This window comes from Sminthopsis crassicaudata, chromosome 5 (assembly GCF_048593235.1).
Source record: "Sminthopsis crassicaudata isolate SCR6 chromosome 5, ASM4859323v1, whole genome shotgun sequence".
NCBI classification, from domain to species: Eukaryota; Metazoa; Chordata; class Mammalia; order Dasyuromorphia; family Dasyuridae; genus Sminthopsis; species Sminthopsis crassicaudata.
In genome coordinates, this window is record NC_133621.1 from 306,600,650 (window position 1) to 306,672,738 (window position 72,089).

At 40.7% G+C, this 72,089-nt stretch overlaps 1 long non-coding RNA gene across 1 annotated transcript; it reads left to right on the forward strand.

The window, feature by feature from the left end:
• The first annotated feature begins 1,963 nt into the window (after window positions 1-1,963).
• On the forward strand, window positions 1,964-47,661 carry LOC141543200 (uncharacterized). Its single transcript, XR_012482374.1, has 3 exons — window positions 1,964-2,067; window positions 16,787-16,956; window positions 46,612-47,661. It is a non-coding gene; the product is annotated as an uncharacterized LOC141543200 (long non-coding RNA).
• The last annotated feature ends 24,428 nt before the right edge of the window (window positions 47,662-72,089 follow it).

The following is a 72,089-nucleotide window of genomic DNA, read 5'->3' on the forward strand; positions in this document are numbered from 1 at the left end:
TATTCAAAGGACTTTTCTTTAAGTCTCAGTTAAAGAGAGAGCCCTCTAGTTCTCTTTAGTCTCTGAAGGCAGAGCTATGAGCAATACTGAGGTTTCCATGTATGCTAAGGAAAAGATTTATCCAAATAGGATGAGCTTCTCCAGGAAGCGGGATGCTGTTTGAATGGAGGCTCAAGGTCATCTTCTCAGAACTGTATTCAGCTTGGTCTTGGTGACTTCTGAGACCTTTTTCATTTCAGAAATTCCAGGATTAAGGAAATGGCAGCTGTATTAAATTAGATTAACTTTGAGACTATTTCTATTTTTACTGTGTATCTCCTCGAGGACCCCACTCAATGTATGAGCTTTCCTAGATGTTCAAGCCTTCTCTGTCTATAGGACTGAAAAAACATCCCCAAAAAGGTCAGAGGAAGAATGGCCCACTTCTCCTGCCTCACCATGGATGAAGGGGTTGTTCCATGCTGAGGGCACAAATAATTCTCAGGGAGCTGAAGGGATTGAGGGCAAGCAGAGAAACCATGCTGTTGTAGCCAATTAAGTCATGTGAGAGCCATGCTAGGGAGTCCTGGGGCCTAGAGATGTTGATCAGGAAAGGACTAGACAGAATAAGAGCAAAGGATAAAACCGAGGAAAAAGAGACAGATCATTGCTGAAGCTGCGGCCAGCATCCTTTAGTAGCAACTGCCTCCAGAAACCTCTCCTGGAGAGATTGTTAGCTATACTTCCTGGGGAGCACACCCGGAACCAGCCGCCAACCAGGCTGGTGGAGAGGGATGCTGCAGTGTAGCAGCCCCGCCGTGTGCATAAATCCAGCCCTTGCTGTTGGTAATCAGCCTGATGAAGCGAGGAAAGACACTTAATTTTTTAGCAGGCTCGGAGGGCGGGAATAGTCGTAGTTACAAGATGAAGGGGATGCACTGACATTCCAGACTAGAATCTTCTCAGAGAGACAAGGTCTTGGGTGGGGGAGGGAAGAGGATGCCAATGGGCTTGACCATTCAGAAATACCCACGTACAGGAGAAATTTCAGTAGACAAATAGGGCTGTTTGGTGCCTGGATTTGAACAGCTGAATTACTAAGTGGGAGGGAAGAAGGATGGGGGTTTGGGAGGCCCAGAGCTCATGTGGATAGAGGATTTATGTTGGTTTACAGAGGAATGCATTGTGTTGGAAAGGGGTGGCAGGAGTGTACATGGAAGGAGTGAAACTGTTGTGAAGGAGTATTTTTACCCACTGAAGCTGTTGCCTAACGCACAACTAATAGAAAACTATCAAAATTTTTCTTCAGATATCCCTGGTCCCCATCTGGCTCAAATGAACCACAAAGTTGTGATTTCTCTGTTCTTAAAGTGCAGCAAAGAGCCCCAAAGTAGAAGTCCAAAGACTTGAATTTGAATCCTGACTCCAGCAATACTGATTTATTCTCTCTGGAATGTCTCAGTTTCCTTTTCTGTAAATATGAGAGGATTGGACAAAATGGTCTCCATGGCCCTTTGGGGCTTTAATCAATGGGGAAAAACAAACATTTACTAAGTTCTGTCTTTGTGGCAGGCTCTGTGCTGGGGGCTGGGAGTACAGGTACAAGGAATAAGGCAATCCTTATTCTCAGGGAGTTTTGATTCTCTAACTATAATGACTTGCTAATTCGTACAGCTTGTGATCTAAATTGGAGTATGCACAATTTGGCCTCAGAACCCTCTTGTCACCAAGGCATCCTCAGTATCCCCCCTGCTACCAATCCAGTGCTCTCTCTGTACCCAGAAGGCACTATGAGATGATGTTTCTTATTGGAATCAGCTCTGAGTGGAAAGAATTCTCAACAACTAACACATTTCCCTCATCATCTCCACAGCTGCTTAGGATATCAGTAGTGCAGATAACGTGATGCTGGTGATCTGGCCTGACTTCCTGCCCCTGTTCACAAGAGGTAAGTGCTTTAAAAAAACACTTATGTGATTTTATCAGGAGAGGGAGTGAATGCCTCATGAAGAAACTCTCTTTACCCATACAAATCTTACATGATCTACAAATTAATGCCTTAGAGAGTGACATTGTGAAGAATTGTTGGTAAGTTCATCACCAAGAATGCTCCTGGGACTCCCAGGAGCAGAGGCCCCTTTGTGAAGCATTGAATTTCTTCTTAATTTTCACACTTGTGGGAGTCAGTGGGAATCAGTTACAGTCTCCTATGAGCCGCGTGTTGAATCTGGATCCAGAGAGTGGCGTCTCGTATCTCTTTATTGAAAGGGTCAGGGGAACTGATGCATTGGATTTTTCTATAAATATCTGGGAAGAATAGAATAGAGCAGAGGAATTGGCTCCAGTTAATCTCATTCAGTGAGGAAGCTGGTCCTGATATTCAGTCAACAAGCATTTAATAAACATTTACAGTTATGCCGGGCTCTGTGTGCTAAGTGCCAGGAATATGTAAAAAAAAGAGGAAAAAGCAAGATCCATGCCCTCAGGGACCTTAGATCCCAGTGAGGAAGATCACATACAAATGACTGTACCTGTAAGGTAACTACCACTGATGGGAGGCAATGATTTCAGAGAAGAGCCTGGGATACAGCCCCAGTTCTGCCCAAAGAAGCAGCTGTGTGGCCTTGGAAAGTCATGCGTCTGAATCTCAGTTTCTAACAAGATTGATCAATCTATGCATCAATAAATACATGGATGCTCTGTATAAATAAGCAAAGGTGAGAGTGCACAAGATGTATTTGAGTAAAAGGAACCATGAAGTCTGACTTGAGCAGAGGGTTTGTGAAAGGGTCTGGGGGTTAGTGAGACACATTTCTGAAAAGGGAGTCATGTTGTAGAAAGCCTTGAATGCCAGGAAAAAATCTGACTTAATCTAAGTCACTCCTTAGACCACTGGCCAAGGATCTGAAGTTCTCTGGAAACTCTGTGGCCATGGGAGCTTGATGTGGACAATGGGAAGGAGGCAAGATAGCAGGCAGCTCTACAGAGGGACCCAAGTTCAAATAAATCAAGTGATCTCTCCCAGTGACAGCAAAAACCCAATTAAGGACCAAATTAACTGAGAGCTACAAAGTCGATTGAATAAAAAAGACAAAGCCTTGGCTCAGAAATGGCCCTTACCTGGATAGAGCCAACAAGTGTGTCTGGGGAAAACTACCAGTGATTTTCATTTTTCTTGGGGATGGCCACTAGCTTTCAGACAAGGTGGGTCAGAACTCAGGCTTTCTGGTTATATGTGTCTCTGTGTCTCACTTTCTCCACTATAAGAGTTGGAAAAAAAGATGCTTCATCATCAGGTTCTAGAGTGGAGGGGAGGAGATCAGACACAGAGCCATGCTTGAAGGAGCCTATCAGCTACTTAATGAAAAGGAAGGGTGCTCACTGGAAGAACACCCAGCCTTTAAAGGTAGTGCATGAGTTGGCAGGCCATTGAGCCGGGTAGAGGTGTTCAGGGGAGGCTTCCAAGAACACACGTGGGTTGTTTCTTGGTGCTTTCCCCTAATATTTTGAGCTCTTCAAAAATGGGGGGGTATTCTGGTCTGTCTTTGTACACTCACTGCTTAGTGTACTGCCTGCATATAGTTAATTGGTTGCTGTCCTTGGTTCTTAAAGAGGAACAAAGTGACATCACTATGTTAGTAAGTGCTTAATAAAAGCTTGATGATGGATGGCTGTTTTCTTCTTAATATTTATTTTTGAACTCAACAAGACTGAATCCTCAGTGTCTCATCTCTCGCTTTGCACACTGTATGACTCTTTTGTGTTTATTAATTTAAAAATACTTTCATGGCTTCAACTCCACCCAACATGGAGGTCTTTGCTATCAGAGAGCTTCCTCTTTCCTTGTCATCCCCAGCCCCTAGTACTTTTGCCTTCTCTATTCATTTTAATTCAGATACTGAAACTGCTCTCTAAATATTTTATTTGAATAAATATGTGCAGCACAAATCCTTAAGACTAGTATCTCCTTGAAGGCAGGCTTGAGGCTACTTCTCTGACAGTAGCAGAAAGACTGGGTTCAGAGTATATGCTTAATTATACATCACCTGGAGCTGGAAGGACAATTTAACTTATCTAGACCAATTTCTTCATTTTTACTGATGAAGCTCAGAATAGGAAAGAAGCCTTTTAAAGGCCACACAGGAAGGCAGCCACCTAGCCCTGCCTGGATCTTCCCTGTCCCAGAGCTTCCCTACCTCTGTCCACCCTCACTGTTTCTTAAATGGAATGAACTTGAAGCCCTGGTTTCCATCCTGTTTCCTTAGCGTTTGCCCCTCTGTTTGTTTCGATAATTCTCATTTCCTTTCCATCTGTTCTGAGTCCTTGGAGCTCACACAGAATCCTCTTTTCAGTAATTGCCTTTCTTTTTTGTCTTCCCAAGGAGCCAGGCATTTTCCATCTCAACATTTATCTTATTTAAACCAAAGTCTTATTAGAGCAGTGGTGATTTGCTCATGTACAGATATGCACTGAGGAGTTGCAGATGTATCTCGGCCTTTCAGTGAAGGGAGCCAAGATTCCTTCTCATCCTACCCTGTCTCCTGCCTTGCCAGGCCCATCTGACTGCAGGCAGATTTGCCTTTGGGGTGTTCTCAGCCCTGTGATGACCACCAGAAAGCAAGGTTTGTCCACACTTGCATCTCATCAAATGGCTAAGTTTATAAGCTCATAGAATATCAGAGCTGGGAGATCACTTTATTTAACAGACAAGGAAACTGAAAGCCTGTGGCTAAGGTGATGTTATTGTTATTGTTATTATTCAGTCATGTTTGATTCTTCATGAACTTGTCTCGGGTTTTCTTGACAAAGATATTCAAGATGTTTGCCAATTCCTTCTTGGAATCATTTTACAGATGAGAAAAAGTTAAGAAAAAAAAAAGTTCCACAAAACTCCAAAAGAATACCAACCAGAAGTCGGATATGTGAGGAAGCTTCAAGCCAATGAAAGATTGGCTCTCAGGCTTAGAGTTCTCAGCAAGAGAAGGGATTTGGCATAATTTGTTTCATCCAAATGAAAACATCATTTCATGGGAAATGCCATTACCTCTTCCATGTCTCAAGTTTCTCTTAAATAGGTTGAAGCTGAAAGATCACCCAGAAGACAACTACTGCTAGGGTAATTTCACCCATAGTTCTTGCTGAAGGATTGGAGGACTTTTGGGAAGAATTGACAAGTCATGTTATCCATTGGTTTTTGGGATTTGGTGCCTTCACTACAAAGTTATTTTATTATTATTTTTATTATAGCTTTTTACATACAAAACATATGCATGGGTAATTTTTCAACATTTCAACATTGACCCTTCTATTCCAACTTTTCCCCTCCTTTCCTCCCCCCACCTCCCCTAGATGGCAGGTAGTCCCATACATGTTAAATATGTTAAAGTATATGTTAAATACAATACACACACATATATATATATCTGTATATATATATATATATACAGATATATATATATATATATACACACATACACACATATTTATACAGTTATCTTGTCATACAGGAAAGATTGAATTTAGAAAGAAAGTAAAAATAACCTGAGAAGAAAAAAACAAAAATGCAAGCAAACATTAACAGAAAAAGTGGAAATGTTATGTTGTGATCAATACTCATTTCCCAATATTCTTTTTCTGGGTGTGGCTGGTTCTATTCATTACAGATCAATTGAAACTGATTTAGATCCTCTCATTGTTGAAGAGAGCCATGTCTATCAGAATTGATCATCATATAGTAGTGTTGTGAAGTGTATAATGATCTGGTTCTGCTCATTTCACTTAGCATCAGTTGATGTAAGTCTCTCCAAGCCTCTCCGTATTTATCCTGCTGGTCATTTCTTAAAAAACAATAATATTCCATAACATTCATATACCACAATTTATTCAGCCATTCTCCAGTTGGTGGACATTCCTTCAATTTCCAGTTTCTAGCCACTATGAAAAGGGCTGCCACAAACATTTTTGCACAAATGGGTCCCTTTCCCTTCTTTAATATTTCTATGGGATATAAGCCCCGTGATAACACTGCTGGATCAAAGAGTATGCATAGTTTGATAACTTTTTGAGCATAGTTCCAAATTGCTCTCTAGAATGGTTGGATCTGTTGGATGGAAAACATCTTCCCAGTTTATTGCTTCCCTTCTAATCTTGTCTGTATTCATTTTGTTTGTACAAAAGCTTTTTAACTTGATATCAAATTTTTCTATTTTGTGATCAATAATGATCTCTAGTTCTTCTTGGGTCACAGATTCCTTCCTCTTCCCCAGGTCTGAGAGGTAAACTATCCTATGTTCCTCCAATTTATTTATAATCTCATTCTTTATGCCTAGGTCATGAACCCTTTTTGACCTTATCTTGGTGTATGGTATTAAGTGTGGATCAATGTCTAGTTTATGCCATACTAATTTCCAATTTTCCCAGTAATTTTTGTCAAACAGTGAGTTCTTATCCCAAAAGCTGGGGTCTTTGGGTTTGTCAAACACTAGATTATTAAAGTTATTGACTGTTTTGTCCTTTTAACCTAACCTATCCCACTGATCACCTAGTCTATTTCTTAGCCAATACCAAATGATTTTGGTGACCGCTGCTTTATAATACAGTTTTAGATCAGGTACAGGTAGGCTACCTTCATTTGATTTTTTTTATTAGTTCCCTTGAAATTCTTGACCTTTTGTTCTTCCAGATGAATTTCATTGTTATTTTTTCCAGGTCATTAAAATAGTTCTTGGGACTCTGATTGGTATAGCACTAAATAGGTTAGTTTAGGGAATATTGTCATCTTTATTATATTCGCTCAGCCTATCTAAGAGCACTTGATATTTTTCAAATTGTTTAGATCTGACTTTATTTGTGTGCAAAGTGTTTTGTAGTTTTCCTCATATAGTTCTTGACTTTTCCTTGGCAGATATATTCCCAAATATTTTATACTATTGACAGTTATTTTAAATGGAATTTCTCTTGTATCTCTTGCTGTTGGATTTTGTTAACGATGCATAAAAATGCTGATGATTTATTTGGATTTATTTGTATCCTGCAACCTTGGTAAAGGTATGGATTATTTCTAAAAGCTTTTTAGTAGAATCTCTGGAGTTCTCTGATATACCATCATATCATCTGCAAAGAGTGATAATTTGGTTTCCTCATTACCTATTCTAATTCCTTTAATCTCTTTTTCATTTCTTATTGCCGAAGCTAGCATTTCTTTTCTTTCTTTCTTTCTTTCTTTCTTTCTTTCTTTCTTTCTTTCTTTCTTTCTTTCTTTCTTTCTTTCTTTCTTTCTTTCTTTCTTTCTTTCTTTCTTTCTTTCTTTCTTTCTTTCTTTCTTTCTTTCTTTCTTTCTTTCTTTCTTTCTTTCTTTCTCTTTCTTTCTTTCTTTCTTTTTGAAATTGAAAACTTGTTTAATACTTTCTTTTTAATAGCTTTTTATTTACAAGATACACGCATGGGCAAAACCTTTTGTTCCAACTTTTCCCCTCCTTCCCCCCACCCCTCCCCCCAGATGGAAGGTTGACCAATGCATGTTATATATGTTAAAGTAGAAATTAAATGCAATATATGTATACATATCCAAATAGTTATTTTGCTGTACAAAAAGAATCAGACTTTGAAATATTGTACAATTATCCTGTGAAAGAAATAAAAAATGCAGGGGGACAAAAATAGAGGGATTGGGAATTCTGTGTAGTGGTTCATAGTCATCTCCCAGAGTTCTTTCACTGGGTATAGTTGGTTCAATTCATTACTGTTCTATTGGTGGTCATGTCCATCAGAATTGATCATCGTATAGTATTGTTGTTAAAGTATATAATGATATCTTGGTCCTGCTCATTTCACTCAGCATCAGTTCATTTAAGTCTCTCCAGGCCTTTCTGAAATCATCCTGCTGGTCATTTCTTACAGAACAATAATATTCCATAATATTCATATACCACAATTTATTCAGCCATTCTTGATAACTTTTTGAGCATAGTTCCAAATTGCTCTCCAGAATGGCTGAATGTAGTCACAATTCCAACAACAATGTATCGGTGTCCCTGTTTTCCCACATCCCCTCCAACATTCCACATTATCTTTCTCTGTCATTCTAGCCAATCTGACAGGTGTGTGGTGGTATCTCAGAGTTGTCTTAATTTGCATTTCTCTGATTAATAAGGACTGGGAGCATCTTTTCATATGACTAGAAAAAGTTTCAATTTCTTCATCTGAGAATTGTCTGTTCATATCCTTTCACCATTTATCAATTGGAGAATGGCTTGATTTCTTATAAATTAGAGTCAATTCTCTATATATTTTGGAAATGAGGCCTTTATCAGAACGTTTGACTATAAAAATGTTTTCCCAGTTTATTGCTTCCCTTCTAATCTTATCTTGCATTTGTTTTGTTTGTACAAAAAACTTTTCAATTTGATATAATGAAAATTTTCTTTTTTGTGATCAATGATGATCTCTAGTTCTTCTTTGGTCATAAATTGCTTCCTCTTCCCCAGGTCTGAGAGGTAAACTATCCTATGTTCCTCCAATTTATTTATAATCTCATTCTTTATGCCTAGGCCATAAACCTTTTTTGACCTTATCTTGGTGTATGGTATTAAGTGTGGGTCAATGCCTAATTTCTGCCATACTAATTTCCAATTTTCTCAGCAATTTTTGTCAAACAGTGAGTTCTTATCCCAAAAACTGGGGCCTTTGGATTTGTCAAACACTAGATTATTAAAGTTATTGACTGTTTTGTCCTTTTAACCTAACCTATTCCACTGATCAACTTGTCTATTTCTTAGCCAATAAAAAATGATTTTGGTAACCACTGCTTTGTAATATAATTTTAGATCTGGTACAGCTAGGCCACCTTCATTTGATTTTTTTCTTGACCTTTTGTTTTTCCATATGAACTTTGTTGTTATTTTTCTAGGCTACTAAAATAGTTTTGGAGAGTCTGATTGGTATAGGACTAAATAAATAGATTAGATTAGGTAGTATTGTCATCTTTATTATATTTGCTCACCCTATCCCAGAGCATTTAATATTTTTCCAATTGGTTAGATCTGACTCTATTTGTGTGGAAAGTGTATTGTAGTTTTGCTCGTATAGTTTCTGATTTTCCCTTGGCAGATAGATTCCTAAATATTTTATACTATCGGTAGTTACTTTAAATGGAATTTCTCTTTGTAACTCTAACTGTTGGATTTTGTTAGTGATATATAAAAATGCTGATAACTTATATGGGCTTATTTTGTATCCTGCAACTTTGCTAAAGGTGTGGATTATTTCTAATAGCTTTTTAGTAGAAACTCTGGGGTTCTCTAAGTATACCATCATATCATCTGCAAAGAGTGATAATTTGGTTTCCTAATTACCTATTCGAATTCCTTTAATCTCTTCTTCATCTCTTATTGCCAATATTGAATAATAATGGTGATAGTAGGCAAGCTTGCTTCACTCCTGATTTTATTGGGAATGGTTCCAGTTTATCACCATTACATATGATGCTTACTGATGATTTTAAATAGATGCTACTGACTATTTTAATAAAAGTCCATTTATTCCTATACTCTCTAAGTGTTTTTAATAGGAATGGATGTTGGATTTTATCAAATGCTTTTTCTGCATTTATTGAGGTGATCATATAGTTTTTGTTAATTTAGTTATTGATATATCAATTATGTTACTAGATTTCCTAATATTGAACCAGCCCTGCATTCCTGGTATAAATCCTACTTGGTCATGACTACAAAATTATTTCTAAAGAGTAAAAGCCACAGGTGGGCTTTGTGTGGCCTTGAAGAACATCTGTAAAAAGATGTCTCACAAGCATATAAAAATATTTGAACATTGCTTGGAAGACATGATCACAATCACATAATTTATTCAATCCTCAGAACTTAAAATAGCACATGGTACACAGTAAGGGCTTAAAAAGTACATGTTGACTTGACCTGGTGTGACCTTGACTTGACTGATTTTATCTCTTCAAACAGGGAGATGCATAAGTGGCTCAGTCATGGAGAATATCTTCTACAGATGTCTATTGCCTTTACTGTTTACAAATGACTTTGTAGTGAAGGCACCAAATCCCAGAGTATTATAGTACCTTTTCAGTGGGATTCTAGCCACAGTATAATATCTGACATATAGTATTCACTTAATGCTTATTGATTGATAGCCATTTAGTTTGCCCATTCACAGGGCAAATCAAGTAGATCAAGATCACCTATTGCCCAGATCTAGTGTGTGTGGCTGAATGGGCATAGCTTATTGAGTTAGCCCATTGATACAAGTAAGTCTTGGACAAGCAATTCATCTCTACCATGAACTGGGACAAAAATGAAATCTATGAAAATTTCATTTAGTTTCTTCTGAATTCTTCAGAATTGTTATGAACAATTTGTGCCAGGCCTTCAGGGGACCTTCAGGCCCCATCTCCCATATGCCATTCCAGTTGAGAGAAGAGTGATAGAGTGAGTGAAGCACTGGATAGCTGAATGAAAAAAAAAGTGTCTGCTTTATTTCTACTCCTCCCTTTCCGAGTTCTGATGGAATACAGTCCCTGGATCCTTCCATGTTTTCCATACACAGAAGTAGGAGAAGCAACCCATGTGTGGTCCTGGACCAGCTGCCTTTGGACCCCCAGAACCAGAATGCTTTAGTTGAGGGCCTTCCTTTCTCTTAAAATGTTGTGATCTTTTTGTGCCCCAAAGTGGGCAGACAAACCAGCTGCCTCTTGGGTCAGCCTTCCCCTTACCTTCCCCAATCCAGATCCCATTTGCCTTTTGAGGATCAGTTCATACACCACTTCCCCTGGAAAGCCTTCCCTGATCACCTTCCTCCTCTTCCTGGCCCCTCCGAATTCCCTGTACTGAGAAGCCAAATTATGTAGGAAGTTCAGAGCCAGGCAGGAGATGTGGTTTGACATTTGTTGCCTTTTACCTTTTTTAGGTCTAAGTTTCCAAATATATAAAGTAGAGGATGCTAATTTTCATAATCCTTTAATTGGACACACTTGAGGATTTTGTAGACTGAGGTCATGGATGAAAGGATAGTTTGCATGGTAGGAATTCTTTTAAAAATGTTCAATTTTTCTTTTCAGAGAATGAAAGTATGATTTTCTATTTTTTCTAACTTCTTTTTTGTTCCTGAGGTAGTGGTGGTAGAAGGAAAGAATGGCAACAATTCTATTGTAATAAATATATAGTTAAGCAAAAATAAATCCACATATTTGTCCTGTATGAAAATGTATGTAGCATTCTGTGTATTGGCTCCCTTACCTCATGCCAGAAAGTGGTAGCATATACCATTAAAAACTCATATATATGTATATATTTATACACATACATATATACACACACATGTATATACACACAAGTATATATTTTCAATTAACAAAAATCTTCTCTGCCCAGACCTTCCTGCCCCAAGATGAAAAGTGAGGTTGTCATGAAAGCCAGATCTTTGAGCTAAAGGAGGAGAAAGACGTTCTCCAGCTTAGAAACCTTTGATGTCCCGAAGGCTGAGGCCCTTGCTCACTGGCTCACTTTCCACAGCCTCTCAATTATTAAAATGCTGAGTTGCTCTGAGCCACTGACTTCAGGCATCCAAGGCTACTTTTTCAAAGCCAGGCCATGAAAGGCCTTCATATCTGAAGAGTCAGCTGAGCTTCCTTCCCAGCACTTGGCCAAGGGCATTTGGTCTGGGGAGGTCACAGGATCGACAGAGAGGATCATGACTAGTAAGGATGCTCCATAAAGAAGCTGCTTCTTTTCATTGCGGGATCAGGGCTTTTAGACCAAAGAAAAAGGATTAATCTAGTCTCCCTGACAATGGTAGTTGTGATGAAGGATAAAGGCATCGGGGACATTGGGACAGTGCCGCTTAGGGGAAAGAATGCTGGGTTTGGAGTCTCCTACTCTGGCTGGGATGCTTATTGGCTATGTAAAAGGGAAATTCTTTGAGGGCAGGCATTGATTTATTCTTGTATTTTTATGCCCAGAATTTACCACAGCACTAGGCAAGTTATTGAGAGATTAATTCAAGTCTTCTGAATGTAGAGCCGTGACAATGATGACTATCAGAGTGATACTTAATAAATGATGATCAATTGATAGATTGGCTTGAAATTCTGTGACAATGTTTCTTTATAGACAAAGCTTCTCCTTGACACTCTTTCCCAGTCCTCATTTTCTCTGACCCCTTTCCATGAAGGATGCCATTTAAAGTGGAGATTATAATTTAGAAAAGACAATGAAGTGAAAGGAACCAGAAAGAGGGCAATGTGTCTGAGGATCAAGCTTTGAGAATGGGGAAAAGAGGCAGCAGTTAATAGCACTGGATAGCTGATCAATTTGGTCAATTGATTTCTTGATCAATTATTTCTAATTTATCCTATTAATTTCTATCCAATTATTTCTAATTTATCCTATTAATGTACATGGCTGTTTGTATGTAACCTTCTCTCTGAGGTGATGAGCTCCTCCAGAGAAGGGTCTCTCCTAACTTTCTTAGGCGGTTAGGTGGTGCAGTGGATAGAGCATTGGGTCTGGACTCAAGATAACTTGAATTAAGATCTGACCTCTGACACTAGCTCTGTGACTCTGGGTAAGCTACTTAACCTTGCCTTGGTTTCCTCAATTATAAAATGTAGATAATAATGGCATTTACTTGAAAGCATTTTTGTGAGGATTAAATGAGATGAGATTTGGGAAATACAGTGTTTGACACATAGTAGGTACCTAATAAATGCTTATTCCCTTCATTTTCCTTTTTTCTCCAGCCCTTGGCACCGTGCCTGAAAAATAGTAAGTGCTTAATAATTTATTTTATTGAATGACAATTAGTCTCAGAAGAGAAAAGACATGGTAGAGACATGATAAGTACAAGAAGTGCCATTTTCCTCTTTGCCTGACTTCAGAGAACTATTGAGAAATAGCAGAAGCTGACTTTGGCTCCACATAAGGATAGACTTCCCAACAATGAGAGTTGTCCAAAGTAGAGTGGGCTACCTTGGAATGGGGGCAAAGGGCGCAGTTCTTTATCATCAGGAAGCCTTTAGTCTAGGATGGGCTGGACACGTGCCAGGAATTCTACCAATGACATTCATGATATGAAGCCCACTTGGACCTGGTGACTTCTAAGATTCTCTTCCATCTTGATGTTCTAACACTGATTCCTGAACTGGGAGAGACCTTAGAGACCATCTAGTCTAACTTGCTCCTTTCACAAAGGAGCAAACTGAGACATGTCTAAGAAGTTATTAAGAAATTAATTCAAGTCTTCTGAATGTAGAGCCATGACAATGATGAATGACAATGAGTGGAATGGCACCTTGTAGACCATCTAGCCCAAACCTTCCATTCCACCTTTATAGATTGGGAGACTGAGGCCCCTAGAGGAAAGGATAACCCCAATATTACAAAATGGATTTGGTGCAGAGTCAGGGTTTGACTCTAGTCATCTGGTTCCTTTCTTGATAATAGCCAGATCTTAGTTCCTCTCTTCTTCTTAAGGTTTTTATGTTATCTCTTCAATCTTTCCTTGAGCTTTCTTTATGATAAGTTGCAAACTCAGCCTCAAATCCATCATCCATCATGGAGCTCGCAGCCTCCAAGCCAGAGCATCTCAGTCTGCATCCCATTGGGAGCCAGATGCTGTTGGAGAGTGAGTTGTATGAGGATTTGGGGGGAGGGTGTTGATTATCTAAAGAAAGCATGGTTTCCTCAGGGAGGACTGAATTTCTTTATGGAGGCTCATAAAAGGGAACAGGGGCTGGGACATAAAGAACATCACTAGTTTCTCTTTCCACACTCCCCTGATCTGCAGAGAAGAATGTGGCTCAGTATTTCAGGGCTGTTCTGGCCTCACAGGCTCTGGGGTGAGGAGGTCATGAATCATGGATGAAAGGAGAGTCATTGGGGAAGATGGATTAACTTTGTTTTTCTTGGCCCCAGAATGTAGAACAGGAGCACAGAGGGAAGACAGGGAGACTTCAATCCCTCATTCAGAATGCCATGTATGAATAGGGCTATTCAAGAGAGGAATAGGTAGTCTCAGGAAGTAAGGATTAGAAGTCTTCTAATAAGTCTGAGTGAGCACTTGTTACCCATTTGTCAAATCAAACAGGGATTGATTTGAAATTCTGTGATGACATTCTTGACATAGATGACGTTCTTGTCCAGGTATCTGTTAGGCTGCTAGATGCCTTCTGGGAATTCCTTCAATCACTCTAGGATTCTGGGATCTCCATTCTGTGAGCCACAAAACTGGTTTTGGTCTGTGCTGATGACTGTTCAGACCTCCTTTTCCCCTTCAAAGGTGACAGAAAATGAGAAAAGGAGCTGAGGGCTAGAGTGCAGCATACTCTCAGAACAATCTTCAGAACTTCCCTCCCACAATCACTATCTTTTTTGGTTTTATATGAGTTTTATTGATGTTTTCTCTTCTTTTTTTCTCATTACAATCTTCTTCAGGATTTCTCCCCCTCGCTCTTTCAGAAAACTATCTCATATAACAAATAGTATTTTTAAGAACAAAAAAAAAAAGGAAAAAAAAGATGAAAATCCCAGAAAAACCAATCAATACACTGAAAAAATACTTGTAGAACTCCTGTATACCAAAAGAGTGGCTTGAATGCTTCCTGTTATATCTCTTTGCCCCCACTGACTTTGAATAATATTTTCTTATCTCCATTTTTAGTATAAATAATTAAATGTATCACTTCCTAGTTTATAAAAGCACTCGCCTCAAAACAATCCTGTAAGACAGGCATTGTAGATATTAATTTGAACATTTTATGGATGAGGAGCTGAGGTTCTGAGGAGTTAAATGATTTTTCTCAGAATCCTTCAGTTCAGAAGCAGAGTCTCCTGGCTCCAAATTCTGGAATCTTTCCATTGGGTTCCTTCCTTGCCCCCACCTCCCTCTTTCTTTCAAGCATCTCCTTTCCTAAAATTCCAGTACTACATCAGACTGTGGGTCCCTTGGCCTTTACAAAGAGATTTGTAGGAAGCACTTGGACCTGCATGTCTGCTCTCTTCTCTTCATCATTTTCATGGGCTACTTTGCTGCCATTAATGATGGTCAAGAGATCAGAATTCTTCTTTGTGAACCTACAAACAGACAAACATTCATGTGATTCATTGTTCTGGGGGCCCAGGCTATTAAATACTGATTAATTATTAAGACTGCATCTTCAAGAGTCATAATAGTAAAACATAGGCACAGCCCCCTGTGCTCATGGAATGTTTTACAAGATGGGAGGTTCTAGAGAGATCCTCTGGGAGCTTCCAATCCCAGTTTAACAGCAATACATGTTACCAAAAAGAGTAGCCATCAAGAAGAGGAATTGTACTAATTCTCCTTGGCCCTAGAATATAGAACTAGGAGCACCAGTGGGGAGAATTTAGAAGTTTCTGAAAGGCAGACTTTGACTGGATGAAAATAAAGCTCTCCAAAATCAGAGCTGCTCAACAGTAGTATGGACTCCCTTGTGAAATGGTGAGTTCCATGTGGGTAGGACTTCTAGCAAAAGATGGATGATCACTTGTCAGAGAAGGCCCTTTTCTTTTTTAGAGGAAATCAGGATCAAGTGATTTGTCCAAGGTTACAGAGCCAGTAAGTGACTGAGATCAGATTTGAACTTGGATCCTCCTGACTTCAGGGCCTGTGCTCTATCCACTGAGCCACATAACTGTCCCCAAAGATCTTTTTCAATATTGTGATTTTCTATCTCTTTGATTCTCTGATTGTTTTGGAATTACAAATTGGAAGGCAAGTGAGGGAAAGGCAGTTGTTTCAAACCTATTATAGAAAACCAGCCTTTGACCTGGCTCTTGCTGTGAAAGAAGACTCTAGTAATTATGAAGGTGAAAGGAGAAAGGGAAGAGGCTCACAATAAATGAGTTTCTTGGCTGTTTCCTGGAGACATAACAATAAATACTTATTTTCATTATTTTAAATATAGGATATGTAACCTGAATGTAATTTCTCCTACCAAGGTCATGCAAGCACTGAACTGGGAGCCAGAAGTCCAAACTTCAAGTACCCAGAGTCCTCTCAAAGGAGAGAAAGGAATGTATTTGAGAGATGTTGCAGAGAAGAACTCAACAGGCCTTGGTTACAGCTTGAATAGGGGGTGAGAGATAGAAAGGAATTCAGGGTGACTTTGAGATTATGAGCGTGAGGATAGAAGGATGGTGTTGCCCTCTATAGAAATAGAGAAGGTAGTGGTGATGGGGTCTCTTTGAAGGAAAATAAAGAGTTCTGTTTTGAGTGTGTTGATCTTAAGATGTCTATTGGACATCTGGTTAGAGATTTCTGAATGGCAGTTGGGGACAGGAGATTGGTAGTCAGCAGAGAGATTGGGGCAGGAAAGTTAGATTTGAGAATCATCTGCATAGAGATGGTCATTAAGTCCATGGGAGCAGATGAAATCATTAAATAAAATAGTAAATCCTTAAGTAAAATTGGAGAAGAGAAGAGGACTTGGGAGACAACTTTGGGAGACATCTCTAGTCAGAGGGAGTTATCTGGATGGGGATCCAGTAAAGGAGACAGAGAAGGAGCAGTTAGAGAGGTAGGAATGGAATCAGAAGAGAGCTAAGAGAGTATCAAGCAGGGGAGAGTAATCAGTAGTTTCCAAGGCTGGGGAGAATGAGAATTGAGAAAAGACCATTACACGTGGCAATTAAGAGATCATGGTTAATAAGTGAGCAGTTTTGGTGGAGTGAGGAGGTCAAAGAGCCAATTGTAAGGATGCTACATTGATAAGAAATGTCTGAGACAGGATTTGAATTTAAATCTTCCTGTGTTCTCTCCTCAGGGATTAAGGAAAGGATGGGGACTGATAAAAGGAACCATAGAATCAGCAAATAATCATAGAATGGTAGAGTTGGGAGAAACTGTTCAGCTCATCTCATCCAAATGCCTTCATTTGACAAATGAGGAAACTGAAGTCAAGAGGAGGAAAATGACTTGGCCAAGATCTCACAGGTAAGTAGTGCCAGTAATTTTATTTTCATTTTAGGGATGAAGACTCTTAGACTCAGATTGTCTTGCTTACCACTACATAGCTCATATGTGGTGTTGTCAGAAAGTGGTGTGTCTTAACTTCAGTCCATGTCTCCTTGGATTATGGTACCATGGCCAAGAGAAGGAGAATAGAAAAGGAAAAGGAGAAGAGAGAGATAAGTGGAGAGGAGGAGAAAAATGGCAGAAGGAAAAGGAAGGCAACTTCTTGGTCTGAGAACCCAACTTATTCTGTTGTGTAAAGTAGACTGCTCAGTGATCAGGGCATCCGGAAAGTGCTGCTTTGAACCCCAATATGAAAGTGAGAGTCCCAGGTTCCAATTCATCAGCAAGGATGTTTAGGGAATATGTGGGTTAGTCAGTCACCAGTTAACAAGCACTTATTGAACTTCTATGTGCTCAGTAAGATAGATAAAACACAACCCTTGGGGTCAGGAAGACTTGAATCAGATAGTTCTTAGCTCTGTCACTTTGGGCAAGTCATTCAATCTTTGGGCAAGTCACACTTTTTTCATCTGTAAAATGGGGATAACAATAGCACCTTCCTCTCAGTGTTGTTGTGAGGATCAGATGAGACAAGGTATAAAAGTACATTTGGAAACCTTAAAGTGTTATGAAAATGCCAGCCATCAAAATATGATTCTTGCCCTCAAGTGTCCAACAACATGCAAATAACTAGATATATGTTGTCAAGTCATGTCTGACTCTCCCATAATCCAATGTGAGGTTATCTTGGCAGAGATGCTGGAATGTTTGCTATTTCCTTCTTCAGGTCATTTTACAGATGAGGAAACTGAGGCAAATAGGGTTAAGTGACTTGCCCAGAGTCATACAGCTAGGAAATACTTGAGGCCATATTTGAACTTATGAAGATGAATCTTCCTTATTTCAAGCACAATCCTCTATCCATTGTGCCATCCAGCTGCCCACAAATAGGTACATACAAGATGCTTACAGTAGATGGAAAGCCTGCTCAGAGGGAAAACACTAGCAGTTCGGGGGTGGCCAAGAGAACTAAGAAGGCCTCCTTCAGGAGGTGGGATTAAAGGTAAATACTGAAGAAAGTCAAGGAAACTAAAAGGCAGGTGAGGGGACAAAGTCTTCCAGGCATGGGGGATTCCTTAGGCAAAGGTACACAGAGAGATATCTGAGACCAATGTGTATCTGGATTGTAGTGAATGGAAATTCAAAAAGTGTTCAAAGACTGAAAAGAGGCCAGGTTGTGAAATGCCAGAGACTTTTTTTATTTGATACTAGAAGTAATAGGGAGCCACAGAGACTTATTGAGTAAGGGAGGTATATGGTCACTTTCCTAGCCGAGTGGAGGATGGATTAGAATTGAAAGGGATTTGGATTAGGGAGACCACAGGCTAGTGAAGTAACTATAGAGGGTCTGAACTAGAGGGTTGGCTGTCTGAGTGGAAAGTGAAGGAGACTTAGGAAATATTGTGAAGGTAGAAATGGCAAGATTTGGCAATGGATTGGATATTTGGGGTGAGTGGAAGAGAAGAGTAAAAAATGATTTAGATATAGCAATCTGGTTTGAGATATCCAAGAGTCAGCTGATTATACAAGCCTGGGTCTCAGGAGAGAGAGAGATAGCAGGGTGAGGAACTTTCTTCTTTAGTCTCCTAGCATTCCATGTTTCTCTTATTTAAATCCCAGTTGTATCATCTTCATCTGTTATGCACATCTTCTATCCTCAGTGCTGAGCTCCTTGACACCTAGGGCTTATTTCTCCTTGGGATACCCTTTGTCATAGAGCTTAGACCTTTGCATGCATCTCTGAGAAATGTTCATTGCAAGTACAAAGAGATCAAAGAGGGGAAGGATAAATGAGTAAATGAAAAAATGAATTAAATGATGGCCAGATGAACAAATGAGTGAAAGAATGAATGAATGGATTCGGACAAGAGTGACTAATGACCAGAACAAGGGAACTGACCTGATGAGGGGACGTGGAAGGAAGATAGATGTCCAGGAGGCTGAATCAATAGAGAGGGAAGAGGTAAAGATGACACAGTGACACAGAGATTTGGATCCCATCTGACCAAGAGGATGGTGACAGCTTCTCCCACTGAGATAACAGTAATTTTTAAACAAAATGCTATTAAGTGCCTCCTTTTTGCAGGGCTTTTTGCTCAAAGCTTAGCTCCCAATGGTAGTTAAAACACAGGTCTTGTCCTCAAGATTACACTCTAATCACTTTGCCTTCCCTAAACTATAAAATGAGCGGTTTTGATGTCTAAAATCCTTCCGGCTCTAAAAATCCTCCGAGCAACAAAAATGAACAATGATAAAGAGATACAAAGGACAATGAAAGAGAGAGATAGTTAAAATCCAGTGAGTGATGGGAAGAGGGGGCAATTGCTGCCAAGTGTGGATGGGGCAGGAGTCTTTATGGAAAAGGTGGTTCCTGACTTGGTTTTGTAGAAGAAAGAACCTTCTTTGAAGAAAGATTGGGGGAGAAAAATAGCCTGTAATGGAAGAACAGCTTGTAAATATCCTCCTCTTTGAGAGCTTCATCTTCCTCTTTTCCCTCTTCCTCTGCCTGTACCCCCTTTTTCTCCATCTCCTCTGCCTTGGCCCCTTGCTCTCATTCCCTCCACTCCCCTTCCCAACTCTGCCAAAGGGAGGCTGGCACAAGAGCCAGGGGAGGGCACCAACACCTGTGGTAGCAAGATAGACTAGTGGCAAGCAAGACCATCTCACGCCCCCCCTCGCCCGATAAAAAGCCAGAAGAATAAATGCTCACCGATAGAGGAGAGTTTGATTTAAGTAAGCATGACCTTAAAATGCCATCATGTTTGAGTTTGAATCAGGTACTTAACGAGCAGCCCCCATGGCGGCCTTGGTTCTTTGCAGCTTGGTGCTGTGGGCACTAATTCTGAAAAACGGGCTTTAAGGATCATAGTCTATACACTATCAGAAACAAAATCAATATTACATTACCCCAAGGTGCTGATGAATACATTACAGCTGTAGGAGGAAGGTGAAAAACAGATTGTACAAGGCAACATCTGTGCTGATTAGTTTACCAGATTGAATTGCAGGGCCTGATAACATGACTTCTTGGAGGAGAGAGAGCTGGCCAGCCCTGGGGATTGGGAATGGGATAGAGAAGAAATAGAGCCAAAATATATTTTCAGAATTAAGGTAATAAGGTCTCCCCCACCTCAGCTGGAGAATAGAAAGCAGCAAAAGGCCCTGAGTCTTTTTTCCTTGCACTTTGCTTAATGCCCAATTAATCCAAATAGTAGTAGGTAGCCCCAGAATTGGCTCCAGGTACCCAAGATGTTTTTCAGCTTTAAGGGAAGGGGAAAGAGGCAGACCTCCATCTGAGTAGGGTCTCAGCTACAGCCCAAAGAGGAATGCTTGGGTAGCCAGGGGACTCTACCTCTGTCTCTGCATTAACTTTCCATGTTCTTAATCCTTCTGGACCTCAGTTTCTCCATATGTACTGTCATGCTTTATTCTAATACTCCTCCCAGCTCTGACATTTCCTCTTCTAAGCTCCCTCCCAACTCTGACATCCCCTATTCTAAGCTCCCTCTCAGCCCCAACACCCCCTGTTCTAAGTTCCCTCCCAGCTCTGACTTCCCCTGTTCTAAGCTCCCTCCCAGCTCTGACATCCCTTGTTCTAAGCTCCCTTCCAGCTCTGACATCCCCTGTTCTAAGCTCCCTCCCAGCTCTGACATCCCTTGTTCTAAGCTCCCTCCCAGCTCTGACATCCCCTGTTCTAAGCTCCCTCCCAGCTCTGACACCCCCTGTTCTAAGCTCCCTCCCAGTTCTGACACCCCCTGTTCTAAGTTCCCTCCCAGCTCTGACACCCCCTGTTCTAAGCTCCCTCCCAGCTCTGGCACCCCCTATTCTAAGCTTCCTCCCAGCTCTGACACCCCCTGTTCTAAGCTCCCTCCCAGCTCTGACACCCCCTGTTCTAAGCTCCCTCCCAGCTCTGACATCCCCTGTTCTAAGCTCCCTCCCAGCTCTGACATCCCTTGTTCTAGGGTCACTCCCAGCTCTGACATCCCTTGTTCTAAGCTCCCTCTCACCTTTGACATTCCATGTTCTAAGGCCCCTCCAAGCTCTGACATTCCCTCCTTTACCTTTTGGTCTGCCTTCCAGCTCTCATGACAGCAGCTGGGGATTGATTTCAGAATCGTTTCCTTTGTCATTCAATCCCCTACATGGACTGATTGCTTATTCTGAAAGCTCTGGAAATGGCTGCTTTGACTCATGACCACTCCACTGTCTTAGTCAAATACTTGCAAAGCAGCCAAAGCCTTTTTCTATACAGAACCTGGACTGGGAAACTAATTCCCATCATTCTCTTCCACCTGGCCTGAGGCCCTGTTTAAATGATTTATTCTATACCCAAATCAAAGGCTCTTGATCCATCTTTTAAAGTTTGTCTTGGAACAATTAAAATGAATGAGTGAAATGACTGGGGTGGGGCAGGTACTGAGAGGAACTTGAAGACCTTCCTCTCCCTGAGCATTAAGAGAAAGAAGAGTCAGACCAGTCTGGGTGGACTTTCAAAATCACCTCCCCTTTAGGAGATGGAATCCATTATTCCAAAGGGAAGTCTGATTTTAATTTCGAATTTTTTGAACTCTCAATTTTCCTCAGAACCCAGAGAACAACAACGTTGGCACCCCAGCTTTGAGGTCCTGGTGGAAGTTCTGATTTCTGGTGAAGCTCAAAGGCAGGAATAAGGCTGCAGGCAGATCTCTGGCCTTGGTCCTGACCATGCCCTCACTAAGTAGGAAATGTCTAGAAGGGTCTCAGGATCTGTCTAGTCTAAATCTACATTGGATAGAGGAGGAAAGAGGCTCAGTGGGAAGGGACTTGCCTAGTGCCAAGCATGTAGGGAGGGGCAGAGCCCAGGCTTTAACCCAAATGCACTGTTGTTTCTACTTTACTATGATAATAAAGATAACATGATGACGATGATGATGATGACAACCTATGTTGAGTCTCTCCTCTGTACATGTACATCGGCTGCTATACATTTATTTGTTTAAAACTTTTAACTAGAAAGATCCTCTAAGAGTTCATTAGTTGATGAATTGTCATTTGCCATAGTGGAGAAACTTTGCACTCTGGGAGTTCCCAACTTGCACAGTTGAAATCACAAATCTGTGCCCCACTCCCAAACACACAACCACAAGTGCAACTAACCCACTCTCATTTCTCTAGAGCTTTAAAGTTTGCAAAAGCCCATCTTCATGATATCTCCATAGGTAATCAACTAGGCATTTTTTCAAGAACACAATTCTGTGTGCCAAATACTGTGTTGAGGACTGAGAATATAAAGACAAAGATGAAATGGCTCTTGTCCTCAAAGAGTTTATATTCTGTGAAGATAAAGGACTCCCTAAATGCCCTTGTACAGTTTTAAGCTGTTAAAACTTAACACTGCACTAAGACTTTGGGGATACCATACTTAGAAGCAATAAAATATTTAAGAAAATTTAGTTTCTGGACTTTAGACTCTGAGGGGGCATCAGCGGAATCTTGAAGGAAATCAGGGCTTGGAAGAAGGGAAGGTGGGAAGAGAGAATATAACATTGGAGCAAAGACATGGTGAGGGAAGAACAGAGATTATATTGTATCTAGGAAGCATAGGGAGAAGCTTAACAAAAGTTCTCACTATCCAGTTGCTTTTTTTCTTGGAATCTCCATTTCCTTATTTGACAGATGAAGACACCACTGCCTCTCAGAGCTGCTCCAAGGGACATCCTTTGCCAGGTTTTACATGCCTTCTGTGTGGGAGCTGCCATTATTATTCTGGGCATGACTTTGGTAGATAGGAGGTCGGTAGCAGCTCCATCGGGGGGCATGGTGGACCTTCTGCAGAGCATCAGTGATTGTCTTCCCTTAGCTGACTGCAAGCTTCATTTCTTAAATCAGGTTTGAAAGTTTCATTTATTTTTTTATTAAAATATTTTAATTCTAATCATTTAAGATTTTGATGCTGCCACTTCTATCATAAGAAAATTAATCAGAGCCCCTCTGTTGTCTGAGAAGAATATTGATGAGCTGGGGAGCATTCCTAGCTCCAAAATTTGTGATGAACAAGCTTCCTTTAATGGTCTTGGGCCTCTGTTTTTGATGGTGATACAGGTACCTTCAGCACAATCCAAACAAATCCTATTTAAGTAGGTCTTGTGTGGGGAGGGTAGTGCTAAAAATCTGCCCTATCCCAACCCCAGGCCCTCACATGGACCAGATATAACAGAGTTCTCATAGGACCCATGGAAATCCCCCTGGAAGAGATCTTGGCTGCTCCCAGTGCTCCCTGGAATCAGAATCACTCTGGAGTTTGAAAGGCTGGATAGGATTTCAAAAGGCACCAATTAGGGGAAAAGGGGAAGTAGAGACATGAGACCTGGCCCCTGCAAAGATCAGAAAATGGAAACTAGGCTGGAAAGGGGCCTGGACCCCAAGCTACATGAGAAGGGATACAAGCAGCTGGAGAAGACAAGAAGCTTGGTTCAGATGCTTATAAGATTTTTGTTTAAAGTAGATAATTTACTTTATTTTTAAGACATCATATTTTTATTGCTATGTTTTGTTTCTGTAACATTTTCATTTCCAACTATGTCCCTTCTTTCTTCTCTAATACAAAGAACCACCTTTGTTCAAATATTTAAACAAAGAGGAAAAAAACCATTCAATATACCTATCATATCTGACATCATATACACTATTCTATACCCATAGTCTTCCACTTCTCCAAAAAGGGTAGAGTTGTCATTTGCTCAGTCTTCTCCAGGGCTAAAATTGCACACTATAATTCCAGAATGTCATTTTTTTCTTCCCTTTCTCCTCTCTCTTTCCCTTTCGCTCACCAGTCATTGATAATCATGGCTCAAATTTGCTCACAATCAGTATTATCCTGTAGCAGAATGGGCTGATTTCTATTCCAAATAATGAATTTCCAGTTCCTGGGGATCTTCAGGCAGAGACTATTTGTTGAGGGTAGAGGCTTTTAAAATGCCCCAATCCCAAGTTAGGGATCCTGTTATGTCAGATGGGGGAGAGTGGCTTGTATCTCAAGAATTGTGGAGAGACAAGATTCAGAAATCCTTCATATTCCCCAGGAACTTTACTCTCTTCTCTTCCAGACATCCTTGGAACATTTTGATTGCACCCCTCCCATGTATTTAAAATCTATTTTAGGTTGCTCTGAATAGACTCTAAGCACCATGAGTATTAGTATGTTGAATGGGTTCCCCCCCCCCTTTCCTCCTCCTTTTATTTTTTTAATAAGGGTGGTTCTTTGGGTTGGGGAGGAGGGGAGGGCCATGTTTAGAAATAAAGATGCTGTAAGGGCCTTTTCTGCCCCCTTTCATACAACATAGCTTGGCACATAGTAGGTACAGTATTAAGTCTACTGATTGTTGAGATGGGAGGTTTGGGTTCAAATCCTACTAATTCTTTCTCTCTGATATTGTTTACTTCCCAGGGTCTCATTTTCATCACTGTAACATGAGGGGGTTAGAATAGATAGTGTCTGAAGTTTCCTCTGGCTCTATAGTCTATGATTCTAATGGAAGAATTTCTGGCAGTCGATGGAGAAGGTGGTATCAGTTCATGGGGCCAAAGGAGAGGTTTGATTAGTCCATGGGGAATTTTCCTGACTTTCCCTTTCCAGCCATTGAGTGATTTGCTTGGATGGTTTTGCTAGTGCCCTGAGGTAGAGACAGCCCATTTGTAGATCTGGTTGGGGCTGAATGAACTCCTGGGTTTCCAGACCCCGCTTAATGACATGGCCCTCTCCATCCTGCTCATCACCATTCTGACAAGGGTCAGTCACATCACATAAAAGCAAATGGCTCCACGTCATCTAATATAGTCTCATTCTTTAGGAGCAGGTCAAGCAGACAGACAAATTGTCCAGCTGTCTCTGCAGTATTCTCCAGTGTGGTATCAACCAAGGAAATTGTTTATGACTTTTATTTGATTTATGTCTAGCGGGTTTTAATTACCATCTCTCTCATTCTGAGGAAATGGAATTTTAAACGTGAACTATTGAAAAGTTAACTGTGGATGCTGTGGTGTGTCCAAAATGAAGTCTGGCTATTGTCTCTTTGGCTCTGTTCCTGATTGTCTTGACTGTTTAGCCATGCAAATGCTTAATTTTATCAGAGTCACTGAAAATCTGCCAGGATCTGAGATGGGGGTTGTTGATTGAATCCCTTCCTGGACCCCTCAAACCCACCCATCTAAGTCTCCCAATCTGTGCTGGCTGTATTCTGCTCCTACAAAACTTTCTTCCATGTCTTTCCTGATCAGGAACCTTGTTCTTTCTGTCTGCCTCTGAGGTGATAGAATCTGCAAATCATGACACTAGAAGGGACCTGAGAAGCCATTCAATCCAAGCAGGCTATTTTCTTCCCTTCCTCCCAGGGATCTCACTTCCAACAATCCCAATGGAGTGTCATGTAGACAAGTAAATTCAATTCAACAAATGCATATTAAATGTCTATTCTGCTCCAGGCCTTCTGCTCAGCTCCGGGACATAGAAGGCAGCCACTGATCTCACAGAGCTCACAATGCAGAAAAAGAGAGAATTGATTTTCTTTCCCCCAGCCCCTGCTACTGCCGGTGCCTTCTCCCTCACTTTACCCACAATTTACATGGGGACTATTTGATGTGTATCTAGTTGTTTGTGTGTTGTGGGCTCTCATTATTCTGTGAGTTCTTTGGGGCTGTTTAGAGGCAGCTAATCTGGCTTTAATTGTATGATCTGAGGTAAAAAACTTAACTTCTGTCTGCCTCAGTTTCCTTATCTATAAAATGGGGGCAACAATAGCCCCAATCTCTCAGTGCTGTTGTGAGGAACAATTGGGAAAACATTTACACATCAATATAAAAATGCTAATTCTTATAATTATTGCTGTTATTGTCATTGATTCCAGGGCAGAGTACACAGTAAGTGTTTGTGGATTTAAGAACATGAGCACAAGCACATATAAAGCAGAAAGGGAAGCATAGTGGATGGAGAACTCCCTGGAGTTCAGGAGCTGCCCACTTGGCAGGTATGTCTAGCATTAGGAGGGTGATGTCAGGCTACTTGCTCAAGTGTGATCAGGACACAGGACACAGTAACCTGCAGAAAGTGCCCCAAAGAAGGGGTGTGCATGCACAAGTGTGTATGTGTATGTATATCTATAGAGAAGTCATAGCTGCATGTCATTCCCTACTCAATGCTTTTAATTAATGAGTTCATCATTCAATGTTTATTCACACACGTCTGAGACAGCCATATTAGCCTTTTAGACCAGGACTTCTTAAATATTTTCTACTTGTCACTCCTTTTCACCAGAGAAACCTGAGAAAAAATCCCTTTACCATCCTATGCTCCAGCTAAGCTCCAGCAATATGGAAATACTCATTCTCTGGAGGCTCTCCCCTTCTTCCCCAAGGTTGGCTGGTCTTCACAATGCAGATGACCATGGCTTTTATCCCAGAGCAGCTAGCCAATCAGCTAGGAGAGTGTTCTGGAGCTCAGGGTCACCTCTATATCATGAGAAAGCCTGGAGGAAAAGTGCGAATGGAGGGATGACATTCTGATCCACCATGATAATAACAAGGATGATAATCCAGTTCCCTCTTTTCTAATGCTCTTCTTTGGTATATACTATGTGTAACCTGAATTTTAGTGGAAACAAATGTGGTTAACTGAAGTCTCTTAATTTTCTCCGGCTGGCCTCACTGTGATCGATGCTCACCTCCTTCAAATGCATTTATAATGTTGATTCAGAGCTCAGGTCTGAATTGGAAAGCAAATGAAAAGAATAATTGCTTTTTACCTACAGAAATCGCCTCTAAGTCATTCAGCAGGTATCTTTCCAGGAGAATGTCATTTACAGACATACGGACAGAGACAATATGTCACCCCAAAGATCTGTCAAGCACAAGTTCTAGGACCCATGCAGAGTTTAACCTTGATGGCGAGGTACCCGAACTCCTTGGAGTTCAGGAACTGCCCACTTGGCAGGTATGTCTAGCAGTAGGAGGGTGATGTCAGGCTACTTGCTCAAGTGTGATCAGGACACTGTAACCTGCAGAAAGTGCCCCAAAGAAGGGGTGCGCATGCATAAGTGTGTATGTGTATGTATATCTATAGAGAAGTCATAGCTTCATGTCATTCCCTACTCAATGCTTTTAATTAATGAGTTCATCATTCAATGTTTATTCAACAAGTCTGAGGCAGCCATATTAGCCTTTTAGACCAGGACTTCTTAAACATTTCCTACTTGTCACTCCTTTTCACCAGAGAAATTTTTATGGGATTTTGGTATATGGGCATATAAAATAGGTATACAAATCAGACATTTACTGATAAGTTAGCATAATTTCCCAAGCCACACATTCAGTTAAGACCCCAAGTTGTGAACCACATTTTAAGCAGCTTAAAGCAGAAGGAGGGAAATCCAGCCTGCTGGCCATTTAAAGACCATGAAATCACTTGCTAAGGTGATGATGAGCTGAAAACAACAACCTCCCACTGCTTGACTTCTATAAGCTGATAATTTTGTATGGCCTGGGAATGATGTTATAAATATTCAGTGGACCTTGGCTTTAGAGGATGACTGGTGAACCAGGTGAACCCAGAAATCAATAAGCATTTTTTTTGAGGCTGGGGTTAAGTGACTTGCCCAGGGTCACACAGCTAGGATGTGTTAGGTGTCTGAGACCAGATTTGAACTCGGGTCCTCCTGAATTCAAGGCCGGTGCTGTATCCACCGCGCCACCTAGCTGCCCCTAATAAGCATTTTTTAAACATCTTCCATGTTCTAGATACTATGCTAAATATTGAGGGTGCAAAGAACAGCATACAGAGGGAGACAAAACATCTTCTTAAATGTAAAAATTATCGGTGGGGCAGGGGTGGTAGATGGCTGGTACCCGACTATTGACTATATTGACAGGGAGAGTACTTGGCAAGGGGTCAGCTAGGTGTCTGCCTTGGGTCCTACCTTAAGAAGAGCATTTGGTAGGTGCTCTTGGATATCCCATTTCTACCCTCCCTAATCAGAGGGAGAGAGGGGCCCCAGTCTTGGGTGAAGGTGGGTATCTGGAGACAATGACCAAGTCCAGGAGATAAGCAAGGTGGGAGATGTTAAGGATTCCATTTTCACTTTGATTTAGTAAATAAAGAAATGTACATTTATTGAAATTACACACATCTTCCCCAGATCTTAAAATCATTTAGAGGATTTTGTCAACGTCTAATTCCCAATTTGTGGAAGACCTTCAGGGAGCCCCAGAAGATGGGAGGGGAGCTGGACCATCTGGATCTGAAGTTGTGGTCATTTTGGTGCCGTGCTGACTTGACTTAGGGAATAGGGAGTAGACTTGAGATTTAATTGGTATAAGACTGGAGAAAGAAAGTCCTTTTTGGAAATACATTAACTTCATTTTGATTCATATATAGTATGGTAGAGGAGAAAACACAGATCCAGGTTCAAATCCTTGGCATCTGATCACGAGGGTGACTTTGGGTAAGTCAAGTCAAGTCTTCCCTCTGAGGTCTCAGTTTCCTTTTTTGCTAACCTTACCTTTACTTTATTATATAACCTGACTTGTCTCCTTTCTCTTTCATCTTCATTCTCTCTCCTTTGTCTCTGGTTGTGCCCTCTGCACTCCCTCCTTTTAGTATTGATTCAGAGCTCAGTCCCTAGGGGCTGCCTTCAGGTGCTAGTGCTCTTCTCCCCAGGGCCCCCAAATTACTTAGATTTAGAGTTGAAGGCTGATGCTCCCATTGACAGAATGGCAGAGTAATCTGTCCAGAGCCACAGTTGATTTGTGTCCATGTAAGACCTTTAAGGAGAACAACTATTCTGGTTTTGTCTTCGTATCCATTCCCAGTGGTCAGCCTGGCTGGTAGAAAACTCTGGATGGCCCTCCAATGATTCTATGATTGACAAATAGCATTTACAATGCTAAATGGCTGGAATTTAGTGAAAATTGTTTTAGAAGACATAACAGGTTTTTTTTTAATTTTAATAGTTTTTATTTATTTTCTCTCCTTGCCTTCAGATCCCTGCTCTCAAGCAGCTTCCATAGCAATTGCAGCGACATGGCTCACTGGCTTGGAAAAATCACAGCTCAATCTATATATGTGGTCATGCATGCATGTGTCCCACATGTATGCAAGCACACGTGTTGGACAGCTATGCATGCTGGGCAGATGGCACAATGTATGCATCCTGAACATAGTGTTTTTGTGTACATATATGTGTGTAGACATATGCATGTATATAGATCATGCATGTATATGTATGCATACATGCCTCAGTACATCAATAGTTCCCTGGGCTCATTGGTGTGGGGCTCCTGTAGAGGGTTAACTCAGTGGAATTGATGAGATGATGGTCTCTAGTTCACATGTATTCTTAGTACTTAGTATGGTGATGTAATGGTTCTCTAATTTATACATAATCAGTATGCTGATACAATAAGATATATAAGGGCTAAGAAGGACTGGAAGATAGACATTCTATCTTTGATCAGCCTCATGATGACTGTCCTGCCTCCTTCCCTAAGAGCAAGGACTTGGTCTGGTCCCGAGATCCTTCAGAAAGCTAGCCTGGACATTACCGGCTACCCCTGACTTCTCAATACCCTCCGATCACCCTTCCACAAGCTTCTACTAAGGGTTTTGGAGCCTCCTCCTGGTTTTTCTCATAGCCGTGGGTGCTGGGGCCATATTCAGCTACTCCCTTGCTCTTCCAAACTCTGCCCACGTGTTTGGCTCACCTTTTCTTATCAGCATTTCCTCAATCCCATCTTTTATTTCACTTTTTATGTGTGAGCTGTAATTGGTTGTTTACTTCAATCCATTTGTCTCCCACCACTCTTCCCTCCACTGCCCTTTGAGCTGCTATGAAACAATCTGTGACTCTCAATAAACCACCAAGAGAATATTGGCATTAAAAGATGGGCTTTTATGGTAGTAATCAACATGAAATTATTGAAAGATTGGGAATTTTTCCAATTACAAGCCAGTAAGCCCTTCCCCTTTCTCCCCTTTCTTTCCTCTCCTTTTCACTTCTAGTCCCTCCAATCTCACCTTCCTCCCTCTCCTCCCCCTCCTTCTATTTAATTCTGGAGTCCACCTACAGTGTCTGCTCTTACTGATGGACCAATTGAAAGGGCTTTCTGTTGATCTGCCTGTTATCTTCTGGAAAATAGCTTGGTTTTTCTTATATAGAGAGGCTGAAAGCTTTACGGGACTGTAAAGTCCTGAGGCTTGGCCAGATGAGGACTCTACCAAGAACTTCCCCTGGTGGCCTTGCCATGTCTAAGGTATCCTAGCCTGTTAGGATTACTAAGTGAGAACTCGGGTTGTCTGGATAGTGACAAGGTGAGAATTCAGGTTGGACAATTACAAGGTGAGAACTCAGGTTGACTTGATGGAAGGAGCAGGCTCATTGGCTGAGGTGGTTCTTCCCAGAAGCCCTTGCATTATCCCACGCCCATTCTCTGGGAGGATAAAAAGCAAACAGTGGGCCTGGAAAGTGAGTCTACAAGGAGGAGGATAAGAGCTGGAGGAGATTCAAGGAGAAGACTTTGCATTACATCTGGCTTGACAGGGCTCTCTGCAGGAAGGGAAGTCACTTCTAAGGACAAGAGTTAACAGCAACTGCCTGGAGACAACGGTTCACTACAGGAAGAAGAATCTGTCTGAAAGATTTGAGTAGACACAGCAGATCTCTTCCCAGAGAGTGATCCGGCAGCTTCTGGAGACGACAGCTCGCTACACTAGCCCACAAGGACTTTTCCTGAATAGTTTGCATGACCTTTTGGTAGGAGGGTCTCCCTGTGCTATTTTTCACATCAGGAGGCACCAGACAAAAGCTGCACAGGATATCTTGTTGGAAGAGGGCCTCGAAGATTGAACTTTGCTCTATCAAGTCTTTTAAAAAACTTTTCTTAATCAATAAGCAGTATCCTGTGAGTAAGGTGGCGTCTCAAAAATCTTCCTGTTTCTTTTTCAATTCAATGTCTAATACCTTGAGACCTCCTTTGTGATATATGTAGCCAATGCTGAATCTTCTAGGATGACTTCCATGCAATACCTGTAGTCAATGGCAGATCTTCTAGGATGATCTCCATGTGTTACATGTAGCCAATGGTGAGTCTTCTAGGATGACCTCCATGTAATGCCTGTAGTCAATAGTAGATATTCTAGATGATCTCCATGGGATACATCTAGCCAATGGCGAGTCTTCTAGAATGACCTCCATGTGATGCATGTAGCCAATGGTGAATCTTTTAGGAAGATCTCCAGTAAATGTTTGTAGCCAATGGCGAGTCTTCTAGAATGAACTCCATGCAATGCCTGTAGTCAATAGTGGATCTTCTAGGATGACCTCCATATGAGGCATGTAGCCAATGGCAAATATTCTAGGATCACCTCCATGTGATGTATGTAGCCAATGCTGAATCTTTTAGGATGATGTCCATGCAATGCCTGTAGTCAAAAGTGAATATTTTAGGAAGATTTCCAGGAAATGTTTGTAGCCAGTGGTGAACCTTCTAGGATGATCTCTAGGTGATGCATGTACCCAATAGTGAACAAATGTTACAGCCAAAGTCGCTGAATAAGCTTTTACTGATCATTAATGTGTGCCTGGTCCTGTGCAAGGACTTGGGACACAAATAACTAAAAATGAAAAGCCCTACCTTCAAGGATTTTACAATCTAGTGGGGGAAAAACTTCCACCAAAAAAAAATTAATAAGCACCTACTTATTCTGTCAGGAACAGAGTTAGGCACTGGGAATGCAAAGACAAAACATAACCACTCCCTGACCTCAAGAATTACATATTCCAAGGCAGAAGCAAGTGATTATTGGGTAAGAAAATACAGACTACATAAAATAAATACAAAGTGATTTATGGGGCACTAGCAGCTTAGTTATGTCTAAGAAGTCTCTGTGAAGTGGGTGGCATTGGAGTCTGACATAAAAAGCAACTAGTGATTCTGAGAGATCAAGGTGAAAAGGTAGGGTGCTAAATTATGGGGAAGAGCTTTTGCAAAAGGAGTGAGTGGAGAGAGGAATATTTATTGTGCATGTTTATCAGGAAGAACATTAGTGTTGTTGGAACATTATGTATATGAGGGACAGTGGCATAACCTTATTCTAGAAGGCTGGGATGGAACCAGATTCTGAAATATTTAACATCCCATACAGTGACATTCACATATTTTCCTAGGGGCAATAGGGAACTCTTGAAGGTATTTGAGTGGGTGATTGGTTTGGTTCAAACTGTTCCTCAGGAATATCAGTTTGTAAGCATTGTCAGGCTGGATACAAGATTTCAGCATTGGAGGGGCTGAACCAAGTTGATGAGAGTCGACAGGACATTGCCTGAGCTCTTCCCAGCTTCCCTCAGAATCAATGCTTGAGATCAAACCTCTGAATGGATTTTGGAATGCTAAAACCCCAAAATATTTGGAGTGTAATAACTTTCCAGCTTAAAATATCTTGAAAGGACTTTAGGAAGGTCTGTCTCATTTGGCACAGGGGAACATGGCACAGCATGGAAGCGGCACAAGGGGGCCCAGTGTGAGGAATCTAATGGGAAGGTCTTAGTCAAAATACAGCATTATAGGCTACTTTATCCTTGTTCAGAAGGCCAGTGGAGCAGTAGATCAGTTATGAGAGCTCCAAAGCAACCACAGAAGGCAAATTATGAGCCTCAGAATAATAGGCAGGACTTGGCCAAGTCACTCAGCTGGTAGGAAAGCCTGCAGCACCGGCCTCAGGACAATCAATGAAAGTCCTTATCTGCTCACAGAAGAAGCTCAAGACAATCTCCTCTGTGCCTTAAGAGTAAACCTCAACTTTAAAAAATGAGCAAAAAAGCAAAAACCAAACCAAACCAAACCAAAAAACTTTGACTGTAGGAAGCTACTATGGAGACAGGGAAGATCAGAACACAAACCCAGAAGCCTTGAAGGGTAATATGAAGTGGTGTCCAGTTCAAAAGGCTGTCTAGGAAGAGTTCAAAGAGGATCTTAAAAGACACAGAAAAAATGGGGAAAAAAACCAAGACCTATGTAGGAGAATTATGATAATTTTGAAAAAAAAAAAAGCCAACAGCTTGGAAAAGGAAGCACAGAAAGTGACTGAAGAAAACAGCTCCTTAAAAAATAAATTTGTTGAAATGGAAAAAATATAATGAAGAAAACAACTTTAAAAAATAAATTTGGCAAGATGAAAAAAAAAATAACTTCTTAAAAAAACAGAACTGGCAAAAAGGAAAAAGAAAGTAACTCCTTAAAAATAGAATTGGTGAAGTGGAAAGAATTCACAGAAGAAAACCAGTCCTTTAAAAGTAAAACTGGGGGACTTCCAGCCAAGATGGCGGAGTGGAGGCAGATAGCTGCTTGAGCTCCGTGTTTTCTCTCAGGACTTACTTCATGACAAGCCTCGGAGTTAATGCTTGACCAGAAAAGAAACCCACAAATAATCACCAACAGAAGACGTCCTTGAAATTCGCCAGAGAAGGTCTGTGTTTGCTCAGGGGAGGGTCAAACAGACTGGGTACAGATTGAGGGCAGGCAGTGAGAGCAAGACAGGCAGTTCACACAGCTCAGACCAGAGAGGGGAAGGGTGCGATCTCTTCTGTTTCTGTGAAAAGACTTTTATCCCAGTGTGGATGTTCCATCTTGGCAGCAAGCCAGGAGCAGCAGAGAAGGTGTAATTACTGGAGGTGAAGAATAAAACCCCGGAAAGCTAGCGTCTCTTGGGACGAGACCACCCCCACCCCCACCCGGAGTGACTCAGCAAGTTCTCAGAGCTTCAGAGCGCAGACGCAGCACAGCCATCGCTGTCCTGTTAGTGCCTCGCTGCTGTCTCCCTCAGTCTGAAGAGGAAGCTTGGTAACACCATCCAGCCCCATCCCCCCCCAAAAAAAAAAAAAACAGACCAATTGTTTCTCATGTCAATTTGTTTTCTTTGAGTCCTGCTCTGACAAAATGAACAAAAAATTCAAATGATTGACAGCTTCTGTATGGAGAGAGAGCAAACTTCAAATATTGAGGACACTAAAAGCAGATTGTCTCCAGAGGAATCCCCTAAGGGGGATATGAGCTGCTCCTCAATACAAAAGAATCTCATAGAGGAAATCAAAAAGGCTCTCACAAGAGAGCTAGAAGAGAAACGGGAAAAGGAAAAGGAAGCTTGGCAAGAGAGAAGTTATTCCATGCATTTAAAGACAGAGTGGATAAAAAAAAACAAATCATTGAGAAATAAAATTAGTGAGTTGGAAAAAGAAAACAGCTCTCTAAAAAATAAAATGGATGAAATGAAAAAAATTCCATAGAAGAAAAAAACTCACTTAAAAACTCAATTGGACAATTACAAAGAGATATAAAAAAAGTGAGTGAAGAAAATACATCATTGAAAATTAGACTTGAACAAGTAGAAATGAATGACTCAAGGCGAAACCAAGAAGTAGTCAAGCAAAAACAGAAAAATGAAACAATTGGAAAGAATGTCAAGTACCTTATTGGAAAGACAACAGACCTGGAAAACAGATCCCAGAGAGACAATTTGAGAATAATCGGACTCCTTGAAAAATGTGAGGGAAAAAAAAAGAGCCTGGACACTATTTTCTAGGAAATTATCAAAGAGAACTGCCCAGCTGTTTTGAAAACAGGGTAAAATAGACATTGAAAAAATTCATCAATCACTTAGTGAAAGGGACCCTAAAATCAAAACACCAAGAAATATATTGGCCAAGTTCAAGAACCATCAGAAGAAGGAAAAAAATACTGGAAGCTGCTAGAAAAAAGCAATTCAGATGTGGAGGAGCCACAATAAGGATAACCCAGGATCTAGCAGCGTCCACATTAAAAGAACAAAGGGCCAGGAACATGATATTCTGAAAGGCTAAGGAACTTGGTATGCAGCCAAGAATAACTTACCCAGCAAAAATGAGCATCGTTTTCCAGGGAAGGAGATGGACATTTAACGAAATAAATGAATTCCATCTATTCTTGATGAAAAAACCAGATCTACATAAAATATTTGATCTTCAAATACAGAACTCAAGACATTTCTAAAAAGGTAAAAAAAAACATCTTGAGAACTATATTTCTGCCATAAAGATATGTAAAGAACACATGAATAATTTGTCCTAGAAACTAGAGGTGGAAAGGAAATTATATCATAAAAAATGGTAAAGTGGTGGTACTACATCTCATAAAGAGGCAAAGGTAACCTATTATATCTGAGAGAAAGAAAAGAGGGAGATGAACATAGTGTGTATCAATAGACATATTTGATTTATGGTGAAACTTCTTCCACTTCATTGAAAAGTGAGAGGGAAGGAGTAAGCTAAGGGGAAGGCAATACAGAAATTTTGAGAAAAAGGGGTAAAATAGGAAGAGGAACTTTAAGGTGGGGGAGTGATACTAAAAAGGGAGGGCTGTGAAAAGCAAGTGGTGTTCACAAGTTTAATACTGAGTACGGGGGTAAGAGGGAAGGAAAGGAGAAAAGCATAAGCAGGGGTTAACAGGATGGTAAGCAATATAGAATTAGTCATTCTAAACATAAATGTGAATGGGGTAAACTCCCCCATAAAGAGGAAGCAGTTAGCAGACTGGATTAAAAGCCAGAATCCTATTATATGTTGTTTACAGGAAACACACCTGACAGAGGGTGATACATTCAGAATAAAAGTAAAAGGGTGGAGCAGAATCTACTATGCTTCAGGTGAAGCCAAAAAAGCATGGGTAGCCATCCTCATTTCAGATCAAACAAAAACAAAAATTGATTTAATTAAAAGAGATTAGGAAGGGCATTCTATCCTGCTAAAGGGTAGCATAGATAATAAAGCAGTATCAATATTAAACATATATGCACCAAGTGGTGCAGCATCTAAATTCTTAAAAGAGAAATTAAGAGAGCTGCAAAAAGAAATAGTCAGCAAAACTATAATAGTGGGAGATCTCAACCTTGCACTCTCAGAATTAGATAAATCAAACCACAAAATAATTAAGAAAAAAGTCAAAGAGGTAAATAGAATATTAGAAAAGTTTGATATGATAGATCTTTGGCAAAAGCTAAATGGAGACAGAAAGGAGTATACTTTCTTCTCAGCAGTTCATGGAACCTATACAAAAATTGATCATATATTAGGACATAAAAACCTCAAAATCAAATGCAGTAAGGCAGAAATAGTAAATGCATCCTTTTCAGACCACAATGCAATGAAAATTACATTTAATAAAAAGCCAGGGGAAAATAGACCAAAAAAAAAATTGGAAACTAAATAATCTTATACTAAAGAATGATTGAGTAAAACAGCAAATCATAGGCATAATTAATAATTTCACCCAAGAAAATGACAATAATGAGACATCATACCAAAATGTACGGGATACAGCCAAAGCAGTAATAAGGGGAAGTTTTATATCTCTAGAGGCCTACTTGCATAAAATAGAGAAAGAGAGGGTCAATGAATTGGGCTTACTAAAATTGCTAGAAAAGGAACAAATTAAAAACCCCCAGACAAACATGAAACTTGAAATTTTAAAAATAAAGGTGAGATTATAAAATTGAAAGTAAAAACCAACTATTGAATTAATTAATAAAACTAAGAGTTGGTTCTATGAAAAAAAACAACAAAATAGACAAACCCTTAGTAAATCTGATTAAAAAAAGGAAAGAGAAAAAGCAAATTGTTAGTCTTGAAAATGAAAAGGGAGAACTCACCACTAATGAAGAGGAAATTAGAACAATAGTTAGGAGCTACTTTGCTCAACTTTATGCCAATAAATTTGATAACGTAAATGAAATGGAAGAATACCTTCAAAAATATAGCTTGCCCAGATTAACAGAGGAAGAAGTAAGTACTCTAAATAGTCCCATTTCAGAAAAAGAAATAGAACAAGCTATTAACCAACTCCTTAAGAAAAAATCCCCAGGACCAGATGGATTTACATGTGAATTCTACCAAACATTTAAAGAACAACTGACTCCAATGCTATATAAACTATTTGAAAAAATAGGGATTGAAGGAGTCCTACCAAATTCCTTTTATGACACAGACATGGTACTGATACCTAAACCAGGTCGATCGAAAACTGAGAAAGAAAACTATAGACCAATCTCCTTAATGAATATTGATGCTAAAATCTTAAATAAGATATTAGCAAAAAGACTTCAGAAAATCATGCCCAGGATAATACACTATGATCAAGTAGGATTTATACCAGGAATACAGGGCTGGTTTAATATTAGGAAAACTATTAGTATAATTGACCATATTAATAATCAAATTAATAAAAACCATATGATCATTTCAATAGATGCAGAAAAAGCATTTGATAAAATCCAACATCCATTCCTACTAAAAACGCTTGAGAGTACAGGAATAAAAGGACTATTCCTTAAAATAATAAGGAGCATATATTTAAAACCGTCAGTAAACATCATATGTAATGGTGATAAACTGGAACCTTTCCCTGTATGATCAGGAGTGAAACAAGGTTGCCCACTCTCACCATTATTATTCAATATAGTACTAGAAATGCTAGCCTTGGCAATAAGAGCTGAGAAAGAGATTCAAGGAATTAGAGTAGGAAATGAGGAAATCAAACTATCACTCTTTGCAGATGACATGATGAATACTTGGAGAACCCCAAAGACTCTGCTAAAAAGCTATTAGAAATAATTCAGAACTTTAGCAAAGTTGCAGGATACAAAATAAATCCACATAATTCCACAGCATTTTTATACATTACCAACACAATCCAAGAGCAAGAGATACAAAGAGAAATTCCATTCAAAATAACTGTTGATACTAGAAAATATTTGGGAATATATCTACCAAAGGAAAGTCAGGAAGTATATGAGCAAAATTATGAAACACTTGCCACAAAAATAAAGTCAGATTTAAATAATTGGAAAGACATTGAGTGCTCTTGGATAAGTCGAGCAAATATAATTAAGATGACAATACTCCCTAAACTAATCTATTTATTTAGTACTATACCAATCAGACTCCAAAGAAACTATTTTAATGACCTAGAAAAAATAAAAACAGAATTCATATGGAACAACAAAAGGTCGAGAATTTCAAGGGAAGTAATGAAAAAAAATTAAATGAAGGTGGAATAGCTGTACCTGATTTAGAACTATATTATAAAGCAACAGTCACCAAAACCATTTGGTATTGGCTAAGAAATAAATTAGTTGATCAGTGGAATAGATTAAGTTCACAGGGCAAGATAGTGAATAAAAATAGCAATCTAATGTTTGACAAACCCAAAGATCCCAACTTTTGGGATAAGAATTCATTATTTGACAAAAACTGCTGGGAAAACTGGAAATTAGTATGGCAGAAACTAGGCATGGACCCACATTTAACACCACATACTAAGATAAGATCAAAATGGGTCTAAGATTTAGGCATAAAGAACAAGATCATAAATAAATTAGAGGGACATAGGATAGTTTACCTCTCAGACTTGTGAAGGAGGAAGGAATTTGTATCCAAAGGAGAACTAGAGATCATTATTGATCACAAAATAGAAAATTTTGATTACATCAAATTAAAAAGTTTTTGCACAAACAAAACTAATGCAAACAAGATTAGAAGGGAAGCAACAAATTGGGAAAATATTTTTACTGTTAAAGGTTCTGATAAAGGCCTCATCTCCAAAATATACAGAGAATTGACTTTAATTTATAAGAAATCAAGCCATTCTCCAATTGATAAATGGTCAAAGGGTATGAACAGACAATTTTCAGATGATGAAATTAAAACTATTTCCACTCATATGAAAGAGAGTTCCCAATCACTACTGATCAGAGAAATGCAAATTAAGACAACTCTGAGATACCACTACACACCTGTCAGATTGGCTAAAATGGCAGGAAAAAAAAATAATGATGAATGTTGGAGGGGCTGTGGGAAAACTGGGACACTAATACATTGTTGGTGGAGTTGTGAAAGAATCCAACCATTCTGGACAGTAATTTGTTATTATGCCCAAAAAGTTATCAAAATGTGCATACCCTTTGACCCAGCAGTGCTACTACTGGGCTTATATCCCAAAGAAATACTAAACAAGGGAAAGGGGCCTGATGTCCCAAAATATTTGTGGCAGCCCTTTTTGTAGTGACTATAAACTGGAAAATGAACGGATGTCCATCAATTGGAGAATGGTTGGGTAAATTATGGCATATGAATGTTATGGAATATTATTGTACTTTAAGAAATGACCAACAGGATGAATACAGAGAGGCTTGGAGAGACTTACATCAACTGATGCTGAGTGAAGCGAGCAGAACTAGGAGATCATTATACACTTCAACAGTGATACTGTATGAGGATGTATTCTTATGGAAGTGGATATCTTCATCATAGAGAAGATCTAATCCAATTCCAATTGATCAATGATGGACAGAATCAGATACACCTAGAAAAGGAACACTGGGAAATGGGTGTAAACTGAGCATTTTTTTTGTTTGTTTTTCTTCCCACATTATTTTTACCTTCTGAATCTAATTCTTCCTTTGCAACAACAACAACAACAAAATTCGGTTCTGCACATATATATTGTACCTAGGATATACTATAACATATTTAATATGTATGGGAATGCCTGCCATCTAGGGGAGGGGATGGAGGGAAGGAGGGGAAAAATTTGGAACAGAAGGGAGTACAAGAGATAATGTTGTAAAAAAAAATTACCTATGCATATGTACTGTCAAAAAAGTTATAATTATAAAATTAATTTTTAAAAAAAGTACAATTGGACAAATGGAAAAGAAGGTGAAAAAAGTTACAGAAGAAAATAATTCACAAAAAATTAACAAATGGAATTGAACAAATGGAAGTGAATGACTCAATGAGACATAAAGACTCAAATAAAACCAAAAAGAAAAAAAATAGAAGAAAAGGTGCAATATAACTCATTGGAAAAACAACTGATCTGGAAAATAGATCCAGGAAAGACCATCTAAGGATTATTGGGCTATTTGAAAGTCATGATGACAAAAAAAAATCCTGGATAGCATTTTTCAAGAAATAATCAAGGAAAACTTCCCTGATATCTTAGAACCAGAAGATATAGTCATTGAAAGAATTCACTTATCACCTCCTGAAAGGGACTCTAAAATGAAAACTTCGAGGAATATTGTAGATAAATTCTAGAATTATCAGATCAAGGAGAAAATATTACAAGCAATCAGAAACAAATAATTCAAATACAGAGGAGGATTGGAGGGCTTGGAATATGATATTCTGGGAGGCAAAGGAATTTGGACTGCAGCAAAGAACCAAGTCTTCAGCAAAATTAAGTATTATCTTTCAGGGGAAAAGATTGATATTCAGTGAAACAAGAGGTTTTCAATTATTTCTGATGAAAAGACCAGAGCTGAAAAGAAAATTTGATCTTCAAATACAAGACACAAAAGAATCATGAAAAAGTAAATGTAAGGACTTTTTTTGGGGGTAGAGTTATGGTGGTTGTGCATGGGGTGGGGTGTATAGTCCAGGTTTGTGGTTTCATCAGGACAGGGAACTTTCAGAATGCAAATTCCATCTACTCACCCACTTATCTTTAGTAAGAGTTTCCTGGATCTGCTGCATGGTCAAGTGATTTATTTAAGGTTCCATGGCCACTGGACCTGGGCCTTTCTAGGGGAAAGTGAAGAACTTAGCCTCAGTGGTCTTCTACTTGCTCTGCCAGCTGGCACAGACATGGAGGCTGCTCTTCTGGGAAGCCTTTTCCTAGATTGTTCCCAGGCTTGGGTCACTCTCTTTTCTTACTCCTTCTGAGTAGCCCCAGCCCTTCTTAAGGATCAATTCAGGTGCCTCCTTTTACAGGAAGCCATTCCTTACCTCCTTAGTGACATTACTTTGCAATAATAATATTGATAATAATAATAATATTTATACATATACAATATTTACATACATATACATTTATATGCATATACATTATTTATACACTAATAGCTAATATTTACATATCACTTTTAAACCTTGCAAAAGTTTAGGTCTATAATTTCTTTATCTGAAAGCAATCCTGAATGGTAGTTATTGTTGTACCCCTTTTTGCAGAGGAAAACTGAGTCTAAGAGAGATAAGTGACTTGCCCCTATTGCCTGGCTAGGTAAGTGTCTGAGTAAAAGCTTGAGAACTGGGCTTGCTACATTTGTATTTTTAATTGTTGTATATCCAACCAATCTCAGTGCTGAGCACACAGTAGATATTTACTAAATGCTTATTGATCGATGACTAGGATATTATGATTACATCATCATCATCATCATTATTTATATTCCCATCACCCATCAGTGTAGGACACATGGTAGATGCTTAAAAATTGTTGAATTCAATTGAATGGAACTTGCAGTTCTTTTGAGAGGTGAAACCAGAATACACTTTCAATCCAATCCAATTCTATTTAGCAAGCATTTATTTACAACTGCTAGGTACCAGACAAGGTACAGAGACAAATCAACAAAGAATGCCTGTCCTCACGGAGCTGAGATTCACTTGGAGGAGACATTATGAACACCAACAGTTTCCATACTCTTCCCCTTCTTAGAGAGGAGCACATTGGTTAGCTGGTTGTTTTTAAGACATCATTTTCACATCAGTTGGGAAATTATTACCTTTAAGAAAGGTATATGTGTCTGTGACATTTTGGGCACAGCTTTCTCTCAGCAACTTTTTTCTTCTTGAAATCTGACTGTGCATTGATTTCTCCTTTATTTGATGCTTGAATAGAAATGCTTGCCAGGTCCCTAGGGAGCAGGGAACCTGCAGGAGCCGGGGATAATTCCTCCCTCCCCCAGCTCCCTGGGGGGCTCGTGAGGTACCTTGAAAGCTGGGCCATATCTATTTCCCTAAAAATGACTTTCCCATTTCTGCTAAGCTGAATTACTTTGCTGATTCCGATCTCCAGTCCAGCATTTGAAACTTCTGTAGTTTGGGGAAATAGATGTACCTGCCACTTCTTGACAGTCCTGCATGGGAGTGATAAACGCCCAGTATGGCGAGTTCATGTAAGGAAAGTATAAAAAGTCTTCTCTGGGAGCTGTCATCCCCTTTCCCATCATTCACTCTGGCCTCAGGCAGAGACCATCTCATCAGCCATTCTCCCAGTAGCCATGGGAAACTGCTGGGCATTTTGAAGGAGAAAGGTAGTCCATGTGTTCATCATCTCAGAATTAAACCCTAACATCATCCCAGAATTGTGGAGGTGAAGGAGATCTCAGAGATTATTTAGCCCCATGCTCTCCTTCAACACTGAGGAAACTGAGACTCAGACAGAGGGAGAGGTTTTGTAAGGTCACAGCAATTAGAGGCAAGATGGATTGTCTAGTTTGATGCCTTCATTTTCCAGTTGAGCAAGTGAGTAGAAGAATAGCAAATCTTATCAGAAGTGACTGGTCTGAGCTTCAAACTCACCGTGCTAGTTTCCTAGACCTAATTTCTTTCCCCTGGGACCCGTCCTTGGAAGGAGAGAGGGACTAGTAGTGTAGGAGAGAAGAGAGCTATAAACTCATGTTAAAGTTCCTCCTCATCTATCTAGAGGTTCAGAACTTGGCATCCTCGCTTATCCAGAATAAAACCCCTGGATAGAAGTTCACATTTGTGAGATCGCTTTGTTCCAACTCTGGGAAGTGGACAGGGACAGATATATATCGCCATCCCTAGTTACGGGAGGAGGAGTCACCAATGAATCATAAGGCCATGGAGCATGGCCAAACTAGGGCATAGGAAAAGAAGTTTTTGATACTTAATGGTAGCCTTAGCTCTGTTGAGATGGGACATGGGGAGGTAGGTCCAAGAAGTTCTAGAATGAGAAGCAGAGTTCTGAGCATGGATGATCATTTCACCTCTCCTTAGAGGTAGGCACTTCAATTTTGGCTAGACTGTGGTATCTGTTTCTTATTTGTGACTTAAAAATAGATTTTCAGGAAATAGAATCATGTATCATAGGTGTGTGTGTGTGTGTGTGTGTGTGTGTGTGTGTGTGTGTGTGTGTGTGTGTGTGTGTGTTAGGGAGGAATTGGCTACAACAGGAGACACAATTATCCCCTCTTATCCTTCCTGGGACTGCAGTGTTGTAGTCTAACTTGAGGGGTTCTTGAAGAAGCTTTCTAATCCTTTCCCCTTCCTAGGCAGAGAAGTAGCCCAACTATTTACCAAAGGCAATTTCTAGACTTCACAAGAATGGGATGGTGAATTCATGGCTAAAGAAAAGTCTTTGTGGAAATGATCTGGGGGTATTACTGGACTCCAGGAACCAAAAGTGCAAGTGAATATTAACTATGATGAAGATAATAATTTATGTAATGCTTGATATAGTGCTTTATGGTTTACAAAGTATTTTACACAGGTTCTCATTTGATTCTCACAACAACTTTTTAAGGTATGTGCTGTTATTCTAAAGTCCATTTTACAGATGAATTAAAAGAGGTTGATATCTGTGATTTCTCTAGAGTCATGTAGCTCTCACATATGTGTCTGAGGCAGGGCTTGAATTCAGATCTCACTGACTCTAATTTACCTTCTCTGTCTATCCACTGAAAATACAAAGTGCCCTTGAGCTACCAAAGGGAGAAGTATAGATCCCAAGAATAAGGTGTTCTGCTCCACGAGACTGTTCAGTTATAGGAATCCCATTTTAGAGAGTACAATGACAAACTGTTTGCCTCCTTCCACTAGTAAGTGTGTCTTGTGGGAGAAGGATCAACCTTGTTTTTCTTGACCCCAGAAAGCAGAACTGGAGAAAGCAGGAAGGAGAGGGGAAATGAGCTGTCGCAAAGTGAAGTGGGCCATTTTGTGAGGTAATGAGTCGTTTATCATTTGAAGTATTCAAACAGAGAATGAATGACCACAGGTTGAGATGTTTTATAAAGTCATATCTGCTCAGATGTTCATTGGACTAGGGAGCCTTGAAGTCTTTTAGAGTTCGAACCTTCCATCTATAAGGTAAGAACTCAACCGTTTGCTTGTGATAAACTTCAGAGGCAAGACTAGAATCTTCCCATCTCCTATCCAAGATTCTTCTCTATAACTTGCTATTTTTTCCATGAATAATTTAAGCCTTAGAAAGTTTCTCTCTAAAGAATTTTGGATTTTAAGGACACATTGTAAATCACAGTTGAGTCACAAGATTAAAGCCATGCCTATGTCAGACCAAGGCCAGTCAATCTCTTCTATGACTTCCCTCCATCATTCTGTTTGAATCGAGATTCCTGGAACTAACTGAAAGAGATTCCAGAAAGTATCTTATCCAACCATATCTAACCAGGAATCACTTCTGTCATCTCCCAGAACAATAGTCTTCCAGCTTCTCTTTGGAGAGCTCCATTACCTCCTAAAATGTCTGATTCATGGACAGTTCCCATTTTAGGAAGATTTTATGTCATTGACCTGGAAAATTTCTTCCATTCTTTTGTCCCTGTTTCTTGGTGTCCCTGGGTATCATTCTCCTAGAATATCAGAACATCAGTGATGGAAAGGGGTTCACAAGGTATTTAGCTCAAGCAATATCTTAGTAAGAACACATTTTACCACATTTCTGACAAGAGTTTGCTAGTCTCCATTGAAAGACCTCCAAGGATGGGAAGCTTACTACCTTTCAAGTTAGCTCCTTCTTTTCATGACTTACTGTATAGAAATGGCCACGCTTCATTAGCAGGCACAATTCTCAGTCACATTTGAAAACGTTTAATAGAGTCTGGATTATAGGAACCATGGAGGGAATGGACAAAAAAAACCTCATCATTACTGTGATGTGTTCACCCTCAGATGACAGCTTCATCTCTGAGGGACTATTGGTGAAGATTTCATTATTTTCCCATAAACCACCCTGGCTGGACACATGTCAATACTACTGGAATTGACATGCCATTCATGTGTCAGGTCCTTTTGGACAAAAACATCCAATAAGAAAAACATGGAAGGCTTGGAAAAGATGAATTGAACGATTCAAATTGAATCCATTTTAGAAGCAATCGTTAGCAGAAATTATATGATGGTTTTTTGACTTCAAGTTGTTATGTCCATTTTATTAAACATCCAAAGGCTCTGCTGGTTTCAAGCAGGATGAGAGGTGGCATGATAGGCTAGGTTTGCAGTCACAGACCTCGGGTTCGAGTCTCATGTCTGATGCTTAGCAATTGGATAGTCATGGGGGCCATCCCCATTAAAAATAGCTATTTACTGTCAGATGGTGCTTTTGACTGTTAAAGGGCTTCTTTCATTTCATCTCCTCCTTCATTACTGGGAATACTCCCTCTTTTGTCCACTCAAAAATTTATTATTTTTGCTCAGTCATTTTTATTCATGTACAACTCTTTATGACCCCATTTGGGTCATAAAGCACTAGAGTGCTTTGCCATGTTCTTCTCTAACTCATTTTACAGATGAGGGAACTGAGGCAAACAGGTTAAATGCCTTGCCTAGAGCTAGGAAGTGTCAGAGGCAGATTAGAAATCAGGAGCATGAGTCCAGCACTCCATCTATTATACCATGTACCTATCCTCCAATATATCACTATGAAATAATGTTCCTTACAAACATATGTGGGTATTTGAACTATCAAAAATAAAAACCTTCAGGGGCTCCTAATTACTTCTAGGATCAATATAAGCTTCTTTGTCAGACATTGTGATATGTTCTCACTTTATTCCTCCCCCCTTCCCTTTTTTGCTATGTTTTGTTTTCTTTTCTTAAATTACATTTCAGATCAACTAGATAAAGGAAAAACAGAAGCAGAAATATAGAGACAGTGAAACAGAGATAGTGTCTAGTAAGTTCTTACTATGTATCAGGAACTGTGCTAAGCTCTAGTAAGCAATTCAGTTCTACCCTCATGGACCTTCCCATGCTTTGAAGGGAACTGGAAGAGAAGGAGGAGAGATACCAGCATGGTTCTGGAGCCCATGTCCAGGAAATGATGTGGAACCTCGGAGTTGGGCAAGGTAAAGGGAAAAACCAGTTCCTGGAGCCTGGGGTAATGGCAGGGAAAGAATCCATTCTCATGGTAGGGATTATGGCCAGAGTCGGGTAAGCATGGTTTGGAGATGTCCAACAAGTGAATTGGAAATTTAGATCTAGGCAAAATAATGGCATTCCAAGTAATTTCCCAATGTGAACACACTCATTTCTGCATTTTCAGTTGATTCCTCCATGCTCAGAATATATCACTCTTTCTTCATTTCTGCTTCTCTGACTCATTATTTTCCTTTAGTTAATAGAGTTATCTTCTACTCCAGTTTTCCATGAAAAATGCTTATTTGTGTTTGCATTGCATTGCCCCCAGGAGAATGTAAGTTCCATTTTGTTTTTATACTAATCTTTTCTCTTGTATCCAGCACAGTATTTGGCACATGGAAGATCCCATTATATGTTTGTAGAATTGAATGGACTCTCATAACAGGTTACAGCAAATGTTACTTTTGTCCTCATTGTGGGTGAAAAAATCTGAGACCTAGAGATGGGAGCATTCTTTCCTATGGCCACTTTGGGTTAGGAAGCACACATGTAGATTTAACTTGTTTCCTGAGTTGTAGAAGGAATGGAAGCCCATGCACATCTTCTTCTCTTACAGAAACTCCAGGGAACTCAGGAGTTGGCCATCCAGATAGAGACCTTTTGGAGAAACTAGTTTCTGGAGAGAAAAAGGTGGTTGTTACATGACAGGGTATGATGTGAAGGAGTCATTCAGTTTCTTCTACTTGACCATAGAAGACAGGACTTGGAACAATGAAGGAAAGTTGAAAAGAGCTGGGAATGGTAGCTGTTCTTCCTTTGACCTGGATGATGGTTGATAATCTAGAGGCAAGTGTGAAGCCTCTGAAATATAAACTTTATCCTTCCAAGTCAATCAAATTTTGTTGGTATTCAGTTGTTTCAAACTTTCTATTACCCCATATGATGTTTTGTTTTTTGTTTTGTTTTGTTTTTTTTTAAGTAAAGAAAATAGAGGGATTTACCATTTACTTCTCCAGTTCACTGTACAGATGAGGAAAATAAGGAAACAAGCATAGGGTCACAGAGTTAGTAATTGTTTGAGGCTAGATTTGAACTCAAGTCTTCAATGAATGGACTGCCATTATTGTTAGTGGTAGTCAAACTATTTGGTAAATCTTTAAGCTAGTCACACATTACTGAACAAGTGAGTTAAAGAATATGTATCCAAAGTAGGAACAACAAAAAAGGGTTTAGCAAGCAGGATCCATCACTCCAGCTGAAACTAAAAAAAAGATTTTGTTTATCCAGTATCTCCATTTAATATCTTTGGCAAATTCCTTGTCTCTTCCAATGCTTCAAAATGGTTCAAAATGTTATATCTAGGGTGAGGGGGAACAATCCTTATCAAGGGAGTGTCATGCAAACCTTATTAGAAGAGGTGATATTTGAATTGCACTTTCAAGGAAGGGTAGGAATCATGTATGAATCATGAGGAGTGGATGGTCCCCAAATGGTCCTGATGCCCATGGAGTGGGTTGGGTATATCCTCTATAGAGATTTTTTCCAAGGGCAAATGAGGATAGAAATTTCCCCAAAGAGAATATCCACATGGATGAAGTTATGGACTCATTATGTTGTTGCCATTTATGCTTTATCAGTAACAACAATATTAACATTCTTAATTGGGTGTCTTGTGTTCTATTCCCCAACTTCTTACTTTAATGATAATTTTTGTAGGCATGGAACAAGCTTGCAGGATGTGTACCATTGAAAAATGTTTCAAAAATGAAAAAAGAACCTGTTTCCCCTCAAGATTCTTTTCTCTCTGAAGAGTCTAAGATTTGCTTTTTGATTTACAGTGGGAGTTTGAAATCTGTTTTTTTCCTTTATCCTAGTTTGGGGGCAAATTAAGGTCTCCCATTTCCTAATGTTGGGGGTTTTTCTCAATTGCTGGTAGTAGACATTTTATTATCTCTGGATCTGTTTTGCAATCATGTATTCTTTAAGTATTCTTCTATTAGGTGAAATAACTGGGGCTTGTATGGGTTAACTAAGCATAAGAGATACAGTGCTTGAGTAGAGAGCTCAGGTATCGCACAATGCCTCGTCTCCCGAGACTCTAAGCTAGCTTACCAGATGGGAGTCCATTACTTCCAGGTGCCTCCTGCTTTCCCCTGGACCTGATGACAACACCTGGGCTTCGCTCAGGGAGTAGTGGGACAGCTGGCATATACTCTTTCCATCTGTTTATTCCTTCCTGTCCTTAGGGAATCTTGGAGTCACCCTTATACCTCAGTCCTGGAAATCAGGACCAAATGGTTTCCACCCTGGGGAGAACTCAACCAACATCCTATCGCATGGCAAGGGAACCAGATGGAAAGGGATCCTGGGAGGCTTACTGCATCACCAGGTGTAAATCAAGGCTGATTTGGAGCAAATCACAGGTCAAAAGAGAGGTCCCTCTGGATCCTACAGGCCCTCACTGATCACAAAATAGCAGGAAAATGTGAAGGAAAGTATATCAGGTCCAGCTTCTGTTTATGAAAATACAAAGAAAACAACTACTTGTTTGGCTTAGAGTGGAGTTCTCTCCATGGTCCTAAGGGATATGCACAGTTTAGACACTACTGTGAGTTCATGGTTGCTCACAGACCTGTGGAAAGATCAGATATATGGAAACATTAGATGATAAAAGCATGTTTTCTGCAAAGGACCTGGGTTAAATTGTGGGAGACTAGGACCATAAGAACTATAATGAACCTGAGTTTGAATCCTTCCTTAAATATTCCTGTGGCAGGTCACTTAATCATGTCTTACTTTTCTTATCCCTAAAATGGCAATAATGATGGCATTTATTTTTATCATTATTGTTATTGTTAGACTCAAATGAGTAAACATAGACAAAGTATTTTGCAAGCCTTAAAAAGTGCTCTATAAGCAACAACAATGATTGTTGTTGTTGTTGTTGTTATTATTATTATTATTATTATTATTACTTTGTGGTTTAATGAAGATGGAAAATTTCGCATTTTTAGAGGCTTTGGTAGACATTGTATGAAATGATGATGAGAAGCTTCTGGCATGGTAATGGAGACTTCCATGCTTCTTCACCCTCCCTTGAGGAAAATGACTTAAAGAGGCATGAGTGCCTTAAGACAATTGCTACATATAAGGACATTTTCCTGAGCAAGTTTGCATAAGTTGGTTGGCTGTGTTTAAACTGCAGTCACTATCCCAGCTGAAACTTAAAGAGACATTTTGATCATTCAATATTTCCATCTTTTGCAAATTCCCATTTCTTAAAATGAACAAGAATGGTACAAAGTTCTATATGATAGGAAAAGTTTACTAAGTGGGAATCATGTAAACCTTACTAGAAGAGGTGGTACTTGGGAGATGCTTAAAAAATCTTTTTGGATATTTTTATTTAAAGTTGTAAGTTCTAAATTCTATTCCTTCTCTCCCCCTTTGTGAGATAGTAAGCAATAAATTATAGAGTGAACATGTGCAATTAAGTAAAATATGTCCACGTTAGTCATTTTGTACAAGAAGATTCAAAGAAAAGGAAAAAAAAAGAAAGAAATTGAAAAATAACATGCTTCAATCTATGTTCAATCAATGTCAGCTCTTTCTCTGGAGGCTGATAGTATGCTTCATCAGTAGTCCTTTGAAATTGCCTTGGATTATTGAATTTCTGAGAAGAGCTAAGTCATTCACAGTTTTTCATCAAACAATATTGCTGAATTGTGTACACTGTTTTCCTCATTCTGTTCATTTCACTTTGCATCAGTTTATGTAAGTCTTTTCAAGTTTTTTGAAAATCATTCTGCCTCTAATTTCTCACACCATACTACATTATATACGCCATATCACACCAATCGTAAATCACATCTTGTGTTTAGCCATTCCCCAGTTGATGAGCCATTTGACAGCTACCACAAAAAAGTTTTTAATATGTTTGGGATATATACCTAGCAGTGGATAGCCCCTTGGACATAGTTCCAAATCATTTTCCAGAATGATTAAACCAGTTCACAATTGAATTGTATCTTCAAGAATGAGTAGAATTTCATCAAGAAAAGAAAGGAAGTGAGCATATTGCAAGCATAAGGGAGAGCATAAACAAATGAACAGGAGTGGAAGTGTATAGGACTTGTTTGGAAAACAGAGAATAATAGAATTTAATTGGATCCATAGAGTATAAGGAGGATTGTGTCAGGAAAAAAAGTAGGAAAGCTGGGTTTGTCAGATTGAAAATGAACCTATCTATAAGACAGGAATAAGATTGAGCTTTACTTGGGGTTCAAGCAGGATGGAGTAAAGAAAGCTGCTCTATCTTTGTGTCTGGGGGGATGTTGATGATATTGAAGATTGACTGTAGCTTGGATATCTATAGCTTCTTAAGGTTTATAAAATATTTTCCTTCTAATAAGCCCTTAGCTCAGTAGTACGAATGTTTTTCTCTTTTTGCAAGAAATGAGGTTCAGAGAAAGAAATGATTTATCCTGAAATAACAGTTAGTAGAAAAATCAGAATTTGAACTCAGGACTATATCACCAAGGGTTATTTATCTGGAATCCTTGGAGATCTGTGAATCTGATGGAGAAAAGTTAATGTTCTTTCTCTCTACTTTTTTTGTGTAGTTCTAGTAGTTTATTTTATGCATTTAAAAACAGGATTTTGAGAAGGAGTCTCTAGGCCGCATATGGTTATTTTCCAGATGACATCAGAAAGTTTTGAAATCCTAAGTTATACCAACCAATAGGTGGGTATGAAATAAAGATTAGTTTTTTCTGACCCTGTAGTATAGATTTATTATAGGTCATTATGTGGTTTTGCAATGAATGATTAGATTTTGTAAAGGTTCAGTCATCTATAAGTTATCCTTCCAGACCACCGTCTAAACTCAATCTCCCAGTCAGATTCCTCTCCAGACCCAATGCTGCCATCTTTTACCCTTGCAGAGATTGAGCTAGTGAGAACTCAATGGGGCTTGTGAGAACTCCTACAGTCAATGAACTTGCTCCTTTTAAAGGTGTAAACTCCTTTAAATATGTAAATTTTCCCTCAGAAGTCCAAAGGTGCAAACTCCCTTCAAAGGCCTGAACCAAAGGTGTGAATTCTGAGCCAGAGAATTGTCCAGACAACCTGAGTTATCACCTTGTAATCCTAACATCTCCCCCTTTCTTTTGATTTAGAACATAGGGTGGTCGTGGCTTTGAAACATAAATCCATCAATATGGGAGGTATTACACATAATTACATAAATTACATAAATACATAGTAACATAACACATGCTAGAAGTGATGTAACAAATAACATGATCAAATAATCATAAATTGAGAATTTATACATGTCCATAAGTCCATTGTCCATTAGTCTCATCTTGTGTTAGGAAATCCAATGATTCCTGCTGGTTTTAAAGTTCTTTAACAGTTTTCTTATTAGCCATGCTCTTTCAGTGTCAGATGTTTCTTAGATTTTCTCCTTTGTTTTGAAGTTTTTCTCTTTTTCTGTCTCTCTCTGATGGACAAAACGAATATGACTCGTTGGCACCCATCTGATTCCTTCTCCATCTGTGGAGATACAAGCAAACCCTCTCCCCCAAACAGTTAACCTATCTGGTCCCTTCCATTCATCACTTTCTGGGTCTCTCCACATCACGTGGATGTGAGAAATCTCAACAGCAAGAGTCAATCTCCCATTCTTAGTCTCACTATGCTTGTTTGATTGTTTTTAATCATGACCAACCCTTTGTGACACTGTTTGGTCTTCTTGTCAAAGATACTGGAATGCTTTGCCATTTCCTTCTCCAGCTCATTTTATAGATGAGGAAACTAAGGCAAACAATGAAATGACTTGCCCAGGTCACACAGTTAGTAAGTATCTAAAGCAGGATTTGAACTTGTGAAAATGAATCTTCTTGATTTTAAATCCAGTGCTCTATCTACTAGGCTATCTATCTACCCTTGAAATATATTGATGTGCCTCCAAGAAAACAATCCCCAATTACCCTCTCCCTTCCAATGTTGCTATTCCACATGTTCCTTACACTTCTCATTTTTTTCTTCTAATGCTACATGCTATAAATGCAGACTTTGGGGTGTTAAAGAGAGGGAAAGAGGGAGGGAGAGAGGGAAAGAGAGTGAAGGAGGGAAAGAGGGATGGAGGGAGAGAGGGATGCACTTAACTACAGAAGGAAGCTGATCCATAGCTCACAGGAGTTGAAAAATGCCTTCTGTTCAAATTCCTTCAGTCTGGCTCCACACTGCCTTCCTGGGCTGATGATGTATTGTTCCCTCTCAGACATTTGATGTTGCAAGCAAACTGAATGATGCCTTCTATGTTGGGGTCTGGGTCATGTCCCATGCCTGGGATGCTGGTTCTGGGAATTCAAAAGTTGCTTCTTCCAGGAAGCCTGTACCCATTCCCTAGATTGTTGGCATATCAACCATTATAATCACTTAGCATTGGGTTTGCCTACTCCTGCATTTGCTTTTCTGTAAATGTGTTAAAGTCAGTTTTTTAAACTCATGTTTGTTTTAGCTTAGCCCAGTACACAGTAGGTGCTAAATTAATGTTTATTGATCAATGATTTATGTAAGAATATATCTCTCTTCAAGGATCCTTTTTCTAATACTCAGGAATACCATATCACTTCAAGGTCATGCTAGTGAGGTTTCACCTGTAAGGGGAATTTGGGGAGTGGACATGGATACTCATAGAGTGGCTGGCTCTCCTACATTGGCAGAGTTGACCCTCGGCTAGATTTGCCCTACACAGAAGCCCTAAGGTGGGGAGTCCCCAAGGCAGATGCTCAAAGGTGATCTCAGAAGAAAGAAGGCTGAAGGTGCTGGCCTTGGTGCCTGTGGCTTAGGTTGGGATGAAGATGGAGGTGTTGCCTGTCAGATTGGCTAAGATGACAGAAACAAATAATTATGAATGTTGGAGGGGGTGTGGGAAAACTGGGACACTGATGCATTGTTGGTGGAGTTCTGAAAGAATCCAACCATTCTGGACAGTAATTTGGAATTATGCCCAAAAAGTTATCAAACTGTGCATCCCCTTTGATCCAGCAGTGCTACTACTGGGCTTATACCCAAAGGAAATACTAAAGAAGGGAAAGGGACTTGTATTGCCAAATGTTTGTGGCAGTCCTTTTTGTAGTGGCTAGAAACTGGAAAATGAATGGATGCCCATCAATTGGAGAATGGCTGGGCAAATTATGGTATATGAAGGTTATGGAATATTATTGCTCTGTAAGAAATGACCAACAGGAGGAATACAGAGAGGCTTGGAGAGACATCAACTGATGCTGAGTGAAACGAGCAGAACCAGAAGATCACTATACACTTCAACAATGATACTGTATGAGGATGTATTCTGATGGAAGTGGACATCTTCAACATAGAGAAGAGCTAATCCAATTCCAATTGATCAATAATGGACAGAATCAGCTACACCCAGAAAAGGAACAGTGGGAAATAAGTGTAAACTGTTACCATTTTTTTGTTTTTCTCCCCAGATTATTTTTACCTTCTGAATCTAATTCTTCCTTTGCAACAACAACAACAACAACAAAATTCGGTTCTGCACATATATATTGTACCTAGGATATACTATAATATATTTAATATGTATGGGAATGCCTGCCATCTAGGGGAGGGGGTGGAGGGAAGGAGGGGAAAAATTCGGAACAGAAGGGAGTACAAGGGATAATGTTGTAAAAAATTGCCTATGCATATGTACTGTCAAAAATGTTATAATTATAAAATTAATTTAAAAATAATAACACACATTTCAGTTTAGAAAAGGAAAACAACAACAACAACAACAACAAAAATGATGGAGGTGCTGACCTTGGTGCTTGTAGCTTAGGTTGGGATGAAGATGGAAGTGCTGGCCTTTAGGTTGGGATGAAGATGAAGGTGCTGGCCTTGGTGCTTGTGGTTTAGGTTGGGATGAAGATGGAGGTGCTGGCCTTGGTGCTTGTGGTTTAGGTTGGGATGAAGATGGAGGTGCTGGCCTTGGTGCTTGTGGTTTAGGTTGAATGAACATGGAGGTGCTGGCCTTGGTGCTGGGATTAAGGTGGAAGTGTTAGCCCCTGCACTTAAAGGCTGGGACAAATATAGGCATTAAGCCCCATATTGTGCTGTTTACCTGCTGCCCTCATATTTCATCTCCTTAGGAATGAAATTGAGTTTCTCAATAAACAAGGAAATGAAAAAAGTTTGGATTCACTAGAGACTCAAGTCAATTCCCAGAAGGAAATAATGTAAACACTTTTAAAGATGAAAGAGTATTTGTCTCAAAAGACCAATATCTTCTTGCCTGCAACTCTGAAACTGTTTTCCTCTCCCATGATGCGTGCATGCGCGTGCGCGTGCGCGCGCACGCACAACACACACTCAACACACACACACACACACACACACACAAAAAGAGTTCTCAACAAAGGGGACATGCCACTCTTCAGTGTTCTCCCTTTTCCTCCCCAGCCCTGTACACAGTGGTATACACAGAAGGTATAGTAAATATAGAAAGCCAAAGCTGACATGAAAGCTCAGAACAGTAGACCAAGGTAGTCAAAGGGCTGGGAAGAGAGACTTAGAACAGGGGATTGTCAGAGCTGGTGAAGGTCCTTAGAAGAGGGATGCCAGAGCTAGAGGGAGCTTAAAGCAGGGGATGTCATTTGGAGTCAGGGGAAGAAACTCAGAGGATGGACTGCAGGAGTTAGGAGGGAATTTGGAAACCATAGTTGAACCTTTTACATGTAGAAGGACCTAAATATCTGCTTGATGGGAGGTCAATGAAGAACTGAGCTGAGGTCACACAGTGAGAAAGCAGTCCCTGCCTCCATGCCATATAATCAGCTCTGGCCCAGACCCCAAAGCCTCCATCTGCACAACAGACTGTTCTATGGGCTCAGCCTCTTGGCCAAGGTTCCCTCGTGGCACTCCTTGGAATTCCCAGGGGCTTATGAATGATTCTCTCCAATGGGAGCCTTTTAAAAATCCCTCTTTGTGGAGATCTTTGCAGAGGACTTCAAGGATTAGTTTGCTGTTATCACTGGCTCAGGGGCCAGAATGGGATGGTGTTTTCTCTGCCCTGTTCTGACAAACACACATTTACTCATAAAGACACACACACATATATACACACTCACAAACACACACAAATACATACACACACGTGCTCATAAACACACATGTACTTACACACACACACACACACACACACACACACACACACACACTCTGATGGTTTTAAAAGTCCTGCCATTGTCCCCCCATAAGTGAGGAAGAAGCCACAACTGGCCCTCCCCAAGCCTGTCTTCTCATTAGTGTTATTTTTTATCATCATCATTCTGGCTGCCACCGTCATGGTCTTTATGAGAAGCTGAGGTTGTTTCCAGGAAATTAACTTTTGCAACAAAACAAACTCTAATTATGAAATATGAAACCATTTCCCCACCAAAGCACTGGGTGTTTGTGGTTAATCTGCCTGCTCAGGGCAGGGTCTTAACTCCTAAGAGCCCTTTGGGCAGGTCCTGCTCTCACTTTACACAACTGTTGTTCCTTCCCCAAAATGAACAACCCAGACTAGCTTCCAGAAGTTATTGTTCAGTCATTTTTCAGTTGTTCCTAACTGGTGGGCCATTTCCTTCTCCAGATCATTTTTACAGATGAGGAAACTGAGGCAGACAGGATGAAGTGATTTGCCCAAGATGGCGCACAGCTAGTAAGCATTAAGTAAACTCCAAGCCTGGCGTTCTTGCCACTGCGCCTCCTGAACTCCTCCATTTCTCCAGAGAGTTCATTTGGCTTAGTAACCTGGGCCAGGGGTGATAGAAATCTTATCTCCATGCTGCCCTTCCCCCATTGCTCCCCTCCCCATTTTACTTCTCCCTTCTCCCTAGCCCCATCTCTCCTTTTCTCGGTGAGAAGCTTTCTGTGGTTTCTTCTACTTCTAACGTTGCATGCCCCATTGATCACAGACTTTCCATCTTCTTTGGTCTCCTGGCACTGTGCTTTAGGTTCTAAGTTCTGCGGTCCATCTTTCCTCTTTTGTTTTTCACCCTCCTGGTTCTGCCCTTCCATCTCCCTTGAATGAGAAGATTTTTGTGGCTCCCTAGCACTGCCAGGCTGCTTCCTGCTCAGACTTCTAAATTAATGATCTCCATGATCTGTTGGATATTGTGGACAGAGCAGAAGTCTAGGAAATTGGGGCCGTCTTTGCCACTAACTCACTGTGTGACTCCTGCCAAGTCACTCCCCCTTAGGTACCTCAATTTCTTCCTTTGCAAAATGTGAGGGTAGTGATGCTGATCCATCATGGGAATTAGTGTTAAAGGAGACAAAGTGTACGTAATAAGAGCTAACTTTTATGGAGCTTTTGTGTGCCAGCCCCTGTGCTAAGTGTCTTACAAAAAAACAACCCTGGAAAATGAATGACAATGCTGTTAACATTTTATATATGAGTAAACAAAAGTCTTGTTGCTAGTGAATGTTGGAGGCTGGATTTGAACTCAGGTCCAGGCTTGGCATTGTATCCAATGTTCATGGAGCTGCCACAAACTGAGGGGTGCAAGCAGATGATGAGAGAAGTCCTTGTATACAACACATTTCCCTTTCTCTAAGGAGCTTGTTCCCAGCAGCCCTGCTCAGGAGGCAGACTCAGGGATCCCCAGGCCTGTTTGCACAGGTGTAGCAGAGGCTCCCAAGGTAAAGGCCCCAAAAGACTCGAATCTGAATGCTGCCTTTGAATCCACAGCCAAGCTCTTTGCATCCATGTCCTCCCCTCCCAGGCTTATTTCAAATGCTGTGTACGCAGCTGAATCCTTGACAAAATGTGGAATCGCTGCTTTAATTTTGAGTCATTAAACAATTCCTCGCTTTATTTCCTTCACGTTAATCATAGTTTGAGGCCTGTTTGTAATTTCTTTGTTTTCAAATTGATATCAAAGGAGCGAAATCCTGCCCGCCTCCGTTGCCATGTGGTTTGGCAAAGTCCCTTGTCCTCCTGTCCCTTTCCTCCCACTAGAAAAAAACAATTTCCTTTTATCTTCAACTTCGGCTGCTCGAGACAAAAAATTAAAAATTGTTCTCTTTGAAGGTGAAATTAGAATAATTTCTGCTTTGTTCAAAGCATCCTCCTTGCAGACTTTCTCGCCAGCAGACCCTGAACTTGTCTCTTACCAAGAGTGCCGCTCCATTCAATTCAGGAGAGCAGCTGTTTATGAATCTCCTCCTTCATTTAAGGTCCTTGTGCTGGGGGCTAGGGCTACAGAGATAAAAATAAACCTCTCCCTGCATTCCCTATCAAAGAAGCTATATTCTATTGTGGGGGGCCTGACAAAATGGACTCAGAGAGAAATGCAAGATATTAACCGAGTTAATACCAATAATTTGTGGAGGGCATTAATAAGTAGATGGTGCTGGGGGAGCTGACCCCCAGGCTGACCTTGAAAGGAATTGAGCTTCCGGGAGGATGATGTGAGGCTGGAAAACATTCTGGATTTGGGATGGGGTCACTGAGGCAAAACCACAAGGGCGTAAACTGGGACATCTTGGATGGGGAATAATAGGGCAGTGAACATAGAAAGTTGGATAGATGGATAGATAAATAGGGCTTTCTCTATGGCAGAATACAAATAAAAGCAAACAAGCCAATCACTCCCCTCAAGAACCTTCTATCAGGGGAGAAGATAGAACACAGTAGGGGAGGAGAGAGAAGGGTAGCCTGGAAGACTGCAGAGAAAGGGATAGAGAAGTCGGCAGGATAGGTCCACCAGGAAACTGCTGGGAACTAGCAAAGGAGGATGAGAAGGATGAGCAGAAACATAGGAGGGAGTCAAAAGAGAATACATGTCCTAGAATATCAGAACCAAGAAGGATGAGAGAATATGAAGACAAGAATATAGGATGAGAGAACCTAGAACACAAAATGGCCAGAGAAAATAGAACCCAGAATGCCAGTGCTGGGAGAACACAAACTTGGAGTCTGTGGTTGAAGAAACATAGAACAAGAAAACTGGAAGGGCCTTTAGAACATAGAATATTTGTGTTGTTAGAAGAGAACATTCAGAAAAAGGGGTGGCCTCCAGGTTCAAGATTAAGAAGAAATCATGACTCACAAGAATTGAGAAAAGGCAGTTAGAATATGATTAAGAAGAGGTCAGTGGTAGCCTTGCAGATTTCAAAGAGGCTTGGACATGGTCAGTGGCCAGGGGAACAGGGTCTGAGTGCCAAGAAACTGGAATTAATTAAAGGAGCTCACTTTTTCAGGAGTGTGTGTGTGATAGGGAAGGAGAAAACACTTATTTGTCCTTTAAAAATATTGTTGACAACACATGCTATGTTCACTTTTTTTTTCTGTTTGATTTTTTTCTCTCTCCCATGCTTTTCCCCTTTTGCTCTGATTTTTCGCTCCCAACATGATTCACAAAGCAATATGTATTAAAAATAAATTTACTAGAAAAAATATTGATATATTGTGTTTTATATTATATTCCTTCAAAATAGCCTTCCTGTCTCCTCTTCTTCCTCCTCTTCCTCTCCTCCTCCTCCTCTTCCCAGAAAGCCATTTTTTATAACGAAGAATAAAAAAATAATTTTGAGTTTTTGTCCTCAGCAGCCGGTTTCTCCCAGCTCAGGGTAGGTTGAAGGTTTAAAGGCTGAGGCAGGAGAGCCAGAAGATGGATGATGGTATAATGTTGAGATGTGGAGGAGGGGAATGAAATGACCTCTTATCTTGGCAGCTAAGTAAGATTTGAGAGTGAGAGAGAGAGCGAGAGCGAGAGAGCGAGAGAGGAGGGAGCAAGAGAGAGAGAGAGGAGGGAGAGAGAGAGAGAGAGAGAGAGAGAGAGAGAGAGAGAGAGAGAGAGAGAGAGAGAGAGAGAGAGAGAGAGAGAGAGAGAGAGAGAGAGAGGAGGGAGCAAGAGAGAGAGAGAGGAGGGAGCAAGAGAGAGAGAGAGAGGAGGGAGTGAGAGAGAGAAGGAGCAAGAGAGAGGAATGAAAAGGAGCTGGGAGCAGAGGGCAGAGCAAAGAGTTTGGAGCAGCCACTGTGGGGAATAAGATGGAGAGTCAATAAGAGATGACTAACAGGATTTCTGAGGAGCAGTGAAAGCCTTGATGAGGTTAGAGAAGAACCAGGTCTTTTTCCTGTAGCTTCAAGGTAGAGGAGATGAAATTGTCAGCTGAGCAAATCAAGAATTTATCAGATGCTCTACTTTTAGCAGAATGAGACTTTGAGCAGCTGTCAGGAGCTTCCTGACGATATTAGCTGTCCAGAAGTAGGACAGATGGGCCACCTCTCTAGGTAGTGAGGTCCCTGTCACCCGTCTGGAGTGGTCTGGCTGGTTTCTGGTCAAGTATTCCTATTCAGGTGTGGGTTCACTTGAATAAGCTCTGAAGCCTTTTCTGGCCCTGATATCCTAAAAAATCTGAAGCACCCTCTCCCCATTCCTCCCATCGCTTCTGTGTTCCAAGCTGTTTGTGATCAGCCTTAGAATTCAGCATGTCCAGGTCAATGAGACATCACTTTCAACTATTTAGAGCAAAGTCAAAATCCAAGAAAGGGGCAAGACTGACAAAGCATCTACTGGCTGGCCTATGCCATCTTCCCAGCCCGGTCAGCCATCCAAAGCTGGTCTTCCCCCTCTCCACCCCCCATCTCACCATCTTCTTCCAGGGAATCTAACAGTCCCCAACACTGCTGACCTTCCCTGCTTCCCTCTGATCTGTATGGATTGTCTTTCCCTATTTGATTATAAGCTCCATGAGGGTAAAAATGTATTCTTTTTAATCCTCTCACTTAGCACAATGGCTGACACTTAATGAGACCTTATTTTTGTTCACTCATTTATTTATCTGTTATATTAGGAAAAAACATATCTGCAAATCAATCAGGCTTTAAATCCAGTACTTGACACAATACCATTGTGATTATGAGGAGTGGGAAGGGAAGGAACAAGCATTAATTAAGCACCTTATGTTCTAACTACTTTAGAAATATTATCTTATTTGATCCTCGAGCCTTAGTTACTTCACTTGCAAATCAGAGAATAAACTTGCCTCTAGTACTTATTCTTTTTCTAGCTTTGGAAGATTAATTTCAAGGATCAGAGACATGAAGAGGCTCTTCTACTCATTAGCCAACATTTGGTAGCAAATGCTCTCTAAATGAAGATATATGAACAGTGGAATTAAAGCCCATGCACAAGTCACCTACAATCTGATGTGATTTATTGAAGAAGAGGAATTTTCGCAGAGATAAATTATACCTGGCCAGATTTTGAATGCATGCTCAATGCTTAGGGTGCCAATGCTGTTCTTGGCTCCTTCAAGTACTTTCAGGTGGATCCTCTTCTTCATCCCATAAGGTTTCTTCTGGCCCTGAACCAGCCTCCTCCAGGCTGATGTAATGTTTGTATAAAGGTGGCAGAATTTTTGGCTCATCCATGTGAGCTGAAGCTGGATGGCTTGCCCTCAAACAGTGAACTCATTCACTGTTTTGGAAGTCAGAAGCCTTAGGCTCCTCCAGTGCTCTGAAAGACTGGTTGAGCAGAAATCTGGTCTTGTGGACAGTGTTTTCCTTTTTTGTTTGTTTTTACTTTTTAAATTTCTACTTATTTCATCAAATATTTCCCAATTACAGGTAAATTTTTTAAAATAATGATTTTACAATTTTAGGTTTTAAATTCTCTCCCTCCCTCCCATCTCTCCCCCTCCTTGAGAAAACAAGCAATTAGATAGCGATTATACATATGAAGTTATGCAAAACACATTTCTATATTAAGAAAACTCAAAACAAGAAAAAGAGAGTAAGAAAAGTCAACTTTAATATGCATTCAGAGTCCGCCAGTTCTCTCTCTGGAGGTGGAGAGCATCTTTCATCATGGGTTCTTTGGATTGTTTTGGGTCATTGAACAGTGTTTCCTGATGATTGAATGGCCTTAGACCAGCTTTGAAGGTCCTTTCCACACTCCTGATTGGTGCCTGACCCACAGCAGCTTCAGATGTAGGTGTCTTTGATTTGGGGGGAATTCTATGATGGCCCAATTTTCATTAATCTCAGGATGATATATGGTTAAAGGACATTGGAAAGAGGCAGTTTTCTCAAGATAAGTCAGCTCCGTTTGGATCCTGTGACTCTCCTGAAGATGTTAACAGGGACTATTATGTGGAATTGAATGGGGAGGGGACAAAATATTTTGCAGAAGTTATGAGAAAAAGGGGGGAAATGGTTGTACTTTTAACCAGCAAATTTGAGAGGCTATGGGGCTGGGGTTCCAGTGCTTCAAGGCAAACAAGCTTTTGGGGACACCATAGTGCATTAAAAAGCCACATTTGGAGTCAGAAAAAAAATTAAAATCTGGTCTCGGGCATTTACTAGCTGAGTGACCCCTCAATCTGAGTTTTCCCATCTGTATGGTGAAGATAATAGCACCTGCCTCCCAGGGGTGTAGTGAGGACTAAATGAGTTGAAATTAGTAAAATTGCTTTGCAAACTACAGTGTTATAAACATACTTATAAGTAAATATAAATATGTAAGTATTTATTATGTGATAGAAAACAATTAACTCTGTTATAGAAATAATAATTGAAATAATAAAGTATAGCTAATTTAAAAGTTCCTTCCACTTATAGAAAACCTCCCCAATTGGAGGTGGGGATGTCAACCATATAGATACAGTGGACATTAATTAATAAAAGCAACTGTAGTGACCATCACAAAAATAACAGTACTAAGGTTTCCTTCTGCAGGTAGAGATTCATACATATGCAATCCTTCTAGATTATAGGTAGGTGGATCCCCAGTTGCTCACATGAGGCCCCCCTTCCACTCCACAACAAAGCATTACAAAAGAGATCCGATCTGTAGGTAGAAGGGATTTTAGAGAAAATTTAGTTTAACAATCCCCCCTCACTCTACTGAAAAGGCTGGGTATGTTTCGCTCCAGGAGATGATTTAGAGGTGCATGTACCCTCTCTTCAAGATTAGCACAGGGATGGGGGATTAGATATGTTCTCTAAACTCTTTGAAGTCGGGCACCTCAAATTCTATTTTTTGTCTTTGCATTTACAGAACTCTACACATATAATAAATAATAAACATTCTTAGAATTGAATTAAATTGTCCCCAAAGAGCTGAGCTAGGAAGGAAAATTACAGGGCAGCAGATTTCAATTATCTACAAGAAGGGGAAATTCCCACACGTAGATTTAAGTTGTCTCATAAGGTAATAAACTCCCCATCACTGGAGGTCTTCAAGGGAAGTCTGGTTGACCATTTGTTCTGGTTGTAATGGAAGGAATTCTTTTTCAGATGCAAGCTGGACCAGAAAATTTCAAGTTTGGAGAGTCTGTGAATGAATGAGCCCCACATCCCCATTCTATCCTTTGGTTCCCTTTTCCTCACCAGACTGTTATTTGTGTGAGAGTAGGTCTAGGCTTTGTGTTCAGGCCGTGAACCCCTCGGGATGGACCCTGATTCTTCTGTTGGAAGCACAGGGCTGGGCTCATTGGATTCTGTTGCTGACAAGTGACTGACATAAGGAGAATCCTTGCTTCCTTCATATATTCCCAGTAGACTCTTGGAGGAAAAAAAACTTCCCCATCTGGCCTGGCCCAGAAATGCTACTGTCCATTGCTGACTTTGACAGGAGCTCACACCCCAGCCTCATTCTATCAGGATGTTCCTTAAAATCAGTGGAACTCAAAAGTGAAAAATGCCGCCTGACCCTGTGGCTTACATAACAGTGGAGGATATTTTCCCATTTTCAAGTCAAGCTTTAGGGATCTGGGGAAAAAAATCTGGCTTCACGAGGAGCTCTGGATTTTTCCTTCCCCTTTCCCAGAGTTCTGTTCTCTAGAATGGATTAGGTCAAGCAATCAAAAAACATTGATTAAGCACCTATTATGTGCCAGGCACGTTTCTAAAAGAGGCAGAACACAGTCCCTGCTCCCAAGACACTTACAATCTATTAGATTCTGGAGTCAGAGCTCTCAGTCTCTCTCCCTTTGTCATAAACTATTCTAGGTGACCTTGGTCATTTAAGTTCCCTTTAATTCCTTCTCTATAAAAAGAGGCAGGAATAAATGACTTTTAGGGTCCCATTTAGCTCAAATCTCTGATTCTGTGATGTTCCAGTGATGTGTCCTGGGTTGAGGAACCCAAGTAAGGGGGAAGTTGAATTAATGGATATCTAAGACCTCTCCAAGCTCTTCATCGGTAATTGGGGTAACTAAGCCAGCAATAGTCAGACTTCTCCCCTTCAAAGAACTGTGGACACTCTGGAAGCTATAGAATTTCCATAGAACAAGAAGATTTCAGAAAAGATCCAGAGGAGAGAAAGTAGAGTCAGGAAGGAATACCAAATGGAACTTGTTGGGAGGGATCAGGTATATTCTAACTGGGATGAAAGTCTGCCAGGAGATATCCTAACAAACATCTTCAAAGATAAACAGCAACATTAAAAACACAAAAATAGAGGGTACAAGGGAGCCTCTGTTTGCCATCTCCCTGGAAGACAAAAGGAGAGGTCGTGTGCAAGCATATAGGTAGAAGGAGTTAAGATAATCACTAGGGTTTTTGTCCTATGAATGGATTTTGTTTTTGTTTTTTGTATTTTGGCTGAGGTAATTGGAGTTAAGTGACTTGCCCAAAGTCACTAGGAAGTGTTAAGTGTCTGAGACCAGATTTGAACTTGGGTCTTCCTGACTTCAAGGCTGGTGCTCTATCCACTGCACCATCTAGTTGTCCCTATGAATAGATGTTATAAAACATTTTTAAAGGATGGGACTAGGGAAATTTCATTTTGTAGGAAAAAATTGGGACAATTGTGATAAAATTGATCTCCAAGATGAGGGCAGGGCTAAAGAGCTGTTTCTAGCCTCTTCTTGTCTGGAGATCCCAGGACTCATTCCATATGATCCACAGGATCACAGGATCTCCTAGTTAAAAGGGAACTGCAGTAGAAAGGATTTATTTGTCCCACGTTTATAAGAGAGATGTAATATTTCTAACTATGCCATTTCAGTAAATACCTTTCTTTAGTTTGAGCTAATTATATCCTCTGTCAGATTATTGAAAGGGGAATGCATCAGTTGGGGCTTGTGAACTATAGTTAACTTTCAAGTGTGAATTAAAGAAATTTATCCCAGATAGGGATACTACATTTAAATCATAAAAGTGAAAATTCCTGAACTGTCTACAGATTTCCCCTGGTTATATTTCCCCTGTTTCCTAATCTCATCCTCATATTAGACTCATATAAATACCACGAAAACAGGAACATTGTATTTTCCCAAGATCTAGCAAAGGTTTTTTTTGCATATGGGGGGTTATTAAGAATTTTCTGTATCATTGTATTAAATTCTATCTTTTAGTATATTACATATTACTGAGAAAACCACAGAGATGATGCCCAAGGTAGCTAGAAGCATCATTGGATCAAGAGTCAGGAAGACCCAAGTTCAAATATGGCCTCAGACTCTTATTAGCTGTGTGATCTTAGACAAGTCACTTGGATTCTTTTGCCTTAGTTTTCTCAACTGTAAAATGGGGATAATGGTATCTACCTCGCAGAGTTATTGTGCAAATCATATGAAATAATAATTATAAAAAAATCACTTGGCACAATGTCTGGCACATATTAGGCCCTATGTTGATACTAGTTGTTAGTATCATTAATTCTTCTTGTTATTATTATTATTATAACTGGCTTTATAATAGCCAGAATGTTTTACATAACTGATTTAAATAAGTATTTATTGAATTGAGCTCATGCATTCATATATCCATCCACTAACATTTTTTTGCACCTGTGTTATGCAAAAACATGTGCTCGATTCTGGGAGATATGCATAATTTAGACACAATGTGTGATGCCCTTGCATCCCTCCCCGCTGCTCTTCTCTCCCCCAATGTAACCTCCCAAGTGGACATGTTAAGTTTGGAGGCAGATGATTGACTTTGAATGTTGGCTCTGCCATTTGGTACCAGTCCCTTCCCTTCTTCCTGGCCCTGAACCTCTTCATCTCTGACATGAGAGGGCAAGCTCAGGTGAGCTTTCTAGATCTTGGATGTCTCTGAAGCTCACAATCTAGTTGGGAGGTGAGCTCCAAGCCCTGAGGGACCTGATGGGGAAATGCCCTGGGTAAGTGTGGAAGATAGGGGAAAACAGAAAGTCGGGGAGACAGGGAAAAATCACTCAGGGAAGCAAAACATTGTCTACTTCTCTGTCCTGAAAACTGAGGATCCACTCTCCATTTCTGTGGGGATGGGCATTTATATGTATGTGTGTGCCCATACATATAAATATATTCACATGAACACACATATACATATAAATATATGTTATATAAACACATATGTATACATGTATCTAAATACACATGTAAATAAGAGGTACATGCATACAAACACACATGTACACATAAATATACAGGTACATAATCACATGTGTATATACAGACAAATACACAGAAATGGATGTTCATACAATCACACTTGTACATATTAATATATAAGTATATGATCACACATAAATATATACACATGAATACATGTATGTAACACAACATGTATAACTATATGTATATAAGCAAGTATACTAAAACATGTGTATAAAACACTATATAGAATACATATAAACACATGTCTGTACAAATGTGTATATCCATCTGCATTTAAATATGTACGTATATATACATGGATATGCACACAAACACAATGTATATACAAACATATGCATGTGTATATAAATCATGTATAAACACATATGTGCACATGTGCATAAAGATATGTATATAAACACACAGCATGCAAATGCATATAAGCAAATAAGTTATGTATTATATGCATATAATGCATTATAAGCATATAAGCATAAGCATTCTTATATACATAAGATATATATGTATATAAACACACAGCATGCATATAAACATATGTATACAATATATATGTCTGTAAAATAAATATCTGTATATAAACATGTATATAAACAAATACATAGATATGTGTATGTATACATAAACAGGCATATGTATATAAATACATACATGTACAAATATATATAAGTATATTCGTATATAAATACATTTGTGTATAAACACAAATGCATGTAGAAACAAATATGCATATATGAACACATATATGTATGCATTTATATATCCCTATCCATATATGAGTATTTATGTACATGTATAGATATATATGTTCAGCCAAGTCCTGATTAGTATGAATAAAGATCCTAGGAAGTGATTTGCATATATTAGAATTCACACTCTTTGAAGTTATAATTATGTAAAATATGGTGATTGTTTCTAGCCCAATGGAATCACGCAGTGCAGATGGGAATAGTGTGGCCGCTTCCTGGGATTCATTAGTTGCACTAATTGGGACCTAGCTGTACATATAGATTTGGCTGACTGCCCCGGGTGACTTGGGGAGGGATGGGAATAGGGGACTTGTAGTTCGCTGCGTGGAACAGACCCCTCGGCAGATCTCAGGAGGCAGAGTCTCTTAAGCTAGAGAGAAAACGATCCCTATCAGGTCATTTGGTTCAGTATTTTACATGGTGGTAAAATGAATCAGAGAGTTTTGTTTTTTTTTTTCCCTGTTGTTCAATCATTTCCAATTCTCGGTGACCCCCTTTGGGCTCTTCTTGGCAAAGATAATGGAGTGGATTACCATTTTCCAGCTCATTTTAGAAATGAGGAAACTGAGGCAAATGGAGTGAAATGTCTTTCAGGGTCACTAAGTGTCTGAGGCCAGATTTTGAATTCAGGAAGAAGCGTCTTCCTTTCTCTGAGCCTGGCACTCTATCATCCGAGACTCCTAGCAGCTCTCCCAGAGGTCGGTGCTTTAATCAAGGTCATGCAGCAAGAAAGGCTGTGGCCTCTGGCTTTCTTAGGTCCTGAATCAGATAATCCAAGCAGATGAGGAACCAGAAGAGGAAACATTGTTCAAGTGATGTCAACATCAGTTTCTTAAGGGCTTACCATGGTCCCTGGCCACACCTTAGTGCTCAGGGTACAGAGCGAGGATTCAAAGCCCATGCTCAGGAAGCTCCCGCTCATGGGGAGTGGGGGGAGAGTCACAGAGGAGGCTGATTTAAGGGGGAACAAAAATAATTCAAAAGGTTCCCTTCCATCTGGGAGGTGATGGTATCGAGGCAGAAATTAGGGAGGTCTTTATGGAGGTTGTGGTCCTGGAGTTCTCTGTTTGCTAACTTCCCCAAATGCTGGAACACAGTAGTGGCTTAATGTTTGCTGAATGAAATGGGATGGAAGGAAAGGATGGAAGGGGTTCCAGCTGAGGGACATGGGGATGAGTCTCACCGAGAGCTAGTCCTGTCCCTTTATTGTGTGATGGGGAGACTGAGACCTGGACAGAAGTGATCACTTTCAGTCACTCAACTCTCAGGATCAGTCTGTTCCTCCTGCAACTTCTTTGTCCCTCTCCTGGGAGGAAAGCTGCTGATTCTGTCCAAATGGCACACGGAGAGTTTAAGGGTGAAGGAGGGAAATTGGGCTGCGAAGGTAGGTAGGGAACAAGACTGGGGAAGGCCTTGAATGCCAGGAATAAACGAATGCATGAATGAGGGTGTGACTGCACAAAAAAAGATGCTGTTAAATACGTTCCTTTATCAAGTTCCAAAGAGTTTTTCTCAAAGCTTCAGAGGGACACGTCCCCTTGTTGGGTTGAGTCAAGGGGAGAAGATGTTGAGAAATAGAGACACGTGATATAGAGAGACTGGGAGAAAGAGGAGGAGAGAAAGAGGGAAAGAGACAAAGAGAGACACACAGAGAGGAGGAGGAGGAGGAGGAGGAGGAGGGAGGAGAGAATGAACTTCTATTTCCCCCTGTCAGTCAGCAAGTTACGCTCTGATTCTTGCAAACAAGAAATCAGATTCCAGGGACATTCATGGAGTAATTCCCGCCGTTATTCAGAGCCCAAGCCCAGCTGGAGGAGCTTTGGGCCGATTTGGGCAGCAGATGGGAGGGCTCTCTGGGCTCCCCGAGTGCCGGGGACCTCCTGCGCTTTTCTGCGTGGGCTGCACGCACGTGTGGCTGCCTCGGTTTCCCCCTGGCTCTCGGCCTCCGGGAGGGAGCAGCGCGCGCTGGGGGCGCGGGGAGAGAGCCGGGGCCTCGGGGAGAGAGCCAGGGCCTCGGCGGTGCCTGTAGATGGTGCTCTCTCACCAGCTTTCGTGGCTGGGAGCGAGCTGGAAGGAGCGGCCCTGGACGCTCCCCTCTGCAGCCGCCTCCAGCGCGGGGTTCGGGGCTGCCGGGTTCGCGGGAGCTCCTACAGAGGGGGCAGATCTGGGGCCGGGAGGAAGTCAGGGAGGCTCCAGATGGAGGTCCCGCAGCCCTCGGAGAAGCCACAGCCGCCTCAGCGGGGAGCTGGCCTAGCTCCGCTACAAAGCAGGCGCAGCCCGTGCTGCAGAGTGCTCTGGGCCCGTGTCACAATGAGGCTCATTCCCAGAGCCCTTTGGGGTTTACAAAGGACTCTCCGACAGGCTAGGGAGCAGTGAGATTATTCGGCCCATTTTACAGACGGGGACACTGGAGGTCAAACGTGCTAAATGATCCTCCCAGCATCCTTACCCCATCTCAAGGGCAACTTCCCACCGGCTCAAGCCTCCTCCCCTGTGGGATTAGAGCTTTCATCAATCAGGGTGACGCAGCTGCATCTGTGAGGAAGGCTGGGGGCGCACGGGAGCAAAGGCCGGTCCTGCCCTGGAGGAGCCCCTGTTTAAGGGATTTAGAGATCTCTCATTCAACCCCCTCTATTTATGGCTGAGTTCCGGAGAAAAGTGAATCTGAATTCAGACTCCGAGCTCCAAAACCAACTCTCTCCAGACTTAGCCCAGCCAGGAGAGGGTCACTCATCTTTTGTTTCTAACGGTCCCTGATCTCTAAGAGATGGTGGGTTGGGCGGGCCGTCTCCGCCCTGCTAAGCCTGTCCGAGGAGCGGGCTCCGGGTTCCTGGGCCGGAGCACACGGAGCAGCCGCCGTTCCCCGGCCTCCTGGGGGTGCCCCCCCCCCCCCCCCCCCCCCCCAGCGCCAGCGTCTTCCAGCGCCAGGAGGAGGAGGGGCGAGATGTGTAAAAGGCGAGTTCGTGTGAGCCTCTGGAGCTGTCCGGGACATGCCGGGGCTTCCTGGCAAACTCTGCGAAAACTTGTGCGAGCTGTGGAAGGGATGAAGCAGCCAGTCTGGTGGGAACAATCCCCTTTCTCCAGTCAGAGCCAGGGCTCAGACGCCGCCTTTGGCCAAGCAGCGGCTTCTGAGTTTGCTCCTGTACTCGTAATCCTGGGGACCCTGACGGCTTCTGGAACCTGGCCCCACGGGCCGCTCGGGGTTCCGTCGCCCTGCCTCTCTGGGCCCAAACAGGGCAGCTTGAAAACCAGCCCCGCCTTTGGGGCCATTAGAGCAAGTTTTTTACACACATGTTTGTTTTGGGTCTAAAAGCATTCTGGGAATCTGGCAAATTACATATTTCAAGTCCCGCAAATTCTAGCAGGCCTAATTACAAGGACATTTGGACACAATGAATAAAGGCATTACTTATGATTCACTAGTTAAGGAGGCTTTGAATGCCCATATTCCTAATTACCAAGGTAAATATAAGTTTTATGTGGAGTTACACGCCGGGGACTCTTACAATTATAGCCCCTTGAAATATCTCCTTGACGGGGTCCGAGCACGTGAAGAAGCAGCACCCCCGGGCTCCGGGGAAGAGTTCTATTTAAGGTCCGGGAGATCCAGAAATAGCACATGAAGACTCTCCCCTAGAGAGGAGGCAGCAGAAGCTTCCTCAGTCCCTTCTTCAGCAGCTGCCCCTGCATCCAGGGCAAGGCCTCCTTCAGGCCCCAGGGAGCCCGGGAAGGTGAAGCCCGGGGGGCATAGGCTGCTGCTCTGAGACTGTCCAAGGGTCTGCCCTTCCCCTCCCGGGCTACCTGTGGGCCCCAGGGACTCTTTCCAGTCGTGAACGCTGCCCCAAAGGTTAGGGTTTAGATCCCTTTTAGAACAGCAGACAGGGCCAGTGACCTGAGGACTGGGGAGCAAGTCAGGAAGATGCAATTTCAAATCCTGCTTCTGACTCTTAGCAGCCTTGTGAGCCTTGGCAGGGAACTGAGCCTCTGTCAGCCTCCTCAGCCCCGAATCCTCATCCACAAAATGGACCTAATGACAGTTCCTGGGCCCTCATTTTGTTGTAAAGATCAAAGGAGATCATATTTAGAAAGCACTTTGCAGACATTAAATATGACTCTGAAACTTCCTGCTTCTTTTCTCCTTCCTTCCTTCCTTCCTTCCTTCCTTCCTTCCTTCCTTCCTTCCTTCCTTCCTTCCTTCCTTCCTTCCTTCCTTCCTTCCTTCCTTCCTTCCTTCCTTCCTTCCTTCCTTCCTTCCTTCCTTCCTTTCTTTCTCCCTTCCTTCCTTCCTTCCTTCCTTCCTTTCTCTTTCTCTTTTTCTTTCTCTCTCTTTCTCTTTCTTTCTTTCTTTCTCTTTCTTTCTTTCTTTCTCTTTCTTTCTTTCTCTCTCTTTCTCTTTCTTTCTTTCTTTCTTTCTCTTTCTTTCTTTCTTTCTTTCTTTCTTTCTCTCTCTCTCTCTCTCTTTCTTTCTCTCTCTTTCTTTCTTTCTTTCTTTCTTTCTTTCTTTCTTTCTTTCTTTCTTTCTTTCTTTCTTTCTTTCTTTCTTTCTTTCTTTCTTTCTTTCTTTCTTTCTTTCTTTCTTTCTTTCTTTCTTTCTTTCTTTCTTTCTTTCTTTCTTTCTTTCTTTCTTTCTTTCTTTTTCCTTTCTTTCTCTTTTTCTTCCTTCCTTCCTTCTTCCCCCCTCCCTCCTTCCCTCCCTCCCTTTCTTCCTTCTTTCCATCTTCCTTTCCTCCTCTGCCCTCCCCTCCCCTTCCCCTCCCCTCCTTTCCTCTCTCCTCTCCTCCTTTCCCTTTCCCTCTCCCTTTCTCTTTCCCTTTGCCCTTCCCTTTGCTTTTCCTTTTCTTTCTCCAGCACTTAACCCAGTCCCTAGTACCTCATAGGTTTTTTATAAATGCTAATTGACTGGCAAAGGTGATATATAAATTTTTTTTAAATTATCATGATTTTAATTATTACCAACTTTGGTTGAGTGACTTTGAGCAAGTCCTTTCTCCTCTGAGCCTATTTTCTCATCTGTACAGTAATGGGTTAGGAAGTGATGACCTGTCATGTCTCTCTCCATACTAGCATTCTGTTCCATTCTGAATCAACTCTGCTTTTAAGTTGATATGGCTGATGGGTCCCTTCCAGCTCCGGTTCTGTGACTTTCCATTCCTCTTGGAAGAGGATTGGATATTTTGCCCTAGAGGGACCAAAAATGTGGACTTGGTCTTTTCCTTGGCCTGGGGGGTGAGTACTGTCAGCAATGGGGGGGAAATTTCAGGAACACAGAGAGTGGGCTGCATTGAAAGGTAGTCATTTCTCCATCACTAAAGGTCATCAAACCTCAGAGCTGGACACAATTCAAGGGCAATCGAGTCTAAGTTGAACCAGAAGACATCCCCATGACAACTTTTCCAACATAGACTGTGGTCATCCAGTTTCTTTACAAAGACCTCTAGTGTTAGTGAGCTTACTACCTGCCAAAACAGACTGCTCATCTAGAAGAGTCCTCATCCCACTATTATCCGCTGAATCCTGCTAGACAAAGCTCACATCTCTTTCCTCTCATCCTGTGGTGAACCTTTTCAGGGCTGCTTTGCAGAAAAATCTTAGGGGTTCTTAAAGTAAGAAGAACTCTCTCATCTCCACACACACAGAATTTTCCTTCCCATCAATGTGGATGGAGGCTATGCTTCCCTCGGGAATTGTCTCTTTCTGATGCCCATCTACAGGCACACCATGGACAAGACCAATGAAACCTCTGTGCTCATCCATCCTCAATCCTGGTTTTTCATCTTTCTGTGAATACTGAGAAGTTCATCCTGCTTTTTGGCCCCAGCCCATGAGGGCTAATAGTACTGCTTGACATTTCCCTTGATGTACCTGAGATTAGAAACCAAACATCTTTCAGCAGCAGGGCCTCATACTGGTTTACCTTCTTGTTCACTGGGTCAAGAGGGCAGCCTTT